Raw genomic sequence first — 72089 nt, forward strand, 5'->3', positions numbered from 1 at the left:
CAACCAGAAAATGCCCCCGAAATGTCCGAAATGCCCAGTGGTGGCAGTGCCACTCTGTTGACAGCCAAGCCCCTGCATCATCTAGTCCCCCCACCCCTGCCCCATCCCAGTCTTTCACCTCAGCTTTAGTTTTTGTTTTTTACTTTTATTTTTTACCCTTTCTCAGTTGAGTCTCCAAATTTCTTTCTCTATTCTTAATCTTCTCTGTTGAAAACTCATTGTTCTCACGATCCTGCTGTTCCCTACTGATCTTCTGTGGCTCCCAGCACTGTAGGATAAACCAACCAACCGTTCGGAGGTCAGCCATATTTAATTTCATGCTGGAAAGGAGCATGGTTTGAGCCAGGGTCTGATGTAGCTTAGGCTGGCCTCAAACTTGCAATGTAGTTCAGGATGACCTTGAAAGAGACATCCCTGCTTCTACTTCCCAACAGTTGGAATTACAGGCATGTCCCCACATCTAGCTTGATCCACCCTATTTCAAATTGGATCTGTACATCTTCCTTTTATGCCTACTGCACCCTTCCTCACATAGCATCCAGAACTGAACATTTCAACTCTTTTGAGCAAATTCTTACTAATATTTCAAAGTGCAAGCTAGGCATCATGACCTAGTGAAGCCTGAGCTTTGCACCATTGTGTTCTGATGGTCTGCTCTCCCATAGGACTGAGTTAAGTGAGGGTCAGGATTTTTATCCTAAGGATCACACAAGTGGCAGGCAAAAGGTGAGGTCTTGAAGAATTTGTTGAATTAATGTTGAGAGATTACGTTCGCTTTCTGAAAATCTGTGTGTATGACATAATTGTTTTTATTTGCTTCCCAGTACTTTCTCATCCATGAAGAAACATGGATTATCAAGTTATTCATTCACTCCAGTCTGCCAGTCTTTAGCCTGTTCTTTAATATGTATTCAATTCTCAGGGAACATGGAGACATCATTATTGTGTTTTTATTTTATTTTAATAGCCCAATTCTACTTTTTAATGACTAGTTAGATAAATCTGTGAACTATTCTCATCTTTGACCCATTCTCTAGCTTATATTTTACTTAAGTTGGGTTGTTTCCAAAAACAGAGGCCATATTTCATTCTTCCTAAAACAACTCAGAATCAGCTCACAAGAATATTCTTTTTAATTGTGAATAATTTATATTTTTTTAAATTTAAGATTCGTGTTAATATGTTTTGCCTGCATGTATGTCTGCGTACTACAAGCCAGTTGTGTCCTTGGAGGCCAGAAGAGGGTGTTTGATCCCCTGGGACTAGAGTTACAGCTGCTCTGTGGGTTCTGGAGATTGAACCTGAGTCCTTTGGAAGAGCAGCAAGTGCTCTTCATCACTGAGTTATCTCTCCATCGCCCATGAATAATTTTTAAAAATTATTCTTCTGCCCTTTCTCTCTCTTGTTCTTCTTTCTTCACTTTGTGTATGCAGGTGGCGGTTACTGTTTTAAGTGTTAGTTAATGGCTCTGTAACAGATTTGCTTGGTATTTGATACTTGACTTTGTTGAATATTTTTCAGACTCGAGAGTGTTCTCTTCATCAATTCCTTTGCTAATTTTAGGCAAAGACCAAAATTAACTAGTTTTAAAGAATCTTGGTGATTGTCTCTGTTGGACCTCCTGGCTTCTTTCTGCTAATTGTCAGTCTCTCTCTCTCTTTCTTTCTCTCTCTCTCTCTCTCTCTCTCTCTCTCTCTCTCTCTCTCTCTCTCTCTCTCTCTCACACACACACACACACACACACATAAATGCCCTTCAGTCCCAAGATTTAGTAGCAATAATTCAATAATATCTCTTTTAGTGACTTTCCTTTGGGTCATTAGAAGAAAAATGATTTCTGTAGAAATAATCTTCTATATAAATGTTAGTGTAGGGCTATTTTCCTGGAGGCTACAAAATGACCTTCGGAAATATATTAAATTGACTTTGCAGGGGCATTCAGATCTTTCCTTCATTCCTCTTTGGAAGATGTGCTCTGAAATCCTCTGTCCTGCTTCAGAGCATGTAAATAGCATTATGCACAAAATTTTTTTCAAGCTGTCAAGAGTAAAGTAAGTATGATAATTTAGTATAATTAAATGCCTAAGACAATCAAAATAGAACTGATCCTGGTAAGTTGTTCTCACTTGCAGGAAACTTCTTTTAAAGTAGTTATCCATGTTGCAATAATGCTGTTGAAAATCTGTAGTATAAGCCAGTCATGGCTGCACATGTTTGCAAATCAAGAACTTGGGAGGCAGAGGCAGGAGGATAAGGCCAGTGTGGTTTACACAGGGTTTCTGGCAGCCAGGGTTTCACAGTAAGATTTTTGTCTCTAAAAGCCAAAACCAAAGTTATAGCATAAGAGTCCACAATATGCAATGTTTTACAATCTTAAGGAAGAAGGCAAGATGGGCAGATGGCCCAGCTGGTAAACTTGTTACCTTTCTAGCAGCACATATAAATTAGCATGTGAGAATGGAGGGCTTGGAATCCCAGCACTGGGGGTGCAGAACAGTAGATTGCTGGAGTTTATTGGCCTGACAGACCAGCCTACTTGGTCACCTCTATGCCAGGGAGAGACTTTGTGATGAATGACACTTAAAGATGTCCTTTAACCTCCACATGTACACTCACACCCCTATGAATATCCATCTACACATATACACACCCCCTTACAAAAATATCCACATGTGCATACACACAAAAGCATATATATGTGTGTGTGTGTGTGTGTGTGTGTGTGTGTGTATGTATATGTATATATATATATTTATATTTGGACATAAATATATCTTTAAATGAAGAAAGATTGTAAATAATGCATGCAATATATACACATGATCCTATTCATAGAAGAAATAGAATTAAAGTATGTGCAAAGTGGGGGCCTGGAGAGATAGCTCAGTAAAGTAGTTGCAGTGTGTGGTGGCTAATATGACCAACTCAACAGGATCTAGAATTGCCTAGGAGACAAGCTTTTGAGCATATCTGTGAAGGTTTATCTAGATTTGGTTAAGTGGGGTAGGCAGACCCACCTTAACTGTGGCACCATTCCATGTGCTGGGGTCCTGGAGGAATACCAGGGAGAAAGTGAGCTGCACTGAGCACTTAGGGCTCTTTGCTTCCTGATTGTGAACACAATTTGATCATCTGACCTAAGCTCCTGCTGCCAAGACTCCCCAGACACATGTGGCTGCACCCTTGGACAGTCAGCAAAAGTAAACGCTCTCTTCTTTAAAGGGGATCTGTTAGAGCATTTTATCACAGTAACAGGAGAAGCAACTGAGATAGGAAACTGAAGCAGTGTGAGGTCACTGCTGTAACAAACTGACTCCCATGGTCCTTAGGCCTTTGGAACTGGTTTGCAAGAACGTGCAAGAGTTTGAAACTTTGGACAAGACAAGCCCTCAAATACTAAAAGCATAGCTTAATGGTGTGTTCTGGTAGGAACTTGGGAGACAAGCATGCTTAGAGAAAACAGACATCAGAGGCTCAGTTCACAAGGTTTCAAAGGGAACAAGGGCTATCAAGAACTGGGCTAGGGGCCAGTTCTTGTTACATTCTGGCAAAGAGTCTGCTGAAATTCTGTGTGTGTCCTGAGAACTTGTGTGATGGTGAATTAAAAAGTCACGAACTAATTTCTTTGGCAGGAAGAATTTCAAGACAGCATATCCTTTGGCTGCGGTGTGGCTGTTGTTCAGTTCTTTGATTTGGATCTAGAGTGAGATAGAGTGAGCCACAAGATTGAACCTCAAAATCAAAGGATTTTAAACAGTGCTGGGATTCTTAAAGACTATACAGACTTTGGAAGTTGGACCAAATCCCTTTTGCATTATGGGATATCCATAAGCCTACAGAGCTGTGCTGAAGAAGCTTCTAGCTTAAAAGTAATGTGTTTGGGTGTCAAGTTGACAAAAGGTAGAGATGTGATGGTTACTATTGTCAACTTGACCGGGTGTAGAATCACCAATGAGACAAGGTTTTGCGCCGCCTGGGAGGGATCATCTAGATTAGGGTAATTAAAGTGGGAAGACCCAACTGAACTGTGGACAACACCACAGTATTCATCATTTAACTGAAATTAAACTTCACTCTGTGTCTTGTCTTTCATTTGTTAAATGTAGCAACTCTACTTTATGGAGACCTTTTCTCACCCTGTGCTGCTATCGTTAACATGGTTATAGAAATAAATCATAATAGATACCCGGAAGGAGAATAATTAAGGAGAGCATAATCACAGCAGTTGATTAAGTGTATCTCAGTTCTCATGGACATCCTTTGAATTTTACTTGTGGTTCCAGTAGAACCACACGTAGCAGAAACACACAGAAGCCACACAGCATGTAAGTGTAGGAGCTGCAAAAGAATTTGTTTCTGGTTCTAGCTAGCTGCTAACTGCAGAGGAAAAGTTGAAAGACACTCAGGTGTACTGCTTACCTGGCCACCTACAGGCATGCCTGACCTTTGACACTTCATGGTGACACCGTCATCTCTGAAGCTCACATGAGAGAACCACATAACTGGGTTACAAAACAAAAATCTGTTTTGAGTAAGTTTGTAGTGTGTGTGTGTGTGTGTGTGTGTGTGTGTGTGTGTGTGTGTGTAGGATGCATTCATAGCCATCTTTGGCTGCAGGCTGAATATATCCTAAAAGACTGGGACTTTGCATAAGTCTCCTGATCTGGTCTAGAGGTGGATGTAAAGACGTGAGAAGCAGGCAGACCTGAGGCTGGTTTCATCTCCATCTTTCCTTTGACAACGTCCTATACTTTACTTTTATGCCAGCTTCCTCATCCGTAAAACTGGAGTGAGAAGATTTATCTTGGTAGTGATGTACAGAGTAAATGGGGCAATTGTTATCAAGTGGTATGAGTAGGCAAGTTGAAGACAGTCGAAGCTGGGTCATATAAGCTCAAAGCCGTAGTTTTTGTTTGTTTGTTTTTAAATTTGGAAAACTGAACAACGAGGACATAGGGCAGGACAACAGTCCTAATGCTACTGTATCTTGCCTCAGAGGTGCTTTGAGGATCAGATGAGAGCATGTGTTGTTTTTCTGAATTCTAAGGAGCCGGAGCACAAGAGCATTTGCTCTTTTGACAGAATCAGATTTAAGACCATGATAAAGGTTCAGAAAAAATTCTTCCCATGCCATTTACTTTACTACAAAAATTAGGCAGTAAAATTGCCTTTTTCAGTGTATAGTCTTCTCAGTTCTAGCACATGTATGGATTTATATAACCATCTCCATGATTGCCATATACAACACGACTTCAGCTTCTGAGTCGGGTTTTTTTTTTTCCCCAAAGCTTTTCACATTTGTATTGCAAAAAACACTTTTAAAAATAAGAGAAAGGGATTTAGATAAATGTGCTGAAGATGCAAATTAATGAAACTGTCTTTTTGTGCAAATTTCTGCAGTCTCCAGGCTCTGCAGCTTTTTTCCTGGGCCATTTTGGCTGGTGTTTGTGTAAACTCTCTTTCTGCAGAAGGAATCAGCCATAGATTGAGAACTGGACCACCACAGTAAGGATGCATGTTGTGGGAACAACCTCCAGCATCGTTAATTGGATCCCTTTTGTTTGGCTGGTGTTCATTTCTCCCAGCCATGTTTCTCCTGTCATTTTCTCTCTGAAATGAACAAGATTGGAATAACCCACACCTTTTACATTAGGGAAAATTATTTGACTGGGGATAAGAAGATAAAGAGTTTTTGAAAGAGCAATGACAGGTCGTTCGGAACTCCAGATCTCTCCGATTTAATGACATTGGTCCTATAAGCATTCCAGCTCTTTCCCTAATCCATCATCCGGCGCCTGCCAGCGCCCCCTGGGAGACAGGCTTTGGGACAAACTTCTTTCCTAGGTCAGCCCGCCCACCTCCCGCCGCGAGCGCTCCCTGCGTAAGTGACTTGTGCTGACACAACGCACCGAATCTGGTGGAGGGAGCTTTCCGGGTGACTCACGTCTTTGCTATTTGCCTTTGTTTCTGGGCTGTTTTAGCTGCCGTTTTTTCCCCTCTGGTTTTAATTTTGAGAGGAGAGAGGGGAAAAAAAAACCCAACCTCATAATGAATCAAGAATGAGTGTTCTTTCCACTAACCCTCCCCCACTTTAAAGTTGACTCTTCTTCACAAGTTTCATAACTACCCAAGGCGTGCGGGGGTGGCACAGGTAGGAAGGCATCAACTAACTACTCCTGAATCTGAAGTTGCCAGCCTTAACCGAGCCACGCGAGAGGAGACTTTCTGAATCTCCCTCACAACCCGGGCGTTTGCCGCGGCGGATGTAACGTGTGCAGCTCGTTCCTTTCTACTGCTGCTTTGCGTTGATGTGGGTCACGCTTAAATCCATCTCAGCACTGCCAGCGATGCCCGAAGCAGCGTGAATTCCAAGAGATCCACCAGCGGTTTTGTTTCTGTCCGAGGTAAATACGCTATGCAAAATACGGAACCACCAAAGGTTGCCGGGGAGGGGGAAGAGAAAGGCAGCTCCTCTTTCCCGGGCGCGTGGCTCGTGTAACTCGGACAGGAGAATGCGCGCAGCCCCGGTCCCCCTCGTCTCCCTCCTTAAAGCCCCTACCTGGCAGCCGAGGTGGGCTGTGCGGCCGCAATCTCTCCAGGAGCCCTGGCCCTCCCCCGCCCCCCGGCTTGGTTTTTCCCAGCCGTGGAGGTTGGGCTAGGGGCTTGGGTGCTAGGAGAGTCGGCGCCCGCCGCGGGAGCCGGGAGGGCGCGGGGACTCGGAGTTGGCTTTAGAGGCGCCGGGCGCAGAGGTGAGAGGCGGGGATCCAGCAGCCAGAGCAGGAACCTGGAGGCGGGAACGGGGCTCCTTTCCACACTGGGGCGTGGAGGGAGCGGGGGTCCTAGCTACCAACCCGCCCACGGTCCCATGGCCGCATTGTTGGCGGGTTCCCTCCCCCTTTCTGGAGACGCCTGGACCCTCTGGGGTGCTGGAAGGCCAGGAACTGGGAAGTTGGGAGTGGGCGACAGCTGTCTGGCTCCGCACTCCTTTCCCCTACTAATCCAAGAAGGTACAAAAAGAGATCGAAAGAGTCACGTAACCCGAAACTTTGCTCTCATCCCAACCTGGGCGGGGAGGAGCGGCAGGGGCGGGGACCCCGGAAGGCAGGTGGTCGGCGGGGGCGGTAGGAGCAGGGATCCTGGGAAGGGAGAAGTTTGCTTGCAGGACACAGCCGTTTCTGCGAGAAGTTCTAGGCGAGAGAAGAGTGTGATCCCCGCAGAAGCAAGGCGGGAGGTGGCCCTGGTACAGATGTGAGCCCGGAAGAGGCAGGCTTAGTGCTCGGGAGTGGGGACCGCGTCCCTCTGTAGGGAAGGACGCACGCGGAGGCTAGGGCCCGGTGGGGAAGGTGGGGACAACTTGGCTCGTCCTCGGGGCGCCGCGATTATCGCCGCTCCTCACACTTCTCTCCCGCCTGTCCCAGGTCGCTCATCCGATCCTGCCCTGCGAAAGGCGCCAACAAAAGAGTCGAGGAGGTGCCACTCCAGCGGCGTTGGGAGGAGGAGCGCTGAGGCCCGTGTTGCTACCGGCCGTGCGTACTCGCTGGAGGGAAGGGCGGGGAGCCGCTCCGGGAGGGGGACGCCCGGTGGCGCCGGGTAAGCCAAGTTCCGGCTTTGGTGTCCCCCCCACCCCCCACGCTCCCTTCGCTCCCAGGCAAGGAAAGTTTGCAGCCAACGCTTGTGGCCGGCTCACGCCCGCGGGGCCCAGCGGGTCGAGCCTTGGGAGCGGGCGCCGTCCCAGCTCCGGGGAGCCGTGAGTAGCGATGCCTGGGGCGGGCTCCCGGGGCCCCGCCGCCGGGGACGGGCGGCTGCGGCTGGCACGGCTGGCACTGGTGCTGCTGGGTTGGGTCTCGGCGTCGGCGCCCAGCTCTTCGGTACCTTCGTCTTCCACCTCTCCGGTGGCCTTCCTGGCCTCGGGCTCTGTGCAGCCTCCGCCAGCCGAGCGATGCCCCGCAGCGTGCGAGTGCTCCGAGGCGGCGCGCACGGTCAAGTGCGTTAACCGCAACCTGATGGAGGTGCCGGCGGACCTGCCTCCCTACGTTCGCAACCTCTTCCTCACCGGCAACCAGATGACCGTGCTCCCGGCTGGCGCTTTCGCCCGGCGGCCTCCGCTCGCCGACCTGGCGGCGCTCAACCTCAGCGGCAACCACCTGAAGGAGGTGTGTGCAGGTGCCTTCGAGCATCTGCCCGGCCTGCGCCAGCTCGATCTCAGCCACAACCCTCTCACCAACCTCAGCGCCTTCGCCTTTGCAGGCAGCAACGCCAGCGTCTTGGCCACCAGCCCCCTGGTGGAGCTGATCCTGAACCACATCGTGCCCCCTGAGGATCAGCGGCAGAACGGAAGCTTCGAGGGCATGGTGGCCTTCGAGAGCATGGTGGCAGCTGCCCTGCGCTCAGGTCTTGCGCTCCAAGGGCTGCGTCGCCTGGAGCTGGCCAGCAATCACTTCCTTTACCTGCCTCGGGACTTACTGGCCCAACTGCCGAGTCTCACGCACCTGGACCTTCGCAACAACTCTCTGGTGAGCCTGACCTATGCGTCCTTCCGCAACCTGACACATCTCGAAAGCCTCCACTTGGAGGACAATGCCCTCAAGGTCCTTCACAATTCCACCTTGGCAGAGTGGCAGGGCCTGGCTCGTGTCAGGGTGTTCCTGGACAATAATCCCTGGGTTTGCGACTGCTACATGGCTGACATGGTGGCCTGGCTTAAAGAGACAGAGGTGGTGCCCGATAAAGCCAAGCTCACCTGTGCATTCCCAGAAAAAATGAGGAATCGTGGCCTCTTGGACCTCAACACCTCCGACCTGGACTGTTACCCTCCCCTCCCCCCATCCCTGCAGACGTCCTATGTCTTCCTAGGTATTGTTTTAGCTCTGATAGGCGCTATTTTCCTCCTCGTTTTGTATTTGAACCGTAAAGGCATAAAAAAGTGGATGCATAACATCAGAGATGCCTGCAGGGATCACATGGAAGGGTATCATTACAGATATGAAATCAATGCGGACCCCAGGTTAACAAATCTCAGTTCCAATTCGGATGTCTGAGAAACTGGACTGGCCAAGGACAGCTCTGCATGAGATGTAGACTTGGGTTTGTTTGTCTGTTTTTGTTTTTTTCTCGTTTTCCCCTTTACTAGGCTTGCTCCACCTCCACTCTCCACCATCAGCACCAATGACTGAAAGCAGTGAAGGGATTTTGCTTCCTTGTTATGTAAAAATTCTTCGTGTGTTCCGTTAATGTCAGAACGTGAACAACTGTGCATACAATGTTAATTTACCCTTTTCCTTTCGGTACTCCTTCATGCCTGCGGAGGATTTTTTTTTTTTTTTCTTTACAAAAGTTCCGGCATGGACATGGACTCTTCCTTATTAACTCAGTTCAAGGTGTAGCAAAGATAGCATTCAACGGAAGCTGCCTCAAATTTTTTGAGAAAAATAACGTTATTCATAAATATGAGTTTCATCTTCACCTACCTATATTATGGAGAAAATAATTGCATCCCCAAACTGCCTGCAGACCTTAGCAAGCTCTTACCTAGAACTTAGTGCACAAGAGCACCTGCATCCAAGAGCATGCTTACATTTTACTGTTCTGCATATTAAAAAATTGCAACTTCAGATAACTTCTTTGACAAACTAAATTACTTTTTGATTGCAGTTTATAGGAAACTGTCTTCAGGGTTTTGGTTTTTTTTTATAAACTGCATTGAGATCCAACAGACCGGATTGTTAAAAAAAAAAAAAAAATCAATAAAGAGTCTTAAAAGAAGCATGGTGTGTTCAAGTTTGGTATTTTGAAAGGAGGATTAAAGGCAGTGGTATTGAATGGCCTTGGTTCAGATATTAAGTTATTAGTTAGCAGACCTGAGATCAAATTGGAGCAGTGTCTTATATAAATAGACAAGATACTTCTGAAACGGTGGATTCTTTTAGGGCTTAAATAGAATTAAAATATTTATAGCCAGACTACTAAAGGTCCCCAAGTTAATGGTATTCATTGTTGTGAAGTTGGTAATAGCGAAGAGTTCTTTGTGATAAACATCTCACAGCTGCCACTTTGTATAGACTAATGAAGTTATTAAGACAGAAATAGTAGTAAAATTGAATGAAGTTGCTCCATGGAATTTTAGGGCCAAGTATGATTCATGTGGTAGCAATAAATGTTTGAAAACAAAGTATCTTAAAATATTCTGGAATAAAATATTTTTAAAGCACAAACAATATTTTCAGAGGTCATAAATTGGAATTCAGAGTCTTGAGAACATTTTTTAAATTTTCAAAAATGGATCAAACAAATGTATTTTTTTAAAATTACCATTATTGCATTTAAACTTAAAGAGATAACCAGAGATAAATATTTGTATCTAGGAGCAAGCGTCATAAGTAATTATTGGGTTTTTATGTTCAGTGTTTAAGAATTTGAGGGCTTTTTAAAAAAGGCTAAGCTCTGAGCTCTATGTAAGTGTATATACCTCCATAAGGAATAAATCACATAAGGAATAAATTAAAGCAATTCTTCATTAACACTCTTGTCCTATAGTCTTCTAGTTCATCTCTATTCCCCTGCCTCCTGCCATCATTGGCCACTTACAGTGAACAGTAAATTTCATTAATCTGTCTCCAAGCCATCGTATAAAGGAACTTAAATATAACCATCGTTCTCTAACTTAAAATAGGAGGACACTTAGAGCAATAAACTTAAGGACCCGTCTTCATTTTAAGTGATTCATGTCTACAGTACTTTACATTTTAAATAAAACTTACACTTTGCTATTTTTATAAATAGATAGATCAGACCTTAAGTTATAAATCTCTTCTTGTAGTTCAATTCAGGAGTTTTCAAAACTATGTGAATCTATTCATTGTTTAGAATTGGTTATATTGTCTAGTCAGAATATGGGGCTTTAAAAATCTTCAGCTGTGTATGGCCTATTTTGTGAAATAGTATTCATTATGTATGGGTAATATTTCTGACCCTATAATTACCTGAGTAAAGACTAAATGTATGATACTTAGTGTTTCATTAAACATGGTAAGTGTTTATTTGGCGTTTATAAACTGGCTAACTGCCATTGTTTTCAAAGAGTAATGAAGATGTTAGTCTGCCAAAAACAGTAAAAATACCTAATAAATGGTAGAAATGAGCTATTGATGACAGGTTGGTGGATGTGTAGATATTATACAGTACTGACAGCCTGCATTACAATGCTTATTTCTTTGCCAGCTGATAGTTGAACAGTTAAAAATTGTGCATTTTTGAAGATTCAGGAACTCTGTAGGATCATTGGCTTTTTTTTTCTTTCTGTTTTTTTTTTTTCCTAATCATCTCCCAAAGCAGTGATGAATCCGATCGAATGAAGATGATTTGCCTGTTTGTTCAGAGGTGGCTGTTTTGAGGTGGTCATTCTTCCCTCCACCCCCACCCCCCACTGTTCTCTCCTGCATGAACCTGCTGATGTACTAGAACCTTGTTTTGTATTGTCATAATACGTGATGTCTAGAAGCTCACAAGCGTTCTAAGTTTCTTGGAAGACCAATGCTATATAAACGCAAGAAGCCTATGGGAGTAATAGAAAATGTGAAACATAGAAGTTGTGCCTTTATTTAAAATAATCACACTTGTTATAAATACTGTTCTTTACCATTATATGTTGTTCTTAGAAACTTACAAGGATTCCACTTTAAAACTAAATTTTGGCTGTTGTTATACTTTATTTCAGAAGGTAAGAGTTCAGCAGACATCCCTTATCCTTAGCGAATTTCATTTGAAGAAAGTTAGAAAAATGCATCTTTTTATGTCCTAATTTGAAGAGCTATTCAAATATCTAATACATACCTAGTTAGTGACAGTACAGCTGTTTGCTTCACTTTAGTGCTCTCCGGTGACATTCACTCTTCAGCATTAATTCTTGTCAGTTCAGCTGCCCTGAGTGCGAGTTACTGGTGATCTCTAAGCTTCCTAAAACAGGGAGGCTTTGAAACACATCTGATGGGTTGATTTTGTTTGTTCATTTTAAGGAAGGTAAGTTTCACACTGAAAGATGAATGGGAAAGGTGAGTTGAAACACATGGGTGACCCATTATTAGTAAGTTCTCAGGAAACATGAAGATTGACAATGTGAATTAATGCTCATTGCAGTATCTTTTAGGAGTGGCTGTGGTACAAGGCAACCAATCTATGGCTTTCTTCCTCTGGCATATTTTCATTCTTCTCCCTTGGGCCTGGGGTTCTAATAAGCTTACTTTGTTGAAGAGTTAGAAGCTTTGCTGCTCAGGTTTGCTAGAGTTCATTCTTCCATGTCATTCCCACTTTGCATCTTGATTTTTCTCCAAAGACTCCGATAACAGATACCACGAGGACCTACAAGGCTAAGGCACGTGCTTTCTTCCTGCTCAGAAATCCCCTAGCCGTCCAGCCTTCAGAGCAGCATCAGGAAGACAAGACTTTCATAAGATCAGGTAGGGGAGAAAAGGGAGGAAATTCTATTTGTGGATAACATACAAAAACTCGTTAATAATTTCTTCTTAGAAGGTTTCAGCAGCGCGGCAGAAGTGTGGTAGAAACGGGTAGCTTAAGAAACCCTGTGCTGTCCTATGTTACCATCTTCTTTCAGATGGGGAAAACAGCTCCTTGAAGGTTTCATACAATTACCTTTTCATTATTCTCCTTGGAGACTGGATTCACAAAAGCTGGCTTTTCCAATTGTGTGTTTTATGTGAGAACATTTTAGCAGCTCGGTCATTGCCATGGGTTTAAAAAAAAAAAAAAACCCTAGACTTAAAATTGTTTAAGATATGGTTTATATATTTACAGATGCATGAATTCTTGGTGCTTCAAACTTGGAAGGGTGCTTAGACATATCAAGCAAGTGTTCCATTCTACAGATGAAAAATGATGACTGTGAGTTGCCCGTAGTCTAATGCCAGCCATTCTAGAACCAGGGTTCTGAGCTACCCATCTCCCACCCTGATTGGCAGATGGCAGCATTGCTCATTGTCTACCTTAGAAATTCCCAAGTCTAATTTTTAAAAAGACAATTTCCTTGGTGCACTTGTACTGTGTTTTGAGTGAGGGTTTCAGTCTCCAGATTTTTCTTCAAAATTAGTAACGGGTACCACGCTTCAGGTCCCTGAACATATGCTAATGTTTTTGAAACAATACTTTCCTGATGGTTGCTACTATAAAACATCTCTATCTATAGCATGATAGGAAATAGTTATAATTATATTATTTATAAATTGTACAGAAGAATGGATTTTATCACAGCATTTTCATATATGCCTATTCACCTCCAGGATAGGAAGTATTTTGGAGACTCCGTGGTGATACTTGGATTGGAAGGACAGAAAATCTGGAATGCTGGGTAATGTGTATAATTCTATTTTGAAGAGGAATTAGTTCAGCTGGTGAGAAAGGAAACTTCATGGCCACGAAGTTCGTCACCAGGTGAAAGGGTCAGTTTTGCATGATTATGGTCTGCTCTCCTGCTCATGCCTATGTCAGATGTGTGTTGCCGTCCTCCCGGGGTCTGGAACCAAACAGGGAGGCTCCGGCAAGGCGACAGACATGTTCTCACCTTATTAAAGCCCGCGTGTTGACAGGCTGTGGCCAGCCCTGCTGCTGCACAGCTTTGCTATCTGTACGTGCAGCCCCACAGACGAGAACCCCAGCTGTCTCCTGCTGTGGAACACGTGCCGCAGTTAGCAAGAGGTTTGTCATTTATGTGGATTTTGGGAAGACTTCATTTGGTACCTCTGAATATGATACCAGTTGATATCATGTCCTGTAGGAAAGGAGCTTTGCTGAATTATCTAAAATAAAAATGTGCCTTAAATTAGACGGCGACATTACAAACTTACATGTAAATTTTTATTAAATATGCTTTCTCTCTTTAGCCAACATTTTATGATAATAAGGCCTATTTATGAGTCAGTTTAGTTTGATAAATGTCAGAAAACACTTGTTATCAAGGAGGCAAGAACTCAAAATACAACCAACAATAAGACTTTTTTGAGGAAAGTACATATTTAATAATACGTTTTAATTTGAGGATATAATCAAGATACAATTTTTATGGAAAGCTTATAGGCTTTTCTCACATAGCACTGACTTTACTGGTTTTTGTTGATTTCTCCAAAGACAGCTGTGATGTATGATATTTCAAGGTCACTACTTGTACACAGGGGAAGTGGACTAGCTGTGACTTTAGGTGGGTCCATTTTCAAACACGTCCGTCATGGACAGTCGCCAGTGTTAGGATGTGAGGGCAGCGAGCCGCAAAGAAGACTTAGCTTTTCAGTCAGACACATTCTGTGATCATTCCTATCGATCCCAAGTGTGGCTATACAGCATTTAAAATACATATTTAAGTTAATTTATACTTTTAAAATATTCAAATATAACATAAATATTTAAAACTCCAGGGGTCAAGGACACAGTGTTTGATACTCTTCATCAAGGGTGAAAAGTCTTAATATTGAGATAAACTGCTTTCTCTTCATGTCACATGTATTTTACATATGTAATTTATGTGTGATGTACAGTAATCATTGTCACTATCTCTAAAATTGTTTTAGAATACTGTATTTCATACAGAGGATGTGTCCTGTGACTTAGGTAATCTTCTGGTGAGCACTGTTGTGCCTGCCTCTGTTCCTGCTTTTGCCATTTTCTCCCTTAATGCAGAGCTTGAAGGAGAATGACTGTCTTTAAACTCTGAAAGTGATGTTGAAGCCTATTTAAAAGTACAGAGTTCACTTTTTGTCATAAAGGTTTTATATCAAATTTTACAGAGCAATAAAATATTTGTGGACAGGATTTTGAGTAAGAAGAAAACTAGCTAGTTGCAGTTTTAAACCTGTGAATGCTGACATTCTTCATGAAAGTAATACATTTAGACGTTAAGTTAGCTTGGAATAAGACAGAGAAAGGGGAGGAGGGATGTGGAAGGGAGGCAGGAGGGGCAGGTATGAAGGAACATATGCAAAGTTAATTGACCTTTCCCATGATAGGAAGTAGTTTCCACAGCAAGCTGTGCCCTTGCCTGCACTCTGCTTTTATTTCAGATGTTCCGTGTGTACCCCATCATTTAAATTCCATGCAAGCTGTGAACTGTGTATCGATCTTCTCACTTATTTGCTTTAACAGCTCCACGAGGCTCCATGAATCATTCATCCAGGTGAGTCAATAAATATTTATTAGATGCTTTCTGCGTATCAGGTGCCGTTGTTGGGATAGAGTTTTAAAAATGGGTTTCTGACATACGGTTGTTTCACACCTACTAGTGAGGCTCGGTGATGATGATAATAACTCACATTTTACTGAGTGTTTCCTGTAAGGCAGACTCTGAGCAAAGCCCTCTGAAGAGCAGGCTGAGGCTGAGAGAGGACAGTGATTTACTGCCTTACATCTAGGTTGGTAAACGTCAGGTGTGGGATTTAAACCGCAGGGTTTTTAGGGGTGGAGGTGAAGAAGGCTAGTGAGGGTGTCTGTCTCTAGGACACATGCTCAAAACTTGAGCTTTTGGACAGCATAATATGAACAGTTTTGCTATAGAGTGGAAGATAAGAAACTGGAGGCTCACACCATGGTGTGAGTTTCGAGTAGAGAGAAACTTCTCTGGCTGGGAGAATCTGGAAAGGGTTTTGAGTAAGCTATCTTTTAAGGTTATCTTGAAGAAGAGGAACCTCAGGTGACAGGTGGGAGAAAGACTCACCACAGGAAACAGCATCAGCAAAGAGAATGAGCAGTGATCATCCTGTGGGAGGGGACAGCTGAGGCTCGCAAAGTGTCAGTGCATGGACATCACAAATGGATCTGAACTGTTAAGCATGGAGGCTTGATGAATGACTGAAACATACCATGCCTCATTTAGTTGATGTTTAACTTGTTTAAAAAAGCAATATTACAATCGATGACGCTTGAAGTACCAGGCCAGTGGTAAAAGTACCATTGACTGCTGTCTTTAGGAACTGTGGTGTTTTATGTTGAGAGAAATGGAGATCTTGGCCACTGTCTGAAAGGCTAGGCACTTGGAAGGGATAACAAGAGACATCTGAAGACCTCTCTCAGCATTAATAAGTGCATACGTGTGTGACCTGTAAATCCTTAAGAAAATTCCCAATTTTCACCCCCCAAAAAGGATGAGCTGCAGTAAAGAATAGCTGCTGTTGGTGATTAATTGGCTGGATGATTGGTATGATCCCAAGAGTCTGTTAGAATGTAAACATTGAACTAGCTGCTAGACAAGCATCCTCTAGGCCAAGATGACTGCATGGAGTTTATCAGTTTGGGTGACAGCTCCCCATCATGGGCGTATTGACTGAGACTGGATGGCAACAGCTCACAAGAGAGTGTCATCTCATGACAGGGTGACTTTGACACCAGTAAAGCTTAGACTGCCTTGTCTAAACACTCATCTAGTCTTATGGGACTCCGAAGTCTCCAGTGGAGGTGGGAGAGGGCTGACATCTTACAACAATACCGCATCTAGCAAACGACAGCAGATCGGACAAGTCACTTCTTCCTATAGGTCATGACATTTCCATGATGACAAGGAGCTCTCCGTAATTGCTGAGTCTGAAGAGTGTTGTTCCATGGTCCACAACCCAAGGGGAAAGCTGGCTATGGAGAATCCCAAGCTGGGCCAGAGCAGGACTTTTAACTCCAGAATGGCTCAGTATGCAGCAAGCAGTTGATGTTTCAATACTGTGTAGCACAGGCCAGAGGAGGAACCCAGCAGGCAGTTTGTGGCTACTGGAAGGGGAGATTGCTGAAGTTTCTGCAGTAAAGGACCTTGGAGAGGGACATTAAAGGGAATGCTGGATATGGTGCAGTTTAGACACAGTGCTTTTTGTTTGGGAGGGTCCTCTTTAATGGGTGAGGTTTCCAAGGAACAAAGTAAATGAGCTTAGGTAAAACAAGTTAATATTATGTGAACCTCTGAATTAAAAGATGTTGGGCTTGTTTGGGTGTCACGGGTGCTGTGAGATAAATCGTTGTTTTGCAGTAGCATAAGGGAGTGTGCAGCAGTTAACTGCCAACATAATTGCCAGAGGTTTAATTGAAGTATAGGCCTCGTGCTGTGTGTGTGTGTGTGTGTGTGTGTGTGTGTGTGTGTGTGGTGTGTGTGGTGTATGTGTGCACGCATGTGCATGTGCGTGTGCGTGTGTGTGTGTGTGTGTGTGGTGTGTATGTGCACACATGTGCATGTGTGTGTGTGCACACGTGCATGCGTGTGTGTGCGTGTGCGTGTGTGTGTGTGTGTGTGTGTGTGTGTGTGTGTGAGAGAGAGAGAGAGAGAGAGAGAGAGAGAGAGAGAGAGAGAGACCATTGCTTTTTTGTGAACCTGAGTGTGTCAAATGAATCTTGAAAGGTGAAGCTGTCGTCAGTGTGATATCCTTAGCTATTTAAATAATCACTGGGTCTGAGAGGCTTCACTGAGGGTCCTCTGTTAGATGCTATTCATTTCTGTCAGGTCTCACCACTGGCCAAATTGGGCGATTAAAGGCAAAATAGTAGAAATTATTGCTCCTATAGTTTAAATGATAGCTTTAAATTCCTGTAGCTCTTGTCTTTACACTGGAATGTGCCACCTGTGGGATAAGGTCCATGAGGTCTCACTTTTTTTTTCCTGCTAATTTTAGGTGCCAAGTCAACTGATGGCCTGCTGGGTCACCCTTGTCTGTTATGGGATATTGTATGTCAGTAAGGCACTGTGACCACTGAAAACTTAGTTAAGGTTGTAGTTCTGGTATTAAGGTGCGGCATACTTATGACTAACAAGGCCAGTGAGCAGGCCAAGAGGAAGAGAAGAGAGACTCCAGAGGACTAGTGGTCATCAAATAGAGGATATTGACCACCACTTTCCCCTCCCCTCCATTGCTTGAGTGTCAATTTTCACACTTAACATTGGTTTGGATTTTAAAGTTGATCACACCCACCCACCCATACACACACACACACACACACACACACACACACACACACCCAAGAAGGTATGAAAAGATCTGAAGTGAGCAGGGAAGACATTCATACTGGTCCAGACCGGCTTAAGCAAGGGAGGAAAGTGGATCTGGTTTTGATTGTGGTTATGTGTTTTTTTTTTTTTTTTTTTTTTTTTTTTTTTTTTTTTTTTTTTTTTTTTTTATTAAATAATTCTTTTTTTTTTTTTAAAGGTTTATTTATTTATTTATTATGTATACAATATTCCTCCTGCATGTTGCCTGCAGGCCAGAAGAGGGCGCCAGATCTCATTACAGATGGTTGTGAGCCACCATGTGGTTGCTGGGAATTGAACTCAGGACCTCTGGAAGAGCAGTCAGTGCTCTTAACCTCTGAGCCACTTCACCAGCCCGGTTATGTGTTTTGACCAAATGAGAGTTCCCAGGTCTGTATGGCTTGAATTCTCCCCCCGACATTCCTGCCATACCAAGAGAGCCATAGTCAGCTAATTTGTATTGGTTTTCCCAGATACTGGAGGGGTGAGGAGTAGGGAACAGAGGCTTAAAAGCATCAGAGGGTAGACATAAAAAAAAAATGGACTCAGATTCTAATACCCATTGTTGTAGGAAGAGTTGAGACACTGGCAATACCACAGAGGTGTCCGTCTTAAATTGGCTCTACAGTCCACACTGGATATGTATGCATGGCAGCTTTCTGTTGCATACGGAACCGTATATTATTCACATAACTGACTAAAAGTAGTAAGTCATTTTGTCTTCTTAATGGGAAAATAGAGACCATTTCATGCGTGGGAAAACTGGGCTATCGTGGAAGGTAAATAGCCTGCCCAAATTCACATAGCTGGATAAATGGTACAGCTACAACTTGAGACTGAAATTCAAGTTCCTTTCCAGTAGGTGTTCTTAGCCTCTGTGCTGTACCATCATTCTGGCCTGTACCACTGTAACAACTGCAGTGCTCTGTAAGTGAGGAGAAATGAAATTGCAGATTCCTCCCCAGCAATAGCAGCATAGGGCATTCAGAGAACCAAATAACTGGTCATTTATTTTCCATTTTGAGTCTTTGTTTTTAAAATTTATAAGTATATGTATTTATTTGTGTGTGTATGTGTGTGCTCATGTGCCACGGTACACAGGTAGAGGTCAGAGGACCACGTGCAGGATTCTGTTTTCTCCTTCCGCCGTGTGCATGTCAGGCTTTTGAAGTCAGCTCACCAGGCCTGATGGCAAGCACCGTTTCCCATCCAGCTGGCTCCTTTTTTTAAATGTTAAATCATAATATGCAGAAATCACTGTATTTTGGTGTTTTTGAAAGATTTCTTTTGGGGAGAAAGAGAGAGAGAGAGAGAGAGAGAGAGAGAGAGAGAGAGAGAGAGAGAGAGAGAGAGAGAGAGAGAGAGAGAGTGTGTGTGTGTGTGTGTGTGTGTGTGTGTGTGTGTGTGTGTGTGTAGGTGCACTCAGAGACCAGAAGGTGTATCCCTGGAGCTGGAGTTACAGGCAGTTGTGAGCTGATTTATGTGGATGCTGAGAATTGAACTCAGATCCTCTGTAAAAGCAACAAGACCTCTTAACCGTTGAGCTATCTCTTCAGCCTCGATTTTTTTTCTTTGTTTGTTCAATACAGAGGAACAGTGACCATATTATACGGCCCTGAATAGGATATTGCATGTTGAAAAGAGGACTATAGTCTACCATTTACGGAGTGGAGAGATGGCTCACTTTGTAAAAATCCTTGCTGTGTAAGCATAAGGACTTGAGACCAAATCCCAGCACTTACATAAGAAGTAATCCTAGCACTGGGGATGTGGGATTAGGCAGACATACATGCACATGCACATGTAGACACTTGAACAGCTTCATACAACACACACACACACACACACACACACACACACACACACACACACACACACATATCATTTAGAAATCTATCGTGGAAAATAAAAACCTGTGATTGGTAAGAAGTACTTCCTGTGAGAGAACAACAGAGCTGTTTGACCACAGGGATCTAGATTGGTGCAGATTTCCTTTATGAACTTGAATGGTCAGTTTTTGCTTGAGTCTGTGAGTTGCATCCTCTGGAGGATGGTTGGTGTAAGAGCGTAAGAGCAATGTAGGTAATTACAGCAGACATTCCTAGGCTTCTCCTGGGTGCTTGGCCTTCATGATCAGCTGTGAGTCACATCTTCCATGGGAGGCATGGGGTTGCAGGCCTTCCAAGTTCAATAAGCTTTGTCATGTCTTTAGCATCTTTCACTGGGCAGATGCCTCTGAGCGAAGTGGGAGCATGCTCCCTGTCCCTTTGCCAGCTCTGCCAGAGCAGTTACCCTGCATCCTTACCAATTCCCAGGACCTACCTAAACTTTCCCCAGTGTGGAATGAAATCAGGATAGTCTTCAGATAGCCTGCCTCTCCAAGTACAAACTGGCTTATTTACTACTTTAACTGGGATCTTTGGCCCTATCAGCAGATACCTACCTGCTCCAACCGAAGAAAAAAGCCTTTGATTGACCTGACCTTTAGAATAAAACACAAAATGCTTTTTCCATTCAGTTGGCTTTTGGTCTAAACTGATTGGATTGCTTTGCTTGCGTGGGTTGCTGTATTGTCATTCTGAGGAACTTTGGTAAAAATGCAGCAGTACAAATGGAATGAACAACTATTGAGTCAGCTGCCTCTTGGTTGGAGATAAGTTGCTTAGACTTTGGGGAAAACTGACTCAATTCTATGACTATGTGGTGGGAAAAACTAGCATTTAACTAAACACAGTCTACCAGGATGGTGTTTAGGGTATCCGACAAGTTCTTTGTTTTGCTGGAGAAACTCGATATGTAGCTGGCATGTTGCCACCAGAGCCAGCAGAGCTGGTACTTCACCAGACAGAACTGCATTTGGCTAGTCTTTGGAGTGGGGCTGAGTTCCAAGCTCTGCCTTGGTTGACTCAAGAGTGTTACTAGTACCCATATTTTTGGGAGACCCTGATAGCACCATAAGTTCAGGGAGCAGGATGCTTCTATTAACTGGCTCAGAGAGTGACAGAAATCCTAGGTTGGAGGCCAGCTAATTAATTTCTTGTAAAGAGAGAAGATTTGAAGTTCGGAGGCAGGACAGCAACTTTGCACCAACTTCCCAGGCACTGAGGCTGTTTCCAGCTGATTGAGTCTCTGTGTCTCATTGGCAGCTAGACGCTTTTGACCTAAACCAACTTTAGGAATCACTCCAGAAAGCGCCCTTGGAAAACCTGCTTCTTTCTCCAGTAGGAGTCTGGCCTGGTTTTGTGTGTGTGTGTGTGTGTGTGTGTGTGTGTGTGTGTGTGTGTGTGTGTGTGTGTGTGTCTGCGGGATGGAACTCAGCTTCTTTGTGTTTTTCATCCTGTTTTCCTTTTCTTACCACTGTACTTTTCCTATTAAAAGGCAGAATGTCTTTGATGAGGTGAGTCCAGACTGTCCTTGAACTCCTTCTGATGATTCTTTTTCCTCAGCCTCCCAAGAACCTATGGACTGTGAATTAATAGCCAGTGTGTACACGATTTAAATTTACTTTGGAGCAAGGCATCTTTTTCTTCCACATAGAAAATGAACCATCTAACTGTTATCCAAATTAGTGATGTTTCCAGTTCAGGAAACATTTATTCAAGACTTTCCAAGGGTCAGTGAGCAAGCTGGGGCATAGGAAGAGTAAAAGATGAAGGAGAGAGAAAGGGAATGTTTCCACAGAGGAAATTAGGTAAACACGAACCTGCAGTAGGAAGTGGGAGCTATAGCAGGGATAGAAAAGGCACCCAGCACTGTATAAACTCAAGGGAGAGGTTACTTTACCTGGGTGAATCAGAGATGTGGATTCAGTCATTAGATTTGAGCATCAATGGACTGAAGTACTAAAAGCAGCTGCTGGTTGCCTTCAGAACAGTCACACCACCCTACCCCAAGCCTCTTTCTGGCTAATACAGAAGCTAGCTAGCTATCTTGAAGGCCAGAAATTCTGAATGCTTATATTTTATGTCTTCTCTGAAACTAGAGATGGATGTGGGTCATTCCTTCCAATTGGCAGTTTAGCAGGGATCTACCAATGGCATGCTGGGTAAGATTTCCTTCCCCTATAGAAAAGGCATGTGAGAGATACCCGTGTCCCTTTCCTTTTGGGTATAGATTTGTCAGGATGTGACGTTAGTGCAGCGGCATCAGTTTTGTGACTGCAAATGAACCAAGCCTGAAAACCGTGGCCCATAGGATGAAGATAGCAAACCAGAAAGATGAAAGCATGTAGTTCCATCCATCCCAGAACGTCATGTCAAATAATGTAATAAATGTTTTTCTCAGAGCATACTGTTACAGAAGGCTGTCAGCTCTCCAACTTACCGCCATCCTGGTTTAATTTATATTGCAGTGATAAATACTCTGGCAAAAAGGAACACAGGGAGGAAAGGTTCTAATTCCAAGTTAAAGTCTATTATGTCAGGGAAGTCAAGGCAGGAAGTTAGGCAGCCGGTCAAATGACATCCACGACAAGAACAAATAGAGAATATAGGCGTCCTTAACTCATCGCTTGGTGGCTTTCTCTTGCCTTTTAATGTTCAGGAACCAGGGGCCTAGGGATTGATGCCTCCTACAATGGGCCAGTTCCTCCAACATCAGTTAACCATCAAGATAATCTTCCACAAACATGCCCACAGGCAACCTGACCTAGGGAATTTCTCACTAATCTCTCTTCCCTGGAGATGCTGGGTTGTGTCAAGTTGATAGTTAAAACTGACGAGCATACTTGCAAGAGTAGGATTTTTCCCCCTTTTCTGGGCAGTTGGCGGTGATGTGGGGAGCGAGGCAGTGCCGAGCAGTGCTGAGGAAAGGGAAACACTGTGGACAGCGGGCAGCACGGTGTGGAACGGTGTTGCGTGGTGCACCGCTTCATTGGCTTGGATCCCAGAAAGGGTCGGTGGCAAGCGGAGCCTGTTAGAGAGAAGAGCATGGGAGGCTTTCTGCCGTGTTTTAGGGTTTAGAATTTATTCACTAGGAAAGCAGCAGTTTATTCAGTGGGAAGCAATAGGCTGAAGGCTTCTTCAGTAGAGAAAAATATAATCAAAACTGTATTTTCTTTTTGGAATAGTGGGGATTGAACTTAGGATCTTTCTTGTGCTAGGTAAATTCTCTACCAGTAAACCAGTTTTCTTTTTCTTTTCCTTGTGGTGTGTGTGTGTGTGGGGGGGCGGGTAGGGTTGTGTGGGTGTGTACATGAGTGCAGGTGCCCTCTGATTCCAGAAGAGGGCATCAGGTCTCCTGAAACTAGAGTTACAGGCAGTTGTGAGCCACCCAGTGTGGGTGCTGGGACCTGGACCCCAGTCCTCTGCAAGAACAGCAAGTGTCCTTTTTTGAAGAGCACTTCACTTCACTTTTCTTTTCATGGATATACTTAGCTCCTTTGAATTTTCTCCACTCAGTTAACAAGAACATGTAATTGGCAGTCATAAAGAGGGACGGAATATTCTGTTTTAACCACCACTAGTTAAGCATTAGGTAGCTGCAGAATAGTTTTGATTGCTTGAGGTGGTTTTCCTCTGATTAACCCTCGTCCCCAGTTGAGCATCTCTAGAATCAAATGATTTGATTGTATGGCAGTATGTAGACACACACACAAAAAAAAGCCAAACATCAGAGCTCCTGCTGCTTTAATATGCAGTTGTTTTGTATTTTGACCAACAGTGATAAAATTATTTTGTTCTTAAAAAGTTTTTACTGCAAGGTAATAAATTGTGAAACATTTGGGAAATTCAACACCTTAAGAACAAGAATTAAATCAACTAAGTTCCCTCACTCTCAGACCACTATTGTCCCAAAGTTGTTCTCCACCCCCACCCCACCCCCCTCGTCTGAAACTAATTAGCAGTAAAGAATTGAAGAGGATGCGTTAAGTATGTGAGTTTCAGTAGAGAATGTCATTAGCACATGGAACTCAGCTGTCAGGATGGAGCAGGAAGCCATGGCCTCACGGGTCTGCTCACCGCTTGGGCTGTATGCTCTACAGGATTCAGGCATGTGCTCCCTTAGGTGTTCTAGTTTGTTTCCCACAGTGAAGGCAGAGGTGTCTGGAGTGTCCTGGGTGCCCTTCCTCTGTAACAACAGAGGGAACTTGGGCTTCGGATTTTCAGAAAGACAGCCACAATCCAGCAGAGTTTACTCTTGTTCTGAACACAGCATTTAAAAATCATTTTTCAGAGGACTCACAGCATAATCCTCTTATTGAAAATTCTAGAAAAGACTGCACTTGACTTACTAACAGTTTGAGGAAAGAGGATGCAACAACTGCCCTGATGCATTAAAAAAAAAAAAAATCTCATTGGCAAGAGCAGGGCCTGCTCTTCTATTTGTCATCAAGAATTCTTTCACTTGCAGCTTGTGATTATTAGTGGCGGCTTTTATAATGAACTTCCAGCTGTGTGCTGGGATTTCTAGAAAATATTTAATTCTGGTCATGTTGAAAATTTGTTACATTTAATATATTGATTGAACCATGAAAAGATCCTAGACATTTCCTGTGACTTCACATAACTGTTCGTGTGTGTGTGTGTGTGTGTGTGTGTGTGTGTGTGCGCGCATGTGCATACCTGTGGATATCCAAAGTTGATGCTGGATTTCTTCCTCCATGACTGTCTCCTTTATTTGTTGACCCTGGAGCTTGCTGAGTCCACCGAGTCTAACTAATTAGTTTTTCCAGCCGAACACCAGTCTCTGGCTCCCTAGTAAAGAGATTATGGATGACTGCCATGCCTGCCTGATTTTTACACCTTTTACAACTTAGGTTACCTGGATTCTGAACATCCGAGCTCTGGTATCTCTCCAGTTCTCCACTTTATTTTTTTTTTTTGAGACAGGGTCTCTCCCTGCATCTGGAGCTCACTGATCTGCTAGACGGCAGGGATCCTCCCTCCTATCTCTAACTCCTCAGAGGAGTTATTATAGGTTCAGACCACCATGCTGCCTGGCTTTGTGTGTGTGTGTGTGTGTGTGTGTGTGTGTGTGTGTGTGTGTGTGTGTGCGCGCGTGCGCGCGTGCGCGCGCACTAGGGCTTGAATTAGGTCCCTAAATTGGTTGGCAAGCAATTATCAACCAAGATGTCTTGCTAGCTGCAAGTTTTAGACTTAAAATTTTTTTTTTGGTTTATCTTTAATAATTGCCTTTTCCTTATAAGCAGTGTGCATAGCCATGTTTTAGAGTGGTGTTCCCAAGGGAGTAGTTTGCCCATGAAGTCCCCAGAGTCCTTGTTAAAAATGGGATTTCTGATTGAAAAGGCCTGGGCTGGATCCTGAGATCCTGCAGGTTTCTCATAAGTCAGTGCCAAAGCCTTGGCCCAGGGAGGGACTATGCTTTCAGTGACACAATTTTAGAGGAAAGAAGAAGGAAAAACAAAAACAAGATGAATTGCCGTCAACAAGCAAACAAGCAAACAGGAAGGTACAGCACTTGCCAGGCGAATGTGAGGACTGGAATTCAGATCCCCAGGATTCATGTAATTAACCATGATGGATGTGGCCTGTCTGTAATCCAAGCATTGAAGAGGCAGAGACCTCGGATCCCTGAAGCCAGCTAGCTAGCTCTAAGTCAGCAGGTTCGAGGTTCAGTGAGAGACCCTGCTTCAGTAGATAAGGTGGAGCGTGAACAAGGAAGACACCAGTGTCCACTTCAGGCATCCACATGCAGGTGAACATACATGTGCACCTGCACATGAGTGTACACCCACACCCACTCGCACACACACACACACACACACACACACACACACACACACACACATATGTTTTTAAAAATTGTCCTGCAAATGTCAGTTATATCAATTTAAACCATATGTGAATTGATGGGGAAATACTTGACTGTTTGCAACTGCCAACATACATGCAGCATTCACTCACATTTTCCAAAGTACTTTTCTTTGTGTGCTTAATCCCCTAGCACTTGTCTTTTCTGACACAAGTTCAAACTGGAGTCTGGACTTCAGACATCAAGTAGAAAACACAAGCTCATATTTGTGTTTGGAAGGGAACTTGAGGGGATCGTTTCCAAGTCTTTGAAGATATTTAATGTAGTCATTTTCATTAATTGCTCTTAACAAGTAATTAATACTGCTTCAGGGTTTCTCAGGAACTCCCGTCTCTCAGATGCTGGGCTTGGGCTGTAGACCATTGTGCAGCTTCCAGGCTCCTTGATTGCTGCCTTTCACAGAAGCCTTGAAGGAAGAGCAGGGGAGGTTTCGAGAAGGGCCCCATTGCTTAGAGCACAGGAGAGGAGGGGATGGGGGCTTGTTGTTGCTCCTCTTTCCTTGGCTTTTCTTTGGAAAGTGTTGAACATTGGGCCTGCTCACAGAAAACTTCACCATAGTTCTGCAAAGTGGAATTTCCCTCCCCCTCCCCCTTGAGTGAAATTATCTAACACAAGTAAAGGTTAAGGGAAGTAAATATTTATCCCAGTGGTTACAAACAGTGCATTTTAACAAGGTAGCAGCAGACTCCACCGCTCATTGTGTGGCTCCAGCTAGATGCCTGACCCTGTCTGTAGGCATGCATGCAGGCCTGGCCACAGGCCTCACCCCACAGTATGCACACAACCCCTTCACCCACAGGAGGTGAGGCCTCCTTGCTCCTGCCGTCCTTGACCCCACGGGATGTTCTCCATAGGCCTCAAGGTATCAGCAAGAACCCACTCCAACAGGCAGTTCCAGAGGGGAGAGACAGGTTCACAATCGTCTTCTTGAGAACTGTTCCCTTCTCTCCACACTGAGGATGCCGGTAAAGCAGCTACTACAGGTACTTCTGTCAACTTCCCTTTGTCTAAATTCTTCAAAGACCAGGAGTGAGGTGATAAGTTTGAACTGGCAAAGATTTCTTTATTGTAACCTACAAAGATGCCAAGTCCTTGCCACTCAACTACTGACCTGAAAAGATTTATTTCTTGACTCAGACCCTCAGTTTCTATGCTAGGAAAAAGAAATCCCTAACTATAAAGCAAAAGCAATTAAAAGATCATCTTTGAAAACAGAATGAAGTACACTCACGCAGTGTGCTACGGTCCTTCTACGTAGAGGCTGCATTTCAGTTTTGAATCAGATTCGCAGTTGACTGTTCATTCTGTAATAACTAAGCAGCATGAATGACTGAGTACTCAGCAACCCTTTTTCATCTCTCTCTTCTGCTGTTCATCAGGCCTTCCCCAAATCTTTTGTTCCAGCCTGTTTTAGTAGAGCTCCCCTCGTCCTCTGCCTTCTCTATGCCGTGGCTTTATGCCATGGGAAGTCTAAAGCTTCAGTGACTGCACTTCCTGGGTATAAAGGGATGCTCCCCAACCAGAGGACTTCAGTCATCGTCATCTTTTAAGATGTTTGTCCTGACTCTGCTTCATAATAAATAGCCTCAGAATGCCCAGGGCCAGTGGACCCATGCCAAGTACCCAATGACGCCTGTGCAGCCAGCTAAGCTCAAGAGGCAACTGCTACAGTAACATTTTTCACTTGTTATAAACTGTTTATGAAATTGCCTCCAGATAAAAGGACAGAACTTAAAACATAATTAGCAACTGGGAAGATGGTTCAGGGGGTAAGAGCACTTGCTGTGAAAGCTTGAGGACCCGAGTTCAATGCCCAGTACTTCTGTAAAAAGCTGGGCATGGCTGCGTGTGCCTGAACCCTGCACTGGGAAGTGAAAAGATATTCTGGAAGCTTGCTCAGCCAGCCTGGCAGAAACAGTGTTTCTGGTTCAGTGGGAGACCCTGTCTTAAATGAGTAAGGAAGAGGGCAGTAGAGAAAGACAGTTGATATCCTCCTCCGACTTCCCCAATACGCACACTCATGTACATGCATGATACATACACACACACACACACACACACACACACACACACACACACACACACACACTCGAGCACGCATGACTCCTCATTAATTATGAGCCTTATTTTGAGAAGGAGGAAGTAAATCATAGATTCCAAAGGTTTAGGAACATTCCGAGGTGGTAGGACTTGGCAACAGAGCCTCAATGTAGCCAGCCATGGATCACACCACAGGGCTGCACCTGGCTTCAAACCTACACTTGAGGTCTGCACAGTCAGACCAGGATATAACACCAGGACCATCGACTTCATCATGAATTCTGTGCATGTGTGTTCATGCGTGAAAGTGCATCCTTGCACATGAATGTGTGTGTGTGTGTGTGTGTGTGTGTGTGTGTGTGTGTGTGCGCGTGCGCGCGCGCGCGCAAGCTTGATTCTGCCTGTTCTCTCCTCTAAATCTCCTTTTCCTAAGCTGCAAGCAGCCCTGAAATGGTGAGAAATCTGGGCTGGCTCGCCCTCTCCTCCCACCCCCCTCCAATCCAGCAGGCTATCAGTATTGCTCTGGATCTTGATCAATTCTTTCAGGCATTACTTAGAAAGAACTGGTAGATCACAGCATAACTTTAACATTAACAGGGTCACTTAAGTGATTTTTAAAATTTTCTTTTTCTGGCTATCAGTTACAGAAAAGAGTAACAAAGGAATAAGAGAAATTAGATTATTAGAGAAACAATTTCTGCGCCACTTAAAGGGTCTTTTTAGTTAGAAAACGCCAAGAGCAAATGTCAACATATTAATTTTTGTGAAGGGGCAGCATTCATATAAATAAGGCAAGAAGACTCGGTTAATCTGACTTACGCAACAACCTTAATGCATCGTGACTGCCCACTTAAAATTAAGGAGGAATGAGTTGGCAGGCTGAGAAATAGTTCTTTCTGAAGCCTAGTTTACAGAACCAGCTTGGTACGGAGCCTTTTTCTTAATGTATCAAGGTTTTTGTAAAATGATAGAACAAATAAAAATGAAACACAGCATTTTTTTTCTCCCCCTAGAAAGAACATTTGTGCTTTTCAGGGTTTCTGCATGGTGCTGGGGAAGCTGTGCCCTCCTGGGGACACAGCACTCTCAACATAAGCGATAAGTGCTTTTCAGTAAAAGTTCATTTACATTAAGTAAAAAAAAAATCCTTTTAGACAACTCACAGAACCTGGCTGCTTCTGATTAATTTGGTGCCTCCCCTCAAGTTTAAATTGCTCACTTCTTCTTCACTGTGCACTCTTGTAACAGCTTCAAAAGTGAGTTGAACTCACTTGGACATTTGTTGCTTACAACATACGTCATTGAGAAAATATGCACTTTCGGAAAAGCAAACTATACTGTTTATTTTTGAAAAATAATTTTCTTTTTTAGCTGAAAATCATAGTAACTTACATTATTACAGAATTTTAAAATTCTGATTTTTCTTAACATGTTGAATAACCACAGTATGCAGTCTTAAGAAATTAAATATTGGGACTGGAGATATGGCTCAGTGGTTACAAGCACTTTCTGCTCTTGCACAGGTACTTGGTTCCCAGCATTTACATGGTGGCTCAACCATCCATAACTGCAGTTCCAGGGGACCCGACAGACATTCTCTTCTGACCTTCAAGAGAACCAGGCATGTGTATGGTGCATACACATGCATGCATGCAGATGAAACATTCATACACATAACATTTTTTAAAAAATCTATGAAAACATGATTTAAAAAGTAGCAGGGAGACCAATGAACAGCTTCTTTGTGCTATTTTCCCCACATAGATTATTTCTAATTTTTGTGCATCTAGTAGGTAATTTTCCTGGGCCATTATTTCCTCCCAGAAAATAGGAATATGTCTACTATAATTCTGTAGATGGAAAATATAAATATTTACATAAGCATATTTTGGACATTTGTTTGAAACACTTGCTCCTCTCCAAAGAAAATGCATTTTCTTATCACACTCACACAGTTCAAAAAGCAGGAAACATAGCTTTCTTATTTCCTATTAGCTCACATGAAAGGATTTCTGTCCATTTATTTTCATTTGGTTGACAGAAGGGCATGTATTTCAGTAAGAACAAATAAATGGAATAGAAGCTTAGAAACTGGTGTTGGTTTTAACTGCCAGCCAGCCCATTTATATTGTGAGGACATAGGACTTTATGTAGTGTTTCACAGTCTTGGTTGTGTGAACGAGGATGCTGGGATTCGGCAAGGGACTTACAGAATTGGTACGACTATGGAATCAACTGTGCTGTGTAAATGTCTTGGCCTCTCCCACTTCCCGTGTGCATAGCTTTTATGAGTTGCAACTTTCCCATTTATAATATGTACCCCACAGTATTTACTACAAAGTGCATGCCAATTCAGCAGCACGCGCAGAGTGCTTGGCAAATAGAAAATGTCCAATATATATATATATATATATCTCTTGTTGTATCTGATTCTTCCCCTGTCCATCTGATAAGCTTACCTATTATTTAGGTTACATACTTATTTTTCATTTATTCATAAAATATGCTACTTTTCATTGTCATAACTAGACCTCTACTTCAGACAATGACTTTCACATCAGACAAAAAGGAGTTTACTTAGTCACAGTTTAAGGCAACTAGACAGTGTCTGAGGATGAGGCCAAACTTCAGCAGGATTTTCACTTTCCGGCTGGGAAATCCAGCCGAAGGAAATGTAATGGTCTGGATGAACGTTACACCATATGTAACATCAGAGCAAATATCAGCCCGGAAACGGAAGTTCCAAGGACTCATAATTTTTTCCTTTTAGCAGAAAAAAATAGTTGTATCATGAAGCAACTGATGGGATTGATTTTATAAGATGATGTCTAAAACCTCAACCAGGGGAGCTTAGCTTTCCTTCACAGTTGGTGTTTATTCCTGTAATGGTAAAAACAAACAAAAACAAGTCCCTCAAAACAACAACAAACCCCCTCAACTTTCTAATGCACTTTGACTGTCTTGCTTGTTCTGGACAGAAAAAAAAAAGCTATTTTGAAGTGATAAAAACATTTTCAAAATATCATGCCAAAGGGAAGAAATAAAATATTTCCCTAGTACCCCATCTAATGCTTAGTTTCAGATCTGTGCTTGGCATTTCATGAGAACTCTGGCACTGCACTAGTAGCCACAAATTTCCTCGTGTGTACACACATCTTTATTTATTGTGGAAAATCCTATTCACTGGCTGTATTTGTATTTCTACTTTGTGGTTTGTATCTCTACTATGATTTTTGTTATATATGACTGCTCACTTTTGTTTTCCCCAAAATATGTTATTGACCGGCACCACAGAGTGTTCTCAGTGTTAATCTGTACCCGATAGATTAAAAAAGTCAATATGATGACCTAATTCCCCAGTCCAGTTGAAGGTCTTTCTACCTGATTAACCACCTGACAGCTGCAGAATGAGAAAACTCCTCGAATTGTGTTCCATGTTCACTTCAGATGGAGGGGTGCCTGCTGCTCTTTTTAAATCATTCTTAAGACTTCAGAAATCTTATCATGAACCTATCATTAATCCACCCAACATGATTAGTTCAGTTGGCCAGAGCCCTGTATTACTCATACTGCTTAATGTCTGTTCAGATGTCCAAGACATACAGTCTCATGCAAGAAAAAAAAAAGTTTGCATTATTTAAATGGTGTTCTAGCCACGAAATAAGCAATGTATTCTTCTCTTTCACCAACCAAGCACTTCTTTGCCCTCTCTGGGTCCCCAGTGAACTACAGCTTGTTAAATCTAGATACACCGGGACATCAGGCCCCACTCTGTAACAAGCAAAGGGGTCAGCACTAGGAGATGCACAAAACTGCCAGCCAGCTTGTCTCCCTGCTTTAATGAGTGTGTGCTCTTGCTTCCTGGGTCAACTCTTGCACCCTGGCTCTGTGTTCAGTGGGAACACAACACCTGGGATTCTGCAGCCTTGCTGCGTGTGGAGAACAGCACCAAAATAGGCCTGCTAAGATGTCCAGGATGGATTGCTAGATGTAGTGAGTCAACTCTGGAATCCAGAGCTCCATGCTGTGTGCTTTTTGTTTGCATCCTTAGGCATTTCAGCAAAGCAAATGGCAATTACAAGTGAAAAACTTAGATATAAAAGCAAGGCTTTTCTCTTTCTAATAAATAGGAATATAAAGGGCAAATAATGCCTTGGCTTAGATAACCCTTGGCAACTACTCTTAACAGTTGCATCAACAAAGGCTTTCTAGTAAATGCATGGTATTCTACTAATAATGCAAAATGTATTTCTCTACTCAGTACAGATTTCTATATTTACTTTTCCACCTGTTTGAAATGAATAATTAGGTCTCCTGTGCTGTTCATGCAGATTTCATTTGGGTTTTCACACCAGAGCTATTGGTCACGTTCTCAAAGGCCCATTGGCTGAGCTTCCATGCTCATGAGACGAAAGCATTAGGCAATGCAGCCTCACAGAATACACAGGAGGAGATCTGCCACACGGAGACCTGTTTTATTCATGCCTCATGTTTAATGATCAAAGAGCTATGATGCTGTGCTGTTTGGTAGTATGCACCTACAGGAAGGCCAGAGGTAGAACTTGACAACAGCAAAGGGGTGATGGAATATAATGGACTGATAAATATGGATGCAAGGATCATAGAACTGAAGTTGCTTCCGATTCGAAGAAAAGCCACATGCATTTTAATGTAACTCCATGCCTCAAATCGATTCAAGGGCCACAGTGTGCTGTATTCAGTAAACATCTGCTATGGCAAGCCAGAGAGACATATTCGTGAGGAAAAGAGAATGGTAAACCTAGAGTAGAAAGAAGGGATCTAGAAAGGAAAACTCAGAAATGGTGGCACCGAGGCCAGACCTAAGGAAAAACAGGTCTGAGTAGATGTCTCTTCTAAGTTATTGAAGACATGGAGAGGAAGAGAGATCATGGCTAAGGGAAATGCAGGTAAAAATTCGCAAAGTTAACATCACTTGGCAGTTTGAATTTGCCTTAACAACCTCAGGATGTTATGCAGAGCTTCAAGTGTTTTGTCGGGTTCACGGAATGGTAGTCTTTAATGCCTCATGTTCGAGTTCAGATGACAAATGATGATCTGCATCTGTAAAACCAGATTAGTCAGAATTTTCAAGTAACTATGGTAATATCTACCTTCACAGGTATGGAGTGCTGTCCTGTCACTGTTACCCTTCGCTTGCAGAGGGGAGAACATTGAGACTTTAAACGACAAAGTGAAATCAGTTGCACTGGTCCAAGTAAAAATGCAGCCCCCTCGCTCTGCTCACAGGTACTGTCTTCCATGCATCATACCTTACCCAAGTTCTTGGGTCCCACATTGGAAAAATGTGGGATAATCTTAGAAACTTCTAAGGTGTGCACAAATTCACTTAGGCTAGCTAAAGAGGACTCACTGTATGACCACACGAGTTTTAGCCTTTTTACTGAGTTCAGGAGCTGGTGCAGGTCTTGTCAGAAACCCAACTGCCTTAGGGTCAGACTGGTCAAATGATACGGGTGGTGTTGCTTTTGTAGAAGTAAGTTGTAATGAAGTTGTAGAAGTAAGTTGTAATGAAGTAAAAACAATTACCAAGAAACCAGGCTGGTTCAAAACTTGAAGTTCTGTCATGGCCTTGTGAGTTCTCTGATTACAGACATGAGCCACCATATGCAGATTGAGAGTATATTCTTTTAGAAAAGTTTTAGTTATTAGTTATACACAATTAGTCATATACAATAATGAGTTTCATTATATTTTCACACTTGTGCATAATCTGTTTTGATCAAATTTATGTAAAAATCCAATATCCTCTCCTGTTCCTCTCCCAGTTGCATTAATCCTCTTCCTAACTTGTCCTCCAATTGTACCATATTTTTCTTTGATGACACAGTGAATTTCCTTTGGATTATTTACAGGAGTGTGGGCCCTTTAGCAGTGGCAACACCATGGGAAGAAAATGCCTCTCCTTCACCCATCAGTCATTAACAGGCATACATTTTCATGAAGAGGTGGGGACTCATGAGCCCCTTACCCCTCCATGACAGGTCCAACTTTGTAGAGAACTTATGCAGGAAATCATAACTCTGTACATTAAGAGTGGAATAGCCCTGTTATGCCTGGAAGACAGCCTGCCACACCTCTGTCTCCTGCTACCCATCTCTTACATTCTTCTAAGCCTTCTTAAAAGTTGATAGGCTGCAAGAAGCAAGAATTTCACTGGGCAGGACCGGATCTGGGGCCTGGAGATACTGGAGAGCTGGACCAACCTACACAGACTGTGAGAACCAGTTTGTAAGTTCTCAGGAATACTGTAATCCATATTTTAACTTTAACCATTAATAAAAATTGAATTATGTTAACTTAAAATACAAAAGTACTAAATACTAAGAATGCATCATATCCTGACTATTCACCTACTTTTTGTTATTTGTATCATTGTGATTATGTCTACTTGAATCAATTGATATAAACATGGTAAGAAGCATTGCATTTCTTCCTAATTCCATGTTCAGTATGTCCTACAACAGTGGTTAGAGAATTCACACAAGAGAAAATGTCAAGCAACACGGCTTGAGTTCTCTAGGGCCTGCCATCTGTTATTATGAATAAAGTTTTATTGGCACACATCCATGACCATGCATTTGTGCATTGTCTTGAGTAGCTTCATGGTACATTAGAAGAGCTAGATGATTGTGACAGAGACTTATGACCCACAAAATCTAAAATATTTACTGTTTGATTCATTTATGCTCTTTATCCATACTTAAAAATGTAATGAGGAAAGGATACAAATAGAGTTTAAATACATGTGGTGTTAGTAGCTGCCACAGTGTGAATAGTGTGGAAACCTGAGGGATTATTGGACTCTATCTGACTCAATAGTCACTCATATTGATGAATGAATGATGTTTTAACATTAAGTGTGCTAAGCCAAACAGGTTTTAGTTTAATGAACATAATTTTTATTAGGAAAAAATGGCTTAATACATACATGTCAGACTCCATGACAATTTCTTCATTTTGATAAAGTATCAATAGATAACTTTACTTCATTAGAAGGTTTATTATTAGAATGTGGAAAATCAGTGCTGTCGAAGATGTGAGAATGTGGAGAAATTGAATACCTGTGTATTGATGGTGGGCACACAAAAATGGTGCCCAAACCATGGAAAATAGTATTAAAAATAAAATAAAAGTATTATTTTGGATTAAATTAGCAAAACTATTATCATCTAGCAGGCCCGTTCCTTGGTGACTATTCAAGAGAATTGAAAGTCAAGTCTTGAGGTTCTTGGAGAATTGTCTTCATAGTAGCTTTATTCACATAGCCAAGGGACAGACACAGCCTGTCTCTATCAATATATGGATGGGTCCACATATCTGGTATATGTGCAGTGGTTGTGGTATATATAAAAGAGTGTGGTATATATGCAATGGATGGTATATATGCAATGGATGTGGTATATATGCAATGGATGTGGTATATATGCAATGGATGTGGTATATATGATGGTCCATGTATACAAAAGGTAAGAAACCTTAAGGCATGCTACCACAGGAATGAGTCTTAAGTATGTTACACAAAGTAAAATAAGCCAGCAACCAAAAGACAAATACTTGTGATTTCACTCAGATGAGGTATCCAGAGGGATCAAACTCATAGAAATAGAACCAGAACAGTGGTTCCCAGGGGCTGAGATGGGGAGGAAATAACGAATTATTGTTTCATGAGTAGACAGTTTTCATTTTATGAAATGAAAAACTTCTGGGCATTGGTTACATAACAGTGAGAATGCATTTACCCAACTAAATTAGATGCTTGAGTTTATCAAGGTGCTGCATACTATGTTGTATGTATTGTCCTGCAATCAGAAGCAGTCAGTGGATTGAGACCCAGATCTGATTTGTCACATTATAGCCGAATTGCAACCACGTGTTGGCTATGGCTATACTCGTTAAAATCAACTTAAGTGTTCTGTGAGAATTAGTTGACCGTCTGGATTCTAAAATAACAATCTTGAACAGCTTCATCACCTGTAAAATCTGTGCTATATATCCTTTATATCAGTAGAGAGTAAACATACATACAAATAAGTATTCATATAAATCCCCATGTAGAGAGCAGCTGTCAAGACTCAGCTCTCTATGTGGATTCTACTCTAGGAAGAAGGATTGGCATGGTGTAGGGCCTGTATTCTGTTTCTGATTCTTCTCTACTTACACATCCTCTGGATAGCCTGCTTAGATGTGCATGTCTTACTTTCCTCACATGTTAAGTGGGGGAATGGGCCAACCTAATAACCTATAAGTTTATTTTCTGTATGTTTACAACCACATCAGACTGAGGGTTCCATGAAAGTAAGGGCTGCTTTCCATCATTGTGTTTTCAGAAACACTCAGAGTAGATCTTTCCATGCTCAACTAATGTCTACCACAATAAATCAAATAATGTTTTTTCTCAAGATGGAGCTCCATAGAGGGGAGTGGCTAATATTTCTAGATTATTCTGCACAAGTCGCTGTGTCACATTTAATTCTTTTAAACTTATGTAGTAGGGATATCTCTTAACTCCTTATTATAAACAAATGAAATGAGGTCTTAGAGCTCTCATACCTGGCAAGTTGCACACTGATTAGAATTCAAGTTTGTTTCATGTCACAGAAACCCTTTTAACCACTGTGTCACCCTGCTTCTTATCAAGAATGACAGTCTCAGGCTGGAGAGATTGTTTAGTTAGTAAGGTGATTGCTGTGCAAGCGTGGGGATCCAAGTTTGGCTCTAAGTATCCACATAAAAACACGGGGCATGGTGGTGCACGCCTGTAATTCCAGCACAGGAGAGGTGGAGATGGGCTGGTGATCGGTAGCTAGACTATCCTAGTAGTGAATTCAAGCCAAGTGAGAGGCTTTGTTCCCAAAGAAAACAAGATAAGGGAGTATGCCTGAGGAACAACACCCAAGGTTGAACTCTGGGCTCTACACACATGGGCAAACCCACCTACACACACAGACAGACAGACAGACACACACACACACACACACACACACACACACACACACACACACGCATGCATGCACACACAAGGTCTTCCCTGCGATGCTGATTATGAGAAAGACTTCTGTCCTGCTAGAAAGGGAAACACCAAGCTGTCCTTTACTCAGCACCACACTAGAAGTGGTAACATCTGTTACAGCCTCGGAGATCCTTGTGTTTGAGGCTTGTCACCATGATGGCACTGATAGGAGGGGGGAGGTCTTTACGAGGTGGATCCTGGTGGGAGCATTGGACTAATGCTCTTGAAGGGAGTAATTACTGGGCCCCAGTCTCCTTTCTCTTGGCTTCTTTGGTCATGGGACAAGCAGTTTTGCTCTCATTTGAATTTCTGCCATGATGGACTGCCCTTGCCAAACTGAAAGGATGTGGGACCACTGGATCTCAGACTAAAATCTCTCATATTGTGAGACAAAACGAAACATTTGATCTTTATTAATTGCCTCTGGTACTTTACTATAATCCAAGGCCAAATAACAGCATATTAGGTTAATACATCTCAAGACTTCAGTGATAGATTCATTTGTAATTTATCTAAAACGGTGATTTTGGTATGGGGGGGGTGATGTCTAATCTCGTACCTATTCAAAATCCCCAGTGATGGGGCCAGGAGGCCACTCTTATCTGAAGCGTGATGTTTGATGTCAGAAGCACTGTTAGAGAACAGCAGTATAGAGCAGGGTCTTTCAAACTTTGTTTTCAAGGCTTGTTTATGAAGCTTTGTTATATATTCACATGAGCACTGGAATGCAGGTGCCTACAGAGCCTAGAATGGTGTCAGATCTCTTGGAGAGTTACAGGTGATTGTGAGCCACTCAGTGGTTGCTAGAAACTGAATTCTGGTCCTCTCCAAGAGCCGTACATATTCAACCACTGAGCCACCTCTAGCCCCACATTCAGGCACTTTAAATTACAAACAAGAGTGAAGAAATCATTATATTGTGACTTAACACTTCCATACACAGATCCACAATCATGGGCATTCTGACAATTTTCTTTCTCCAAAATAATCCTCTGTCCTATCTTTTAAAGATAACTGGTTAGGATCCTTGTATTGATTTTATGTCCCATTGACTGGTCACAACCTACAGTGTATAAAATATTGATTTTAGAATATTTATCCTTGTACCACCTATGTTTTTTCGTCCTGATTTAAAATGGTTCCTATCAGTGAGAAAAAAATCACCTGTCATGCTGGCCCACTTCAGTTAACTCTTGGGCCAGTCTAGACAAGAATGAATTTGCTCAAGGTCTCTCTTGTCCTAAAGTAAAGGGATTGGGAGGTTGTTTATTTAAAGTGTTAGGGAAGTGAACCATGAGCCTTGAATATACTAGGCTCTACCACCGAGCTATATCCTTAGCCCACTTGTAAGTATTTTTGACAGTTCCATGTAACTAGTAATGTCCACTTGTCCTACTATCCCATCAGACATTAGCCATGACAGGCAAGCATCATTTTGGGTTAGTGAGCCTTTCCCTACTGCAGCTCTCAGGCAGACTGAAGGGCTCTGAGCCTTCCCAACACCATACAGCACCACCGTGTTTGCTCTGTTCCTGGGCCAGACACAGTCGTGCAACTTCTTTTGTTCCCTGAGATTGTCCATGAAGGGGCATTTATGTGGTTTGTGTGTGTGTGTGTGTGTGTGTGTGTGTGTGTGTGTGTGTGTGTGTGTGCTCGTGCGTACATGCATGTGTTTAACTTGGTTGGGAGTTTTATTTTCCTGCTGTTCCTGAAACAATTTCATTTACTTTTATTTAACCAAGTCTTTTTGCTTGTATTCAGGAATTAAGATAAGAAGCTCATCTCAGGACTGTTTTTATGAGATGAATAAGTAAAAATCAAAGACAGGAAGCAGAAAGCCTTTGAGATGGTTCAACAGGAGAAAGTGCTGGCTACAGCCTGAGTTCAATCCCCAGACCCGCAGTGAAAGAAAAGAATAGACTTCTGAACGTTGACCTCCAACGTCCACATGGGTACTGTGGCACATGTACACTCAAACACACACACACACACACACACACACACACACACACACACACACACACACACAGAGAGAGAGAGAGAGAGAGAGAGAGAGAGAGAGAGAGAGAGAGAGAGAGAGAGAGAGGAATAAATACAACTTAAGAAAATGAGAAATAGGGTTGGTATTGGGGAGCTGCAATTAGGATGGTTGAAACATATAACTCATGTTAACAAGAGATACTGGTTGTCTTAGGATTTCTATTGCTGTGAAGAGACACCATGACCACAGCAACTCTTAAAAAGGAGAACATTTCATTGGGGCTAGCCTGCAGTTCAGAGATTTAGCCCATTACCATCATGGTGTGACATGGCGGAGTGCAGGCAGACATGGTGCTGAAGAAGGAGTTGAGAGTTCTCCATCTTGATCCAAAGGCAACAGGAAGTGAACTGGGACACTGAGAGTGGCTCGAGCATATAGGAGACCTCAAAGCCCACCTTCACAGTGACACACTTCCTCCAACAAGGCCATACCCACTCCAACAAAGCCACACCTCCTAATGGTGCCACTCCCTGTGAGCTTATGGGGGCCAGTTACATTCAAACTACTACACTGGTCTTATTTCCCCTCTCTTTTCTCTCCATTTATTCTTTTCTTTTACATATTTTATGTATTCTATCCATTTTGTGAGCTTGCCATATAGCAAGAATTGGAGTGAACATGCACACTTAAGGGATGATGATGGGCAGGCTCAATTATAGTGTCTTAATTAAAGCAGCACCTAAATCAGGTGTTTCTTAGGTCAGGCTCTTCTGAGGAGGAGCCTTGGAACTGTTTCAAAGTAAGGATGAAAGTATAAAGCAGCCCAAAAAGGGAGTGGGGGGGACTGATTTTAGTTTGAGTTTCCCTGGGAGCAAAGACTAATAAAGACACAGATGAGAATCTGGAGAGGAAGAGTGGGGTAAGAGAAAGGAAAATCAGCAGAAGTGTCCGTGAACTTCAAACAGCTGTTGTGGACACCTGGGCTGGAGGAATCTATAAAATGCGCTTCCAAATGTCTGTCCCAAGCATACATGGTGGAGCGTGTGCACAGACCCCTTCCTCACTGGGATCCATGATTGTGGATGTGTGTCTGTGACAGGGAGAAAGCTATGGGTGGAGAAAATGGAAGATGGATTGGACTGCCTGTTTTGTTTTGTTTTTCTCAGTGGGTGAGCATTCTTGTCTCAGAGCTATGACTGGGGTGGGATTGGGATGGGGATGCTAAATGTCTTACAGCATTTCCTAGACATTCACAACCTTCCTAATGCTGTTACCCTTCCATACAGTTCCCCCTATTGTGGTGACCCCCAACCATAAAATTACTTCTGTTGCTACTTCATAACTGCAATTTTGGTACTGTTATGAATCGTGATGGAGAGATCTGTGTTTTCCAAAGTTTTTAGGGGTCATTTGACCGTAAATGGGCCATGACCCACAGGTTGAGAACTGCTGCCCTAGATGTTTTTTGTTTTGTTTTTCAGTTCCTATGAAAGCTGAGCTCTGCCTACATTTTCTCAATCCCAGCCAGCGCCTCTTCCAGTGTGGACAGCTGCTTTCTACTGTCTAGCATAGGTAATGCATGTATGCTCAGTTTGCTCTGTGAATGTTCATTTCCTTCTGTGTTCTTTGTTGGAAAGATCTACCTGGGACTTTCTCCAGGTGTCAGTGTGCAGCTCTGAGCCACTCTGGTGTGGCTGTTTACTTTACTTAACAGTGGGAAAGACGCATATTAGCCTTTCCACAGGAACATGTGAAGAAATCCACTTGGTACACTTTTACAACTGCCTCCTAGGTCTTTTTATTCCTACTTTTTGTAAGTTTAAAAACTAGCCAGAATTATATCAATTTATTCATAATCAGTAAGCAAAAGAGACCAAACTGAGTCTCATAGTTACAGTGTTAAAAGCAGCTTATGTCCCAACACAAGAAAAATGTGGAAAGAAAAATGATTAACAATTTAAAAGCCAAATATAAAATTCAGGAGTAAAATTTATCAACAAAATAGGATTTCCTTATAATTTCCTCTCAAATTACATAACCAAGTTAGTATAATTTCCTTGTAATAAAGTAATTTGTGAGGAAGCAGTTTCTAGAATGGGTGAAAAATGTGTAAGAGATGAAATAGTCATTTCTAGAAATTATCACTGAATACTAACTTGTTCTTTCTTCTTTATATTTCCAGGTTCTACCTTTAAATGTCTAATTTACAATATGTCTCCCAGACATTGTAATTTAGATATTATATTCCTTTTCAAGACATAGAGATTAACTTCTCAGCAGATTCATCCTGTTACTGCCCAGTGTAGAAAGGTTCAGTTGTAAGCAATTGCTCAAATATGAGGTTCATGGGACTTAAGCGTTTTTCCAATAGCACCAAGAAAAAAGAACTCTTCCAACTAATAATTGAAAGACATGTGGTCATTCTCATTACTAGGGTGTGATTTGCAGTCTGGATTTTCTTCTCTTGGAACTCTGAGGTATGTAACCCATTCTTTGTGACTAACATGGCCTTCCAAAGAAATGCTTCTAAGGGTAGAATGCATTGACTTCATTTCAAAATTATCCACAGGAGTATGGATATATTTTTTCATTTAGAAGTTAGTTAGATATACAGAATTTCCAAGTCCCATGGAATTCAGTTTCAGCCTATAGATGCACAGGGACAATCACCTATAAAGTATACTGATGTCATCCTCAACCAGCTGCTTTATAAATGTATATCCGAAGATACAAGGAGTAGGAACATACACATTATATCTCTGATCTACAACGAGGAATAGTAAATTATACTTTATAATTAGAGTGTGAGACTGAATCATATTTTAGGGCGACTTCAGGGCTTGTTTCCTGAAACACATCCTTATTTAATACTTATAGCAATACATTTTGTATCAGTTTAATACCTTTCTTGCCTACCTATTCATCAGGACAAACTGTCCTCCAGACACAATCAGCATAGTGTTAAGTGTTGATGGTTCTGCGGTGCTGATGCTATCCATTGCTCTTATTGTACAATATTTCAACCTGGAATTATAGGAATATTAGAATTTTAAACTTAGAAGGAACTTCCAAAATTATCCACAGGAGTATGGATATATTTTTTTCATTTAGAAGTTAGTTAGATATACAGAATATTGATCAAAATAATGTCAAGTAATTTACATTTCTGTGGTGTGAATATCCCAGCATGGCAAATTTCAGGTATCCATATGGAGTCTTCATTGTTTTGTTTGTTTGTGTGTGTATGTGTGTCTACCACACAGATAAGATATATGCAAATAACATAAGAATCTTACACAATAGGTCAGAAGAGATATATTTTTCAATAAAACAGTATCCAAGGAGAATCATTATCTTGAAATCAACAATTTGCTAACTTGAAAGTTGCGTGTTGTTTTTTGCTGGTCACCACTAACAAATAGAAGCCAATCAAAAACAGGCTTAACTTCTATCATCCCTGAAAGGTTTGCTGTCACCTTGGAAGATTAATGTAATATTGTTACATCATACCACACAAAAGACCACATGCATGTACTAAGAAAGAGCAGAGATTCTTACCTTGGTATGACCAAAAGATTCTAATCATAATCAGCACATCTTGTAGGAATAATACAAAGGGAGTTGGAAGTGTAAGATCCACCTTGTCTCACTTGCAAGCATACCATTAACACAAATAATTTTTAAAAGATGTTTTCCAAGCAGCATAGAGTTTATAAAAAAAATCTGTATAACTACTATAATATTTAAAATGCCTTTTGGAACTTTACATATGTGCACACACACATATGTAGACATTACAATGAATGGGGGAATACTGTGCACATATACACTGCTATGTAGTTTTAAAGAATCAAGTGCTGTGTATTTCATTTAGTGTGCTCCAGATCAACTAGTCCAGAATGGACAAAGAAGATCTCTCTCCCTGTTCAGTTGATAGGAGCCGTACTCATTTCAAGACTTAAAACTGTTTGCTCTTCTGACTGTTGGAGGTGGTTTGTAAATGGAATGATTGCATGCCTCTGTGGTCTCCTGTTTTCTCACTAACTCACTGAACTCCCAACAAATGAAAGTTCTTGCTTCGTATTTATCACACCAGAACTGACGTTTTCAGCAAAGGGGTAAGTGAAACAGTCATATCTTTGTTCTCTGTCCATACTTGCCACGGAAGCCTTGGGGAGAAGGATGGCTTTGGAATGACCCACAGAGTTGTCTCTGAATGGGACAAAAGGAAGCTTCCTGCACTTTCCAGAATTCCAGCAGCTCTTTCATATACAATACTACTACGAACACCTGTCACTTGTCCCACCCCCTCTCTGCCCGATGACTCAAAAACAAAGATAAGTGAAGGCGACTGTGGTTGGAATGAGAAATGTCCCCCATAGGCTCCAGTATTTGCACACCTGGTCCCCTGATGGTGGAATTATTGATAATGTTATGGAATCTTTAGGAGGCAAGGCCTTGCTGGAGGAAGTAGATCACTGGGATGAGCTTTGAGGGTATATAGACTTGCCTCACTTCCTGTTCTCTCTCTCTCCTTCCTGTATGTGGATGGAAATGTGAGCATCCAGTTTCCTGCTCCCACAGTCATGCTGTACCTTTCCTACCATGATGGACTCTTTCCCTCTGGTGTTGTAAGCCAAAATAAACTGATTCTTCCTTAAGTTGCTTTTGATCATAGTATTTTATCACAGCAACAGAAAAGAAATTAATACAGTGAGTAGTGACTATTACCTAGGATCCCAGAGATCTTGCATCAAGAAAACTCTGAACATGGAATGGAAACTTAGGACATTGCACCCTCCCTTTGAAGGAAATAGAACCTAACAAAACTAAAATTGTCTTATTAAATTATCTGTAAGTTCATAAACTAGAAAATAAGGGCATAAAAAACTTGAGAACATGGAGTTAGATTTTACCCTTTTAATTTGTCTTAATGTGATTCTAGTGTCTTTATGCATGACATTTTTGTTTTAGTGGTAATTTATTCTAATAACATTTAATATGTAAACAACTTAGCTTATTGCTCTAAGCAATAAGTGCTCTAATTATTCTATACTGTGGAATTTATTACAAGACAAACTTATTGTGTGTCTTATCCAAGGACAGTTATCACTGGAAATAAAGTAAAGCTAATTAAAGCCCTAACAATTCAAGAAAGTTGCTTGTATCTGTCTGTGACATGGACTAGATGGACTGTATAGCAATTGCCTGGTTTGTGCTCTTGCATCCCAGTGTTTCCATGATACAGCAGCCTATGACAGGACAGTCAAGATCTGCCTTACAAGAAGATTCTTCCCACAGTTCCTTGCCTAGCTCCATTATCTTAGCTCTGTATTATCCTCAGCACTATTAAAATATAATAGATACCAGGGGAAATTTTATTACCTCTTATTTAGCATGCCTCATACATATTTGTTGGGGTGTGCTGTTATTATAATGATATGCGTTTCCAAGGAAGGGATGATAGGAGACATTTGTATCTATGTCCAACAATCCAGAGCTATTACCATTTCGAATGAGAAAGGTAAGTTATAGTTTTAAACATTTGTGTTTGGATTTTTAAAATGGAAGAAAATGGACTGGAGAGATAGCTCAGTGGTAAAGTGCTTGCCACATAAACTTGAGAACCTGAGTTCAAACTCCCAAGACTATGGCAAATTTGAAGGCAGAAACAGGAGAATACCTAGAAATTGTGGACCAGATAGTCTGATGTCCACCATTGTGAACGACACAGAGAAACAACCTGTCTCAAACAAGGTGGAAGACAAATGCCTGAGGTTGTCCTCTGATCTCCACACATGCACATGTGTACCCACTTAGACACACACATACAAGAGCGCGCACACACACACACACACACACACACACACATACACACACACACACACACACACACACACACACACACACACAAATTGTTTAAGCAAATAGCAGTCTGCAGTAAATCATATTGAGGAGCCTGTGTATGAGAACATGCAGCCTAGAGCAGGACCTTGAACCTGACCACACTGGGTTCAAGTCCCTACTCTTTCCACCTCTTTCTTTTATGTCTGTGCCACCCTGGGGGAGCTACTCAATCTGTGTGTCTCAGTTTCCCCATCTATAAGATGGCTTTATTCAGACAAAGTGAATTGATGTAAATAAAGTGTCTTATTAAGTATTCGCTACTATCTGCTATTACACATATAGGCCATGTTGATAATTCTTGGAATAAATGATGAGTTCATAATAGACCATCATGAGTAGATATTTGATAATTTGGTGAAGTGGTTGTCCACCCAAGCAGTTGTGACATTGCATGGCTGTGATTCATCCTGACTGTGGCTCACTAGGTGTCACATGGATTGCAGTGGTAGACACATGGGAAGTTTCAGACTTCGGTTATTTGTATTTGTAATGGATCTCTGACATGAGTGACAAAATTTGATTAAACTCCAGCATAAAAACACAAGTACAGTTATTGACCTATACAAAATGGACTTTCCTCCTGAAAAACTTACCTGGAAAGATTTTACTTAAAACAATGTTTAGTGTAAATGTTTTTTTTGTCTTTTTTTATTCTGTATTGGCCTAGAATCTGAGAGTTCTATGTTTTAATTCCTAACGAAACAGCCACTTCTTAAAACTAACTGTTCATCAAGATAGTGGTAACATTTTGTTCTCTAATTTTGGAGAAAAAAAAAAACATTAACTATCCGAAGTAACACTTCACGTTTTCTAGCAAACTTTAAGAATTTGATATATTTTATTATGCCTCCTTATTTGTATATATGTGGGGGCGTCACACATGTGACTTGGCATATATGTGTAGGTCATAGAACAAAGCGCTTTCAGGAGTCAGTGCTTTATTTCCACCATGCATGTCCTAGAGACTGAGCACAGGTCATCAGCCTTGGTGCCAAGCATCTTTGCCTGCTGAACCCTCATGCAAGCCTGGTATTTGATACAGTTTTAAAAAATAAATGAAAATATTATAAAAGAATTAATTTTAGTCCTGGTTACAGAATTTAACTTACATGGTACAGAAGTTTGAGCTTTAAAAACAATTTTAATTTATATGCTGTGTTGATAGTGAATATAGGTAATACCAATGACATAAAATAATATTAGATCTCTGTAGGACTCTGGGCCTTAGGAGTACAGTCTATCTTGCCCATGCTATTCCCTAAGTCTGCTGCCAGTGTCTCTTCTTTACCTAATCCCAGAAAACTTGGAATGAACTTTTTACTAAGAATATCTCACCTCAGATTTCATTCATAATTCATAATTCCGATTGTCCTTTGATTTTGTCTTCTGTTAACTTTAGGGAAAAAATCAGCATCTTAACAACACCAACACTAACTACATACCTGGCATTTTCTGAGTGATTCCATGATGGCAGGCTTTGTCCTAAGCCTTCCAGAGACTGACATCCTCTATGATCAGAGTGATAGGAACCCAAGTTTCTCTGTACTGTAGATGGGCCGAGATGACTCACTGAGTTCACACACAAGTGTCAAAGCCGTGTCACAAGCCTGTGCAAGCTGTCTTCAGCCTTTAAACTTGATTTATTTCATGAATTATGTATGTACTATATGCATGGCATAGGATTATCACTTTAATTGGTGGTTATTGAAAGAGCACTCAAAAATTTCTCCCTTGAGGAAGTATAACCACAAATGATGTAGCCAAGAATTCATGACAGAATTTTACATACTTCGGTTCTTGTGTCAGTCGTGAAAACAGAAGATTCTCAGATAATCTGAAACAGAGAGCATGTAACACAGGGAACAGATGAGACATTCTGGAAGGCTGGAGAAAAGAGGGTGGAGCAGCAAAGTCACTGACACGTGGGCTGGGGAGTCACGGGGAAGACGCTGTTTGAACTAGAGTCCACGTTTGCTGTAGGTAGGAAACAGCCACTACTGTGAGGCCATAGAGACCACAGCACCACCTTGAAGGAAACCAGAAGCCCAGGGACTTCCTATGGAGCCAGCTCCAAAGAGGGCAGAGTGAGTGCTGCTCCTACTACTACCTCTAAAGCTGGCTCGCATGTATCAGCTGCTGTTGCTATTGCCTAGAATCCTGTCATGGAAAAGTGGCCTATCCCTTCACGCTGCTGGTGTCTCGTAGATAGGCAAGGCTAACACAGCCACATGGAGAGGACACCTGAGAAATAAAGGACGGCAGAGTGCTGGTGTCCAGCAATGTCAAGCCATTGACTTTCGGCTGCAGCACTCATTTGAAAAGGAACCAACATTGTTGCAGCTATGACTAGATAAGAAGCCAACAGCCAGCACTATGTGCTGTCAACTGTAGCTCTCGCCATATTTAATTAGGAAGTTAGAGTGTATTCTGGCTCATCCCCAGAATCTCTGAGAGGACGGGGGAGGCAGGCCTCATGGTTACCTAGCAAATTAAAATACCAAGACTATCTTCAGGGCTAGCCCAGCCAAAGCCCATTGCCACCTGTGGGCATAGACAGGACTGTGCTGCTCTTCACACTAGGTTCTCCTTCGGTGACTGAATCCTGCTGCCTTGCATTATCTGTCCTCATCAAAACAGACCACATGATGCCAGTGCTCTGCATTGCTCTCTTTAGGATTGAAGTCTGGCTGCCCTTGACCACATGCGTTTCTTCAAAGGTGATCAGAAAACGCAACATTCCCAAAGCGGTTGTCACTGATGCCATTCAATTCTAGTAATGACCCATTGTTTGCAAAGTATCTAATAATGATCACGTAGCCACTAACATTTGTTGAACACTATAAAAGTCTGTAATTCTCATCACTTTGTAGATATATGTGATATTCTATGAGGTGACTGCTGCTGTCATTTCTACTTTGCAAATTGAGGAAGCAGAATGCAAAGACATCCTTCTAAACAGCTCATGGTCCTGTAAGTATTCAGAGCCACGTCCAGGATTTTGAACTTGAGTTTCCCAGCTTCCAGGTCAATTCTTAACCCTTCCCAACATTGTACATAGTATATGTTGAGTTACTACTTATCCATTTTTAAAATTCTTTAAAAATTGTTTATTTTTGTTTTTCATTCATGTGCGTGTATGTCTATCTGTGTGAGGATAGGTTCCATGTGTGTGGGTTCCTGTGGAAGCCAGAAGAAGGCATCAGATTCTTCAGAGACAGTTATGGATAGTTGCTATGGGTGCAGGAAACTGAACTCTGGAAGAGTTCAAGTTTTTTAGTGTATCACATACTTACCATTTCTTTGTGTCAAGAATATCCTCCAAAATCTCTCTGTTTTGAAATATCAATATGATTGTACTGATCATATCACCCTCTTGAACACCCCCTCCTATCTAACTGGGACATGGCACTCGCTGGCTAACCCTCTCCCCTTTCCCTCCACAGCCTCTACTAACCACGCTTGCACTTCCTATGTCTATGCCGTCAGCTTCTTTCAATTCCACAGAAGAATGATGACATGTGCTGTCTATCTTTCTGTGCCTGGTTCATCTCACTTACACCTTTTAAATGCATTATTGTTATTATTATTTTATTATTATCATTATTATTATTTTGGCATGGAGAACAAGACTCCAGCAGTCAGCCTGAGAAAGAGTGACTGAAGAAGTATGCGTACAAGCAGGCAGGTTGTTGTTCTAGAGTCCAGGATAAGGCATGCGGAAAAAAATAGGAATAGCTAAGAGTGCCGAATATCTCAGGAAGATCAAACAAGAGATTGCAAAACTGGCCTTCATACATGTAAGCCTGAAGATCACTGACAATATGTTAATGTAATTTAGTCATTTCAGTAGTATTGAAGTTGAAGCAAAGAGGTAAATATTGAGGAATAAGTAAGAGGGTACAAGGACAGGAAGCAGACACAGCTTTACAGGGTTTGTGACTGAGACGCCAAAGTCTAAAGAGGGGACAAGAGTAGTTTTGTTAGAATGGAAGAAGATTGAAGGCATTTAATTGGAACAGAAGGTTGTACTCGAGAGGAAGCTGAAGGCTGCAGGGAAAGAGAAGAGATCATCGATAAGGTAAGGGCCTTGAGTAATCGAGAGCAGATAAGATCTACAGAACGGGAGAAACCAGTCTTGAGTAGATGTTTCTTCTTGCTGGGTGGACAGCACAGTTGTAGATAAGACTGTCTCTCTGGGCAATGGAATGTGAGAAAGATCTCCCCACAAAGACAGTTTCTAATCTCTCTGTGAAGTAGGAGGGAGTGTTATCCACTGAGGAAGAAGTGGTGACTCCAGTTAGGCTTAGCCTCTGAGGGAAGATAACTGCTAATGGCATCTTGGTGTCTGAGGGGCTCAGCTGAGGCCAGAGGCAGGGAATATGCCATACAGGTTCTGTACAAGTTTTCAGAAGTTAGCATAGGAGCACACAAGGCTTACATAAGAATAGGGAAGTCTCCAATCAGCAGAGCTGGAGTAGAGGCAAGGGAACTGGTTCTAATAGGACATATTTTGAAATAGAATTAGGCTTGATTATAAAGTACTTGGCCAAAGAGACAGTCAAGGCCTAGGTGGGGAGTAGGGGGTAGATGGTGGCTTGTGAGAAGGCAGACGCGGCCACAGTTTGGGAAGCTCAGGAGAGTTCAAAGCAAAGTTCAAGTGAGTCAGGAACAACGCAGTGAGATTCTTCTGGAAAAATAAGGCTACAGTTGGAGTAGGAGAGTGAATTGAGGCCACGTTGGGATTCTGGAGGTGATGGTGGCTCGGGGGATGGAGTGACTGAGGAGAATGTCAGGTAGAGATGCTGGAGAGGAGCAGCCTAGAGTAGGGATGCCTGTGGAATCCTTAGATCTATAATCAAATAAACCCAGACTCCTTTTAAAGTAGATTTCCATTTATCCAGAGTGATGAGGGTATGTTTTCCTACATGCAGCTGTGGGATTACTTGGGTCACAATGTCTCTTGGTAGTTTGACCTGTTAGATATCTTTTACTCAGCAACATTGCCATGTGGTAATGTTCAAGTTGTTCTGAGTTGGGCAGTCTAACTGGCAAAACCCACAAACCTAAGGATGCATCCTAGTCCAAACAAGATAAATAAATGATGTAGACTAATTTCCAGCCACAGAACTAGGCAGGTATTTGATCAGAACTTTTTTTTCTTTGTTTGTTTTTGTTTTTGTTTTGTTTTTCAAGACAGGGTTTCTCTGTGTAGCTTTGCGCCTTTCCTGGAACTCACTCTGTAGCCCAGGTTGGCCTCGAACTCACAGAGATCCACCTGCCTCTGCCTCCCAAGTGCTGGGATTAAAGGTGTCTGCCACCACAGCTTGGCCAGAATTTTTTTTAATAAAAAAAAAATCCAATAAAAAGTGAGTAAATTATATTTGGCTGCTTCCCCCTCTCTTTAAAACAATTCTAGTTTCTGGCAAGGCCTCTCCAAAAGATGTTCATACTTCAAAACGCGTGAAGGATCACTCAGTGATGCGCTAAACACATGTCAAAAGCAGAGATGAGGGGTTTTGGCTGAGGCTAGATGACAACAGATGGATGAGCCTAATGAGAGGTGAGAAGGGGACATTCACTGGATGAGACAGGCTGGTCTCTGGATCAGTTCCACCAGAATGGGGTGCACCAGCTTCCTCAGGACAAAACCCTTCTCCTCCTGACTTTCCTGCTGGAGCCTTGATCTTGTTGTCAACTGGATTTAGACACAGGAAGTGATTTCCTCTTACATTTCTAACATCCTCCTAAGTTCTGTACACATCTCAAAAGTCACCAAGGCCTGCTAATGAATTCCTCTACCTGACTTGTCTTCAACACCCCACGGAATGATTTATCAGGCTCATGGCACCCTGCTGCTGGTAGTTACAAAGGGAAGGGGGTTACAGAGCAATTCCACCTTAGATGCCTTGCCTGGCGGGGTTTCCTTGACACTGCTGTGGTTGCTCTGGAAGTGTCTTTGCAGATTGGGTTAGAAGCCCATGCCTCTGCTCCCTGCCAGCCCTAAAACAAGATGATGTGAAATGCAGTAGATAGTCACACAACTCTGAACAGCAGATGGGAAGTGCATTGCTGTGTTTTATAGATTAAAAGCAGGAACTGTAATGATTCTGTGGCCCCCAAAATATCACACACACACACACACACACACACACACACACACACACACACACACAACTAGTTGGGTGTGGTGGTGCACTTCTGTAGTTCCAGGTGTGGGGAGGCTGAGGCAAGTGGATCATTAAGTTATTAAGTTATGAGACCAGTCAGAGCTGGTGAGTTATAGGCCAACTTGAGCTTCAGAGTGAGACATTGCCTCAAAAGAAATTTAAGAGCTAGATGTTGTGGTAAGGTGTCTGTGTAGTATGTAGAAGGTCTTGGGTGGGGAGTAAAATGATGACTCGGTGGTTAAGAGTACTGGCTACTCTTCCAGAAGACCTAGGCTTGATCCCTAACATTCACGTGGTGGCTTACAACCATCAGTAATTCCAGTCCCAGGGGATCTGACATACTCTTTTGGCCTCTGAGGGCATTACATGCATATGTTGGTGCACTTACAAACATGCAGGCGAACACACACACACACACACACACACACACACACACACACACACAGAGTGCCCATGTGTACACACACACTCACAATCTTGGGTGTGAACCTGAACACTGCAGAAAATAAAAATGAGTGCCTTTAATTTTGTTACACAGTCAAACGAGAGCACCAAACCTTTAATGAGCAAGGATCTTATAACATATATTCATAGCTATATAATTAGGACCTGCTAATTGGCGAATATCCCCCCCGCCCCCGCAAACTTGGCATGGAACGCTAAGACAGTTCATTTCTTCCTCATAGAAGGTCCAAAGTGAATTTTCTTTGTTGATAGTTCACGCTCGCTTCCTTGTGGCAGTTCATCCACACTCTTTCTGTGTGTTTCTCTGCCATCTTTAACATGTGACTTCAAAGGACTGCTTCAAGCTGGTGGAACAAGCGCGAATGTAAAGGAGTGAATGAACACTCAAGAATTTTTCAGGCCTGGAAATGGCAAATGTCACTTCCGTTGCAATGGTCTTAAGAAATACAGATCTCATGGTGTGTCCACTGTAGTTGAGCCACTGGGTCATTGCGGGGAAGTACCGGCATCCAGGAACAACTCTTCTGCATAGCATGATGATGTAAGTACCCAAGAGAAATGCACAGAGGAAGAACAGCCCGGACCTGCAGATGAACTAGGAAGCCAGAGGGCTACATATCAGGAAATATCTACCCTAGAATTTCTAGCAAAGTCTCTTGACTTTCTAAAATAGGCTAAAAGGAACACACTATTCAGTAATATGAAGCTGGCAAATTGACAAGTTGAAATGTGGGCAGTAACAGTGGGAAGGAGCTAGGCAAGACGCCCAGACTAGGAAGGCACAGCTCCAAGGATGCCCAAGCAATACCCACATGAGAAAATCAGATAAGTGGGTTGAAATCAAGAAGCCACTGAGTCCTTGAAGCAAAGGAAAATCAGCAGTACAAGCAGATAGGAGAAGGGGCTGGCCTTCACAGCTGCTTCTTGGTGGAGGCTACCTGGATCCTCTGAGTTCATTCTTTCATTTTTCAGTTTGCTGTAATAATTTCTACTTCACAATAACTGCCCAGAGGATGGAGTGAAATGATGTGTGTGAAGATGGGTAGACTGACAGAGTGAGAAAGGACTGATTTTCAATCTGTTTCTGTTGTTTCAAGCTTAGGGTCGAGGAAGGAGAGGATTTCAAATCTGGTTTGTGACAGAGAATATTCTCAATCCTGAACCGGGAAAGAGGGGTGTTGGCAAGAACTGCTTTATATAAACTACATTTTGGACAGGGAGAACTTCCAGAGTCAAGTGCTTTATAAAAGTCCATCATTCCTGCCTTTCATCCTCCGTCTTTTCCTGCTTCCTTTCTTTCTTCCCTGCCCATTCCCTCTACTCCACCCTTCCTTCCTTTCCTCTCTTCCTCCTACCTTCTCCTCTTAACTCTTCTTCCTTTTTAATTTTTGTCCAACTATTGTCTATATTTAAGTTCTAGGATGTCAGGGGGTATTATTTCATGTATAAGAATTCTAGATGTGGGGGCAGCTGCTGTGATTGTTAATATTGTCAACATGGTAGAACCTAAAATCATCAAGGAGAAAGCCTCTGGGCACATCTATGAGGGGGTTTCTAGAGAAGCTTCAATAAAGTGGGAAAACTCACCCTAAATGTGAGGGGCGCCATCCTGTGGGCTGGAGTTCTGGACTGCATAGGAGGGAGAAATGAGCTGAACGCAGGCATTCATCTCTCTCTGCTTCCAGACTGTGGGTTCAATGTGACCAGCAGCCTCAGGTTCCTGTCACAAAGATTTGCAAATCACAGCGGACTGCAACCTTAAGTTTTGAGCAAAAAACCCCCTTTTCCTTCCTTAAGTTTTGTGAGGTCTGTTCTGCCAGCAGTTAGAAAGGTAACTAATAGAAGGTTAAACCAATAACAGACGTATGTAGGATGTGTTGTCCACCCTTGTGTCCTTTGTTGTAAATCTTTAGCTAAAAAAGCACTAGTACATACTCTTAAAATGGTAATTACCTTTAACCTACATTTAAGTTTCATGATATCCACCAAAGAAAATATTCATAAATATACCTTAGGAACAAAGATTTTGATCCATTTCATTTATAATAGTAAAAAAACTTAAAAAGAGATTTCCTGCTCAAAGTTTAACAAATGGGAAACTCAACTGTTATAGAAATACAATGAGGTGTAATTATTAAAAATTATGAAGTGTTCTAGTAAAGTGGAGTTTATTATGATCGAGTATCAGTTTGCAAAGTGACAAGAACCTTTGTCAAAGTTACATGGAAGAAAAGCCTAAAAAGAAACAATTCACAATAGCACTGGGCACTGTCATGTCTGGATGACTCAGGTGACATTTATTATTTTTCATTATTTCCATGCCTTTCATTATTCACCTGTCTTTTTACATTTGACAACACAAAGTCAGCTTTAGTTTTGTGGAGAGTTCTTCACAGTAACTCGACCCCTCTTAGTTTTACGCTGTCACACAGAAAAGTGATACAAATAGCAAGACAAATCTGCTTTGTGCACTATAACGTAAAGTATACTTTGTGGAAGAGAATGGAAAACCTTATATAGGTCTTTAGGTGTTCTATACATACAAAACACACACTTACATGCATACACACATAAAATATGAGTTTTAGAATTAGCAATCTCACTCATAAGTCATAATCCACAAGATTTGATGGGGAATAGTGTCATTACAATGTTGGAGCAAAATTCCCAGTCCCTGCCACTGACAGCACAGGTATCTGGCCCGACTTAGGGCATTTGCCTGGATCACAAAGACTCTGATAAAGTCAGTCGGAGTGGGAGTGAACTCTTCTTTGCAAAGCTTTGGCCACTGATACCTGTGAAAACTTTATGATGATAGGGACTCTGGGTGATTAAATGCTTGCCTAATTATAACTAACAAACGTCAAACATCACAAACACCATTATGGCTGGGTGTTCTTGACTCCATTATAACTCACAGTGGGAGATGGAAGAAACTGAAATAGCTCTGCTCAGAATTCCACTTAATTAGAGTAATGTTGATGTAAGTGTCCTCAAAAGTTGAAGGGAGACATTAATGCATTGAGTAGTCACTGATAGCTGAAAAGAGATACATAGATTATTGAGTAAATAAATCTTTACCATTGGTCCAGAAGGAAAGAAGAACTATTGAGGGTGATTTAGAAGAATAGTCTGGAGTTGCCAGATGTTGCTAAAGGGACAGAGAAAGATGGAAAAAGTAGAATCAAGTACCATTTTCTTCTTCAGCTGAGATTTAAAAATTTAAAGGATAAAATGTTGATTTGGTCAGGGAGGAAGAGAACCAAGAGGGCAAATTTAAATATATATATATATATATATATTTAATAAAATAAATTCTGGGGTGTGTGTGTGTGTGTGTGTGTGTGTGTGTGTGTGTGTGTGTGTGTGTATCTGTCTGTCTGTGTGTATGAGCTTAAAACAGTAACCACAGCTAAGTCACAACCAAGACACCGAGGACCCGGACCTTGGTCCTCAGTACTTGGTCCTTGGGTCTGGATGCCTCAACAGTCAGAACGGTCCCACAACAGCTGCCTCTCATTGGGCCAAGACAACCTGTAGTTACTCATTCCACAAGGTGGGGTGCCTCAGTAGTCCCAGTCTGGTCAGGAAGCCCAGAGAGATCCTGGAGAGCTGCTGGTCTCCAGACTACAGTGGAAACTTGGAAATGCACGTTCTGCTATCATCAAAGGGATCAGCACCTGAACCAACAGGACAAAACAACTCAGGGGCCAGAGGGAGGCTGAGTTAAAGGTGAGATAATCTTCCCTTTGAAATACTCTTTCTTACCTGGGCTGCTACCAGAAGGTGCCACCCAGAGTCCGGTTGGTCAGTGAGCCTTCCTACAACAACCAAGGCAATCCCACAACTCTTCAGGTTCAGTTCCCTATTCAGGTGACTTTAATTTGTGGCAAGTTGGCATTAAAAACAACCATAATAAATGGATACTGAGCATCCTATTTTAACCTTTGAAGGTGTATTTGGAATCATTAAAACGCAAACCCCCTGCTAATAAAACATAAACATACATTCAGTATTAAAATAGGACAGTGAACCATAAAGCTTACTCATGAGGGTAAAAATGACAGATTTTAAGTTTGTAAGGAAAATACACCACAGCTGACAGGAAAAAAATGACTCGAGTATGATTTTTTTCTCGTTCATGCAAATGAAGGTACACTGTGGTCCAAGATATCTCAGTCTGTTTATAACAGGGATTCCTAAGTGCCTCGCCTCAACTGAGCTCTCTGAACTCCACTGTCCAGATTTGTTTAGACACAAAGCTGTATTTCATTTTCTTGCAGCGGTTTCACAGTGAATTTGAAAATACTAATGTGGGGTCATCACACTATAGACATGTACAATATATACAGGCATTTTATGTGTCTATTGAAAAGGCCTGGATCAAAGGTTTCATTTTGCCTTCTGTTCAGAACTTCAATGTGCATAAGAATCCTCTCTCTCTCTCTCTCTCTCTCTCTCTCTCTCTCTCTCTCTCTCTCTCTCTCTGTGTGTGTGTGTGTGTGTGTGTGTGTGTGTGTGTGTATGTATGTTTAAATGCAGATTTGGAAATAAGCAGCGCTAATCTTTCATGGAGACAGTAGAGCAATGCCTCCCTTTTTAGGACAGTGACTAGGAGCAACATCAGGGAACTTGCTAGAACATGTCAAATGTAATGCATCTAAAAAATAAGTTGTACGTTACATTTCAGAGTTGTGTGTCTTCCTAAATGGCTGTTATTCCACATTTGTAATTTTCAATAAAAATTAAAATGTCGACATATATGGGACATACATACATACATGCATACATACCACCTTAAGGACTCGTCCCAATGTCATAAGATTGGGGCTTGTTGACTGGAATGACCTTGTCTCAAATATCCCGCATGAATAAAGAAACAGCAGACAGATTCTGACTTTGCTTCTGATGGAGCCTACGGCTATTTTTATAGCAATCATGGGCTCTGCTGGCGCCAGCACACTCTTCTCAGAAATTTACCTCCAGAAGGGATCCACACTAGTGAACCCTGAATGTTTTGTCTTTTCAATGATGGAGCTGAGTGATCATTCTTAGAACTGGATTGTTACTGTGCTGGGGAGCTGGCCCATTAGGCTTATTTTTTTCTCCTTTCCCTTTCTAAAAGCCTGCTGCAAAAGAGGACCCATTCTTACCTCCAGTCTGACCAGAAGAAACGGACATAGCTTTAGCAGAATGGAAGTATTTTCATACCAACTGTTACTTCACCTAATCTCCCCATGTGGTTCTGGGAACTCTTTGGTAGGCTCAGTTACCCCAGGATTTGATCTCTTAGAGGCATGAGCTTATGTTCGGCCTCAGGATGCGGTGTGGGGAGTTCTTGTTGGCAGCCCTCTCCGTAAGCCTGTCTTGCATCTCGTTAGCCCATCTGCAGAACATACTCAGAAGAGGAAAGTCACCCAAAGGTTTGCGGTGGCAAAGGGAAACTTCCCATAAGTGAAATGGAAAAATGATCAATCATTGCCCTACTGATGTGAGTTATACATGGTGGAAATCATGGAGGTGTCAGTTTTAGCTTGATAACACTTATTTCTTAACGGATCAGAGCACCTCCAGCCGTGAACAGGGAAGGTAAGAAGAAAAAGTGACTCTGGACTCATTTAAAAAAAATTCCCCTCATTATGAATTTGTTTACCTCCAGATGTTTAAACAGTTGCTAATTTCTTCTGGTCTCTAACATAGTTTGGCTCCAAATCCTAAAACAAAAATAGGAGATGCAATTTGAGGTTTTATGGCTTCAGATAAAAATCCGTCTGTACACAACGAGGCGCACACATTTTTGAGCAAACTGCAACCAGGCTTCAGATGCCTGAGAAATAGCCTGGTCTGAACCGAGTCACCGGGAAAAACCATCGGCTCTCAGTTGTCCAGCCAAACCCACATTTGCCTGATTGTTTGCCTGCTCCCTGCCAATAGGGAAACATCAAAGAAACAAGAAGATACCAGACGCCAGCACTGCCTTAAAAGAAGGCACTGTCTTTGATTCGTGCATTTATCCAACAAATATTTATGGGATGCCTACCATATGTCAGACAGTGTTCTAGGCACAGAGGGGGCAAGTCAGCAAGAAAGCAACAGCTAAAAAGGCAAGTGCTCTCACTCTGTGTGAGATGTTGTATGATTCATAATGTGCCATTAATAGCAGAATAAATGTGCATTGTGGAAGAGGAAAAACAATCAGAAAAACACTTTCTTCAAATTTTAATGGAGACTGCATGTCGCAAACTCTAAGTTGAATGAAGGAAGCCTTAAGTATCTCACACTGTTGTTTTTATTTGATTTGTTTTGTGTTAAAATGTACCTAATATAATATTTGCCACCCTGCCTGTCTTTGAACTCACTTCAGAGGTACTAAACACATTCATAATGTTTTGTGGCTGATATAGTCATCCTGCTACGAAACTCGTCATCATGGAAAGCTGGCACTACTTATTAAACAACAATTCCTTGATTACTCCTCTCCATACTACCCGGCACCATTATTCTAGCATTTGTCTATGTGATTTTGACAACTTTAATGTCATATAGGCTGAATCTGTGTTTGTCTTTGTGTAACTGACTTATCTCACTCAACATAATGTCCCTCAAGATTCTCCTGTCTTTAGTGTATGCCAGTGCGTAGTATTATGTTGTATGCATACAATGTCCCTCCAGGTTCACCCATTTGCAGTTGGTGAGGAGTATTGTGTTGTAAGCATACACTACATTTTGTTTCTCTGCCTGTACATGCATAGACACTGGGCTACTTATTAGCTATTTTGAATAATGCTTTTATGAACACGTGTGTACAAATAAGCCTTTGAAGTCTGATTTTCTGTTCTTTTTGTAAATACCCGGAATTGACATTCCTGGATCACATATGGTAATAGTATTTTTTTTTTTTTTTTTTGGTTTTTTTTCGAGACAGGGTTTCTCTGTGTAGCTTTGCGCCTTTCCTGGAACTCACTTGGTAGTCCAGGCTGGCCTCGAACTCACAGAGATCCGCCTGGCTCTGCCTCCCGAGTGCTGGGATTAAAGGCGTGCGCCACCACCGCCCGGCTGGTAATAGTATTTTTAAATTACTTTGAAGATCCAGCACACCTTTTCACGGTGGCTGTACCATTTCAACCACGAGTGCATAAACATTCCAATTTCTCCACATTCTCACTATCACTTTTTATTTATTCACTTATTTTGATAGTGGTCATCTTAATGAGTGTGCAGTGATATCATGCTGCAGTATGAACTGAGATACTCCTAACAGGTCATATTCATATCCAAGAGTCTATAGACTTGACCTCTGATATTGGAGCCTTGTGTTGTGGAGAGATGGAATGTTGTAGATCATGGAGTCAAAATTATCTTGAGTTATCTTTGGTCTCTTTTCATAATCACGTACTATCCACCTTTGTATCTGACTGACATAGCATTTTTTTCTTTTGTGACTATTGTCTAAAACTTCGGAATGCCTATTAGTTTTGACAGACCATTGCCCTCTGCTTTCCTAAACATAAGACTCTATTAGCATCTGAATCTTGAGAAAGATTTTACCTTGTAAATGACAAATAATCCCTACATTAGAGATGTCCCTACTGCTTTGAGGTCCATCTACTTGGTGGCCTGCCTCCTCTCTTGTGTAACTATAAGATCATGTGACCTCTTTCAAGAGAAAGTTGCTCTGGGTAGCATGGATTTGTGTTCCTGGGGCATGGTCACTCATATTTGTTACAGAATAAAGTGTTTTCTTAATTCAGAATTTTTTATTTTAAGCACAGTGGCCAGACTGTATTTTTATTATTGTTGTAGGTATTAGACAGAGAATAAAACAGAAATGACTTCTAAATATATAAAGATAAATGAGTGTGGGTGTGCAAGTAAGGTGCATAAGTACTGGTAAGTATCACTTTTTTTTTTTTTTGCACCAGTTGAGTTGTCAAACCTGTTAGATAAACAAACCAGAATTTAGAAGTCTGTCATCTTTTTTTTTCATGCTGCTCATGCTTCCAGCTGAGGGAGTCTCTGATCAAGCAACATTTCTCACTAGGTCCTGTGCCAGCCATAGACAGTATAACTCATTTTACCAACTAGATCATAATATTCCCAGTATATAGGTTTAGTATGAAAGTGAACAACAGCAAAGCAAGCTCTAGAACAGGAATTCCAGATCCAACAAGTGTCCTTACTTAGCCCCAGGAGTAGGTGGTAGAATAGCTATTCTTAGTCGCCAAAGTCTACAATAATTAAAACATTTTGCATGAAAATTATCTTACCTCAAAGTGACCAATTATCCCATTTAATGCAGTTCCCTTTTAATTTTTGGAGGGGATTATAATTACACCATTTCCTCTTTCTCTTTCCTCTGTCAAACCCTCCCATGCATCTCACTCTTCTTGCTCTTTGTCAAACTCATGTCCTCTTTTTTCTTTTAATCAGTTTTACACACACACACACACACACACACACACACACACACACACACACACACACACACCAGACACACACTTGCCCAATCTGTATAATGTTATTTGTATGTATATGTAAAATTGGCAGTAGTTGTCTTCTTAGTACCATTATTTTTATTTACCTATAGGAAATGACTCAAGTTGCACATTTTGAACTACCTAGTGGCTATCATTGGATTCCTGTTTATACAACTATGACGTTATGATAACATCCTAAAATACAGAATATTGGAAATCCACATTTCTTTCTCTTACAACCAAATATCCATTACAATAATATTTATCATATAATTATGTACATGCTTAATGAATTTCCAGAGCTTTGAAAATACTTAAAATGAAATGTAAACTCAATGTGTTACACTATGTTTAAAAGGCTCAATATACAACTGTGGCTAATGGTTATCATAGGTATAGAATGTGTCTATAGTCACAGAAAATTCTAGTTGGAAGCAGTGTGTTGTAGAGTATTAGCTGAAGATGTGTTACATTCGTTTATGCTGTAGAATATTTGTTTCATGATGCAAAGATGTGTGGCATTCTTTTATGTTGCATTTGTTTAATTCTGTGAAGCTGTGTTACTATGCCTGTCTAAAACACATGATTGGTCTAATGAAGAGCTGAATAGCCAATGGCAAGGCAGGAAAAAGGATAGGTGGGACTGGCAGGCAGAGAGAATAAATAGGAGAAATCTGGGAAAAAAGATCAAGGAGTGAAAAATGCAGGAGAGGAGGACATCAGGGGCCATGGAGTAAGAAGTAAAGAGAGCTATGTAGAATAGAAAAAGATAAAAGCCCAGAGGCAAAAGGTAGACGAGATAAGTTAAGAAAAACTGGCTAGAAATAAGCCAAACTAGGGCCCAGCATTTATAAGACAGAATAACCCTCCGTGTATTTATTTGGGAGCTGGGTGGCAGGCCTCTCCCCTCCCCGCCAAAAGCAAAGAGTAAAGAGTAAAAACAACCAACAACAGTAGTGTCCTAAGAAGGTGTATCACCTTATGTTTTGTTCATTTTGCTGTTATTTGAGACAGTATCTCTCTGTGGCCCTGGCTGTCCTGGAGCTTGCTATAAAGACCAGTCTGGCTTCAAACTCACAGAGGTCCTCCTGCCACAGCTTCCCCAGTGCTGGGATTAAAGGCAGATGCCACTACACCCATTTTTTTTTGCTCATTTTTAGAGATAAATGTTGACATTACATTCTTAAATTGCATGTTTAAAAGTCAGTTTGATGGGGTACAACAGGGAAACATGACACTCATGGCACAGTATTTGGGAAATGTATAATGCCAGTAGAAGGAAGGGGCAGACACAGAGAGATTTCCTTAGTGTGTCATATTCAGCTACTGCTGCCATCCCTTAAGTGTAATAGTTAATGTTTGATTGTAAGGACCATATATATATATATATATATATATATATATATATATATATATATATATATGTACTTTGGACTATTTTCCAGTCCCTTAGTAGCTGAGGCAAAGACAGACACATATATAATGATTCAGATGTTGTCATTCACAGGGTGAGATATTTCACAGGACTTAGATGTTAACACATTCTTAGCTTTGGGGTTGGAATAGGTATAGGTCTACCAAGGCTAGTGTATATTTAACCAATAGTCACAAAGGGAAAAGTTCTAGATCAGATACAAAGGTTCAGAGTACAGGATTATTAAAAGAGACTAAAAATAAGCAAAAATAACTTTGATTTCATGGTCTAGAACATTCCATCTCTTCACAATCTCTCTCTCTCTCTCTCTCTCTCTCTCTCTCTCTCTCTCTCTCTCTCTCTCTCTCACACACACACACACACACACACACACACACACACACACACACACACACACCTATATATTTATCATACTCACAAGGCCAGAGAAGGTAGTTGGTACAAATTCATAACTTTGCCAAACTGAGGAAACATGGACCATTACCCAAAACTTGAGTCACACCATGCCAAATGAATCTCAGCATCTGTTATGAGATTTATAGAAAAGCTTGGCAAATCTTTTGATCATGAGCACTTCTGAATGGAGAGTGAAACTATTTTAAGCCTAATGAAGTCAGTGGGAGTATTTTAATACTCATAAAGAACTGATGAAGAATACTTTTTGTGCCCAAACTACCTCAGAAAATGCCAACAGCAGTCTACTTATCTTAAAGCCTTAACAGTTTAGCACACTGATGCCTTACAGATAAGAACTCAGAGTGCCTACTGCTTTAGAATGAAGAGTTTAAGAAAGCTTTTGGCCTAGACATTGGTCTTCATCACTGGGTCCAGTCCATATGTTTCTGTGGATAAAAATAAGCCCTCAAATGATATTTGATGAGCTAAATGAAATTTACAGCATTTCCATCTAAGTTTCTAAAACATAAAGGAGGCATCTTTGTAACATGCTTAGAATTTCTAAAGTAAATACGTTGTCAACCTAGCAGCGTGATGTCTGTTCCCCCATTGTCATTTTAAGTCCTGTATCACATCACCTCAGGAGTAAACAGTGGCCTTGCTTCCTAAAATCTTCTTCCCACACACATTTTTCTCCTTGATTTAGCATTTGATCATATGTCAGTATTCACAACAGCTCATTACGAGTTTATATACTGTTACTCAAATATGCAAGAAGCTTGCAAAACATGGGCATTACAGCTTCATCACCCATTGGACCCCCTCAGCTGCACCATGGGGATAATCTAGTATAAAACTTTATATTAAGGATGAAAAATGAGAACCCACACAGAGATGATGACTTGATTAGGATTAGGGTGTGTATTTCTGGTATTTAATGTTACAGAAACATTTTTAGCAGTAATCATTATAATCTGTTGAACATTTCCTGTGCTCTGGTTGCTTTCTTAAGGCTAAAGTAAGTAAACATACCAATGTATTGCATTATCATTTCAATCTTTTTAACAACTATCCAGGTCAGTGCTACAGTTGGATCCACTTTGAAGAGAAGAAAGTGAAACTTCCAGGAGGTAAATGGGTGTTGAGAGTCACATACTGGAATGTTCCTGGACTAAAATTCAAGCTCAAGTTAACTCCAGAACCTGAGTTCTCAGCTATCGAATTGTGTTGTCTGAGGTGCTCTTTGCATTTCAAAGATATTAGTAGGACAAAAAAAGAATAATTATCACTTTAATTCATATCAAATAATAATTACATATTTTATCCTAATTTCATCAAAACCAGAATTAATATTGGTGTCAAAGAGTGGTAGGACTATGTCTCTCACTTGGTTTCTTATCTGGGAAAAATTATTCTACAGTCTAATTTTCCTATGTTTAAACAAAATACATTGTTGGAAGGAGAAAACACATATAGAATATACTAACCATGCTGTTTTTTTTTTTTTTTAAAAAAACAACTATCTCTCCTCTGCAGTGTGGTTGTATATTGAAGGCTTCCAGCTAAAAGAAAGACAAGTCATGAAGAAACTGGTGTTGATTTTGATCTTGTTTCTTCTTCAAAGTCAAGTTCCACTTAATTGCTCTGAAATCTAAATAATTCCCCAGTTATCGAACAGAAATCTCTAGTTGTTTTCAATTTGATGGTAACGGGCAAGGATATCCATAGAGCACTTCTAACCCAACCAATGTGTTTGCATTTCTCCCTTTGGAGGGCTTTCTTTAACCCCACCACTTGGATAAAGCTGTCACTGTCAACCAGAGAACAGTGGCATTGCCAAGGGTGAGCTATTGGGAGTGTAGCCTGCCTGTTTCATTTACCAATTCAATTGTCCTGGACACTTCTGTCTGTTCCAAAAACAATAATGAAAAATTCTGGTGCTCCTCGGTGGATTTCATCTCTGTGTTCTGGGCCAAGTCGGAGACTATGTAAAATCATGAGGGACTGATTAATTACAGTTATCAATGATCACCCAGATGCCGAGCATGGTTATACTTATACTGTAGACTAGTCTTTATACGTTATACCACTATGTTTACTAGAATCACTGAGACTTGGGATTTCATTGTTGATGCCTTTATAGTTACACTGCAATTTTTAAAAGAAAGTAATCATAGCAATTGCCATCTTTAGAGATGAAAAAGCAGGCCCAAAGTGTTTAAGGCTTATCCAAGGTCAATCTGAAATCTATAAAATTATGTCAGTCTTCAAATATTTCACCAAACAGGGCTGACAAGATGGCTCAGAGGTAAAACAAACAAACAAACAAAAACAACTAACACTAAGACTGATGGCCTGCGTTGGATCCCCAGGATCCACACACTGGAAGGTGAGAAACAACATCCATGAGTTGTCCTCTGACCTCTCTGCATGCACTGTGACGTGTGCTTCTACAAATAAACACCCACGCACACAATCAAAATTGGAAAAAGACATTATATTTTCACCGAAAAGAAATCCCAAATTCTAAAAATAGATAAAACTTAGTTGTGTTTTAGGATTTTCCATACTAATTTCAAAAGTGGAGAATCCTCAAAGAACTAAAAATAAATCTACCATATGACCCAGCTGTACCACTGTTTGCCATGTGCCCAAAGTACTCAGTATTCTATTTCATGGTTACTTGCTCAAGTATAGTTTTTAGGGAACAGTAATGTTAAAAGTAATTTAACATAATGAATGACCATTTTTATAAGGAAGCTAAACATTGTGTGCAAGGACTTTAGTTTTTTAGTTTGTAGAGAACATTGTCCCAAAGGTGGCAGGAAATCAATTACTTTGCAAGTACGTCAATTTGTACCGTGATTAGTGTAGCTAAAGTTTTTCTGGTCCTGCCTGGCCCACAGTCAGGACAAATCTCTCTCACCTGCCAGTCCCAAAGCCACTCAGACCCAACCAAGTAAACACACAGAGACTTATATTATTTATAAACTGTATGGCCGTGGCAAGCTTCTTGCTAACTGTTCTTATGTCTTAAATTAACGCATTTCTATTAATCTATAAGTTGCCACGTACCTCAGGGCTTACCAGTATCTTAACATGTTGCTCCTCATCACGGCGGCTGGCAGCGTCTCTCTGTCTCAGCCTTCCACTTCCCACCATTCTCTTCTCTGCTAGTCCCGCCTATACTTCCTGCCTGGCTACTGGCCAATTAGTATTTTATCTATCAATCAATCATCCACAGCAGATTAGGCTACTAAAATGGACTAAGGCATTCATTTTTCTGTGGGATTGATGTTAAGTCCAAACAGGACAGCCTCCTGTTGAGTAGAACCTTGATATCATAGATTTAATTTCATTTCTAGTTTCTAAGGAAGGTGACACTTGTCAAAACATCCTTTAATCTTTCACTTTTGAAGTTCCACACATTATTTCTCTATCTTTTTATTTGTTCTTTAAAATGAATGTACAGGAAAATTTTTATCTTATTCTTTCTGAGATAAAATTTATAGAAGATGCTCATCTCTGACCTTCTTCAATCCTTACTATACATATTCTAAATGAGCTGTCTCAGGCTTTCCTGTTACTTGCAAATAAGAAAACCCAGTAATGAAGGTTTAAAAGATCAGGGTGATTTATTGACATCAAAACAAAAATATTTAGCTGGGTAATGAATTTCACTTGTATTCAGCAAAGATTATGGGCCTAATTTTTGCAGTTTATCCAATGTGCCCTGCTACATGTTGGCAACATTCGGAGGCTGGCTACCTTCATAGTGTTGCTGTGGTATTCATCACCAATGTCCCTATGACTCCTTAGTTATATAAGTTGTGGGTTGTGATGGTTTGGAGGAGAACACTAGGAAAATTTCACCAAGAATATTTTCTCCACAAGCAATCAGCTAATAGTCCTGACATCCACATTTTAAGTATAGTAGCACTTCCTCACTACACATGGCATGCATACATGGTTGCTCCATTAGTTGTAGATTATGCCAAAAGAGAAATATAGTCTTGCTTCTTAAAAAGGAACATGTGAATTCTATCATGACAGCCAGGGCGTTTGGCCTTCCGATCACCAGAGCAGGTCAGCTCAGACACACTCTCGACCATTGCCAGTAGTCTACAGTGGAGGTATCTTTGTGGATTTCTGGGGACCTCTCTAGCACTCTGCTTCTTCCTATTCCCCTGGGGTCTTCATTCATCATGGTATCTCCCTCTCCATTCTCCCACACTGCTCCTCATCCAGCTGGGACCTCCCTCTCCCCTAAGCTCTGTTTCCCCTGACCCTTGCCCTTCATTACCCCCCCCCCCCAATTTGCTCATGTAGATCTCATCATCTATTTCTCTGTCGTTGGGCGATCCCTGTGTCTTTCTTAGGGTCCTCTTTACTAGGTAGCCTCCCTGGAGTTGTGAGTTGCAGTCTGGTTATCCTTTGTTTTACATCTAGTATCCACTTATGAGTGAGTACATAACATGTTTGTCTTTCCGAGTCTGGGTTACCTCACTCAGGATGATTTTTTTCTAGTTCCTTCCATTTGCCCGCAAACCTCATGATGAACTCTCATCCAAAGTTTGATGGAAGCGGATGCAGAATTCCACGGCCGAGCCCCAGGTAGAGCTCGGGAGTCCAATCGGTGAGAGAGAGGAGGGATTGTATGAGCAAGAGATGTTGAGACCATGGTTGGAGGAAGCACAGGGACAAATAGCCAAACTAGTGGAAGCGCATGACTGTGAACCAATGGCAGATGAACCCGCATGGAACTGAACCAGGCCCTCTGGACAAGTGAGACAGTTGATTAGCTTGAACTGTTTGGGAGGCCCCCAGGCAGTGGAGCCAGGACCTGTCCTTGATGAATGGGCTGACTTTTTAGAGCCTGGGGCCTATGCTGAGACACTTTGCTCAGCCTTGGTGTAAGGAAGAGGGGACTGGACTTGCCTTGACTGAGTCTGCCAGGCTGGGCTGACTCCCCAGGGAAGACCTTGTCTTGGAGGAGGTGGGAATGGCAGGTAGATTGGGGGGAGGACTGGGGGGGTAGGAGGAGGGAGGATGGGGGAATCCATGGCTGATATGTGAAATTAAGTTAATTATAAAATAAAAATACTATTTTAAAAAAAGGCACAGGTGATGAATATTACACAGCATAGTGAAAAGAGCACATGATCTGAAGCAGCATGCTTTATCCAGGACAGGCAGAGGCAAGGGCAATGCAGCTTACTTAATCTCTTCATGTTTTGAAGCATAGTAGTGATTTAACCTGGGGCTGGAGACGTGACTAATTGGTGAAAGCACTTGCTGAGCAAGCGAAAGGACCATAGTTTCGATCTCTAGAACCTATGCAAATGCAAAGTGGGCATGGTAACCCTCCTGTACTTCCAGTTTTAGATATGGAGATAGGGGAATCCCCAACCAAGATAGCTAGTGAGATGAGTTGCATAGGCAGGTTCTTGTTTTGATTGAGAGACTCTAAGTCAAAGAAAAAAGTGGAAGAGCAACCAAGAAAGAGTCTTAATATCAACCTTGGGTCTCCATGCACACACACACACACACACACATGTGCACTCACACATGCAAATATACATATAAACATTTACCACACACATACACATGAAAATATTCATTTAACCTACTCACTGTAAAGTGGTTATAGAAAGCCCCAAAGAAGTGGTTCATATGAATATGTTAAATAATCTAAGAAGTGATATACAGATTTCAATATTAATGGGGAGTTAAATGTTATTATTACAGACTGAATGGTGTTGTTTGTTTATCTGTATTCTTCCACTGTCTAGAAGTATCTAGCCCATGTTTGTATATTAGTAACTATATCAAAATGATATGAAAACAGTAACACTAATGTTAATATTAATAATTTGGGGAAATGTCTATGATTTGTAATATATGTATTAAAAACAAGAAAGAAGTTTTTGACAAGATGGCTTAGCCTGTAAAGGTACATGCTCCCAAGCCTGAAGATCTAAATTTGATTTCTGTAGTCCACATGGGAGGAGAAAACCAACTCCAGCATATTGTCTTCTGATCTGCACATGCATGCCTTGGCATGTGCACACACAGCAAATAAAAGTAAAAAGGGAAGAAATGATAATGGGTAGCATAGTTTTTAAAATGGAGAAAAAAAACTTGTATTTGATTCTGGACTAATAATCTACCAATAAAATATTTAATATATACCAAATTCCATCATGCTCTCGGGCTATCTGTCCATTGTTTCACTTGAACTTTGTAGCTTAGATTCTTAGAAGGCTTTGTCCTTTTGGGAAATCTTTCCCAACTTTTCAAGGACATCAAAGAGAAATAGGATGAGCTTTAAAACAGCGTTTGCTAGAAGGCATTTACACCATTTAGCAAAACATCCCCACATCTCCTCATTCTGAATGTGGCCAGGGGATCTATGCTATTGATGGAGTTCCTGTAAACCTCCACAAAAGAAATAAAAATCTTTTGCTGCTTTAAGTATGCTCTGTAGTCCTATAAAAATCAATGACATTTGTCACAGGAAACATGGCGCCTTAGGCACATGTGTTTTTACTCTCAAGCTTCTTTCTGTAACTAAATGCAATTAGTTGTCACATGGCCCTGATTTACGGCCATCTACCAACAGTAAAAACTATTCCAGGATGTGCATAGGCCGCACAATTTGATATGATTCCCACTGAGTTGGGAGGGAGGAAGAGTTTCAGCCACACAACTCTCAGCAAAGTGTCTTCTGAGAACTGCCATCGACAACCCGCAAATTCCAGCTACAAATCCTGCAAACGGTACCACTGGGAAACAGCACTTTAACTGATGGTCTGGTATTTCCAAAAGATAATGTCACCATGACATTTTCAGTCTTTTAATATCGCTTTATTGAGTCCCTGTGGTACCATCCTAGAGCTGGGTCCCCTTGAGCTGGGAGAGCTGTAGCTCTCCTGATCCCCATGCTGTCTGGTGCCCAGCAGACTGGGCCTTCAATATAAACCCCAGGCTCTTAGAGGGAGGCCTCTTGCCGCCCCGTGCCTCTATAAGAGAAATGAAGCTTGCTGTAAATGAAGGAAATGGTCTCTCAGTCATGGGGTCTGCAACAGAGGGATGTTTACTATTTACAGCTCTCAGTTGAGCTGCCAAGCTCATCTTATGTTCACTCTAGATGAACAGAAGGCAGCATTGTCTCATGTCTACTCTTCCCTTATAGACTCCTATAGTGATCCTTGGTCAGAAGTGTGTGTGTGTGCGTGTGTGTGCGCGTGTGTGTGTGTGTGCGTGTGCGTGTGTGTGTGTGTGTGTGTGTGTGTGTGTGTGTGTGCGTGCGCGCGCACGCCATTCTGTCCAAAAATACATATATATAAGGTACCTAATTTATCATCTAGAGAACTGTATTCAACATTGGCAGTCACTTGTGTTGAGGAAAGAACATTCAAACTAATGCTAAATAGTTTTAATTACTTGTTTCTTCCACATTTCCTTACACTGTGCTTAGAACCATGGATAATGACTTATAATCTCAGTCTCATAACCATTTTTTGGTGGCAGCTCTATGTATTTCTTGTCTTTGTTTGATAATGTATTAGGGTTCTCCAGAGAAATAGAAACAATAGCATGCATGCACATATTCTGGAGATTCAAGAATGGATGTTGCAGATAAATTCTTGCATAGTTTTTTTTGAGAATTCTCTCTTGTTCTGGGAAGCTGCTCATTTGATCTGTTCAAGGTCTTCAGTTGGTTGGATGATTGTTAAGCAAGGCAATCTGCTTTCCCCAAAAGTTTACCAATTCAGGTGCTAAACTCACTCAAACAACCACTAAGGTGACCATAAAATTAAGTATCACAGATGTAGAGACATCAATCCATATATGTAAGTATATCGGCATATCTTTTTTTTTTTTCGAGACAGGGTTTCTCTGTGTAGTTTTGGTGCCTGTCCTGGATCTTGCTCTATAGACCAGGCTGGCCTCGAACTCACAGAGATCTTCCTGGCTCTGCCTCCCGAGTGCTGGGATTAAAGGTGTGTGCCACTACCATCCAGTTTAGGCATATCTTTTATACTCTCTCTTTTTTCTCGTGCCCTTGCCCACCAGGTGCCAAGTCCCTGCCTAAATGATATAGTGTGATTTATGAGATTTTATGAGACCTCTATGCAAGTCTCTCATCTCATTTATACCACAGAGATGCCATCTCTGACTTAAGTTGAGTTTAAGGGTAAGTGAGGTAATGTACATATACCATAGTCTAACACACAGCAAACGTTCAAAAAATGGAACCTGTGATCCATTCATTCACTTATGTACCTTCATTCTTACCCTTCTCTACTCTGCTGCCACCACCCTGCTTTCATTCCAAAGTTTCCGAAATTATTTCCTGATTTAGCCCTGGGAATAGTCAGGGAAGTCCTGCTTGATGAGTTAAATGTGGACACATCTGGAAGAAGCCTTCCAGGTAGTGGGGTGGACTGAGTGAAAACAATGTCCCACATAGGCTTAGATGTTTTAACGCTTCCTCCCCAATTGGCAGTGCTTTTGGAGGTAGTGCTGAGACTTTGCTGGAGGAAATATACCACTGGGAGCATGCTTTGAAAGTTTCTAGGCTTCCACTATGTCCAGTTCACTCTCTCCTTCATGTTTGTGGCCAAGATGTGATCCTTCAGCTCCCTGCTCCCGCCCCCATGCCTCTGACTCGCTGCCATGCTTCTCCATCAGAGTGAACTCTCATCCCTCTGGAACCAGCAGCCTCGAATAAGTGTTTTCTTCCACAAGTTGCTTTTGGTTGTGATATTTTTATCACAGCAACATAAATGTAACTAATACTGTGAGAGATGGAAAAGCAAAGAAAAGAAAATACCAAACAGCATGAGCTTTCAGGAAGAAAATGTGGTTCTCTGTCTTTGGGGAAAAAAATGTCAGTTCTCCTATTTTCAACAATGTGAAAAGGCTTTTGGTGAGAATTCTTGACATAGTGACCACAAAATGTGTTACTTCTTTCTTCCTTGGTATCCACCAAAGACAGAATGTGCGGCCTGACCTCCAAAGGAAGTGTGACAGCTGAAAACAGAGCATACTGGGTTCCACACTGTTCCTCTATCAAAATCACACAGTGAGTTTTCAAGAACAAAAACAAGTTGTTGTTTTTTAATCAGTATTAAAACAAGAAGGATGCCAGGATGAGGTTTCTTCTATCAAGTACCCTGACTTTATTGTTTCATCTAAATAATATTTGTCCTTCCAGGAATATATTTTCTTCAGTGAAAGGAATGAGTGTACTACCAAGGCTTATTGATCCCAAATCAGCATTTTCACATGTTGGCATAGAAAAACAAGAGGGCTGAGTCAAATAGAGACCAAAATCCCCCAAAGTAAGAAATCCATCACAGAGCTTTGTGGGAGCTGAAAAAGGATGAGCTGAATCTGTAGCCCACGCCTTTGCTACACAAAGTCAAGTTAATTATGTTTTTCATAATTTTTGTTTTTTTTAAATAAAAGCATTTTATTTGTTTGGTTCTCCCATTAGCCTAACCTCTGGGAGAAAGTACACAGAAAATAGACTTTTGCTACTTTTTTTAGGCTGTTAATAAGCTGCTTTCATATGGCAATGAGCCTTTTTTCCCCCTTTCCTAACTGCTCTTGAATCAGTTGAAGTTTAGGCTACCTTTGCCCTCCACAAAAAGAATGGCTTTTGACTAAAGCAATGATTTGATGGTAAAAAGGATTTTTTCTAAGGAGAGGACTTAAAAGAAGAAAGATTTGTATCTATAGAAAAAAATGTTATTTTAAAAGCAGACGGGAAAGAGGGTGGCTTCTCCCTGGGGCTCAGGTCATAAGGAGAGGGGATGTGCACAGCTGTACTGCCCATAGGGGAAAGGGCTGACTTCAAACTACAAGTTCACCCAGGCCTCCTGGGAAGCCGCATGCACCCAAAGCCACAGACCACACCTGAGGACACTGTTCAGGGTCCTACCAGGGACGGAGCTGGACACTATCCTTGGGACTGCCAAGATGGCTGCTTGTCTGGCATTCTAGACTTCGTAAGATTTTCCTGAGGGGTCAGCTTTTGTTATACATCTCTGGAAGTCCATTCAGCAATAAATAAAAGCATCTAGGTGGAGCAAGCACAAGTCCTTTGACCTGGGAGACCAGTTGATGATGTCTCCCTCAAGTAACTTATTTGGGAAACGTCTGTGGCCCCTTGTAAATGGCTATACATTGCATCACAAATTAGGCTGAGCAGCACTCTGCAAAATCTGAGAATTTCATTACTATATATTTTCAAAGGAAAAATTTCAATAATTATTTTTTCTAACCCCTAAATATTGCAACATTTACCATTCAGTTTTTAAAAGGGGAAACACATATTTAGCTGTCAGACATATTTTTGTTATAGGAAGCAAGATTCAATCTTTAATAGCCCCG

At 41.6% G+C, this 72089-nt stretch overlaps 1 protein-coding gene and 1 long non-coding RNA gene across 12 annotated transcripts; both read left to right on the forward strand.

The window, feature by feature from the left end:
* Nucleotides 1-5842: 5842 nt before the first annotated feature.
* On the forward strand, nucleotides 5843-9326 carry Tpbg (trophoblast glycoprotein). Of its 5 annotated transcripts, none has more exons than XM_052715663.1 (2): nucleotides 5843-6404; nucleotides 7419-9326. In XM_052715663.1, exon 2 carries the CDS (start codon nucleotides 7758-7760, stop codon nucleotides 9036-9038), a length of 1281 nt encoding a protein of 426 aa, XP_052571623.1. In that variant the 5' UTR covers nucleotides 5843-6404; nucleotides 7419-7757; the 3' UTR covers nucleotides 9039-9326. The 5 variants fall into 5 exon arrangements, with proteins under 5 accessions (XP_052571623.1, XP_052571633.1, XP_052571659.1 ...); XM_052715673.1 differs by lacking the exon at nucleotides 5843-6404 and adding an exon at nucleotides 6536-6749; XM_052715699.1 differs by lacking the exon at nucleotides 5843-6404 and adding an exon at nucleotides 6828-7007.
* Nucleotides 9327-12060: 2734 nt separating this feature from the next.
* LOC128096300 (uncharacterized) lies at nucleotides 12061-43504 on the forward strand. 7 transcript variants are annotated; one of them, XR_008213599.1, is made up of 8 exons: nucleotides 12061-12452; nucleotides 13290-13440; nucleotides 15060-15172; nucleotides 32946-33073; nucleotides 33700-33792; nucleotides 33972-34075; nucleotides 38619-38809; nucleotides 40320-43504. It is a non-coding gene; the product is annotated as an uncharacterized LOC128096300 (long non-coding RNA). The 7 variants fall into 7 exon arrangements; XR_008213598.1 differs by having other exon boundaries at nucleotides 32946-34075; nucleotides 40320-40410; nucleotides 41021-43504; XR_008213594.1 differs by having other exon boundaries at nucleotides 32946-33792.
* Nucleotides 43505-72089: the final 28585 nt, after the last annotated feature.

This window comes from Peromyscus californicus, unplaced genomic scaffold (assembly GCF_007827085.1).
Source record: "Peromyscus californicus insignis strain IS unplaced genomic scaffold, ASM782708v3 Scaffold_11__1_contigs__length_118956290, whole genome shotgun sequence".
Classification (NCBI taxonomy): domain Eukaryota; kingdom Metazoa; phylum Chordata; class Mammalia; order Rodentia; family Cricetidae; genus Peromyscus; species Peromyscus californicus.

Excerpts from the sequence above, each read along its gene's own strand:
- Tpbg (XM_052715663.1), top strand. The coding sequence starts at position 7,758 with ATGCCTGGGGCGGGCTCCCGGGGCCCCGCCGCCGGGGACGGGCGGCTG.